The sequence below is a fragment of the Antechinus flavipes genome, chromosome 2 (genome assembly GCF_016432865.1).
Source record: "Antechinus flavipes isolate AdamAnt ecotype Samford, QLD, Australia chromosome 2, AdamAnt_v2, whole genome shotgun sequence".
Classification (NCBI taxonomy): domain Eukaryota; kingdom Metazoa; phylum Chordata; class Mammalia; order Dasyuromorphia; family Dasyuridae; genus Antechinus; species Antechinus flavipes.
In genome coordinates, this window is record NC_067399.1 from 541,806,744 (window position 1) to 541,878,832 (window position 72,089).

Sequence of the window (72,089 nt, forward strand, 5' to 3'; positions counted from 1 at the left end):
CCCCTAGAATCATTAGCAGACTAAATAGGGCAAAGATTGTTACTTGGATCATACAGTTAGCTAGCAACAGGAACCAGATCTCCTGACTCTCACCCCAAGTTGGTTTCACTGTCCCTGGGGAGAAAAAACATATTTCATAGGAAAACATGGCAGACAGGAAGAGAACTTGGCCAACTAGTCAATATTGCCATCTATGATAAAATTTATCAGATGTTGTTTCCAGTGGGTGTTAAATAAATATACCACACACATCCCCAAGTGGCCAATAATAGTTCCTTAACAACCCCAATCGTCAAGGAATAAAAAAGCACTTGACTCTCAGGAATGGGTCTCTTCCAGTAGCACTAATAACCTGGGCCCTTCCCTTAACAGAATGTCAATGCTCCCCCTCCATAAGACTTACAGGAATGTCCTCATCCAAGCTAGTTAATATCTACTGTAAGCCAAATTGAGCCCTTGGGAGGCAAAGTAGACAATCACTTTGGGGGTAATTTCAGGGACTCTAGTAAAAACCCTATGTGGTTTTCTTTTGGAAGTACTTTTCTCATGAAAGTATACCTAATTTACTTCCATATTACTCCCTCTTCTTCATAAAACCATTATTTCCAGAAGGACTTTATTAAGAATATTTTATTTTGTATTGGCATTTTCTGGTTCCCAAGCCACTTACTATATACATTATCTGATTTCATCCTCATAAAGAACCTATAAAGTAGTTAGTAGAGCTACATTACCTTCAATTACAGATTTAATTTATTAAATGAAGTTCTACAGGGTTATATGTTCATCAAGGTCATTCAGCTAATAAGGGGAAGTGCCAAGACAATAAATACAGGTATTCTAGTCCTGGTTCCAGTATTTCCATCCACAGTGAAGATGACAGGGCAAATGCTATCTGGGAATGTTGCATATATGTTGCACCTCTAATACAGTCAGATGGTATGGTGAATAGGACCAGGAATTCAGGAGCCTTGAGTTCAAATCTAGCTTCAGAAATGATTCTTTCCTTGATGATGTGGAGGAAGAGTACACATTTACAGTAGTCATCATAAATCATCATAAGACCATAGATTTTTATCTGGAAAGGATCTCAGAGACCATCTAGTCCCACTATCTCACTTTAAAATTGAGAAAAAAAGAGACTTAACTTGACCCAGCTCTTGGCACATAGAAGGACTTTCATAAAGGCTTATTGATTGAATGATAGTCTAAAGTTAGATAGGTGGTAGGCCATAAATAAACCTTTAAAAAATTTAATAATAGCTTTTTATTTTTCAAAATATATTCAAAGATAGTTTTCAATATGCCCCCCCCCTTGTAAAACCTTGTTTTCCAAATTTTTCTACCTCCCTTCCCCACTCCCTAGATAGCAAATAATCCAATATAGGTTAAACATATACAATTCTTCTAAACATATTTCCAGATTTATCATATTGCACAAGAAAAATCAGATAAAAAGGGGGGAAATGAAAAAAAAAAACAAGCAAGCAAATTACAATACAGGTGAAAATATTATGTTGTGATCCACATTCAGTTTCCATAGTCCTCTCTCCCATCACTAGTCTTCCATAAACTTTTATTAAGCATCTACTGTGTGCTAGGCACTGTGTTAAGTGTGTTGAGAATACAAATAGGGGAAAAAAGTCCCCACCCTCAAGGAGCTTATGGTCTAATAAGAAAGGCAGCACACCAAAGGTTAGAGTTGGGGAAGATATGAGGTTACGGTGAAATCAAAGACTTCCCAGAATAGCACAACCAGGTGAAAAATGAAATGTTTTAGCTAAACTCCCTCTTTAAATGGAGGTTTGGTGGTATCTGGTTCTGCAATGTGAGTTCAACTTAGATTCTCCAATTCCAGAACCTGGGCTCTCTCTGCTACTCTATCCTCTCTCCAAGATCATGAAAGATGATGGAGGAAAAGGACTTAATTTTCCATCTTTTGCAGAACCCATCTAGAGATTCCTGAGCTGGAAAGGGAAGAAAACCAAGGAATCTCGCCAAAGCAATTTGGTTTCTTCCTGCCTCCTCCTGAACATCTCTAAAGGCGATCATTGGGCACCTTGCCATCTCCTTTTTCTTTGTCCCAGAGGCGTTAGGCCTGAAGGTAAAATCCAAACAGCTACACCCTCTATCTGCTCTCAGACATGCCCACAAGAGCTTCCTGTGTCACTGGGGGGATTAGATATGAAAGTGGTTGCAGGCCACTTAACAAGGTTTTAACTACTCCTAACTGATCCCCAATAGAGCATTAGTGTGACAGAAAAAACCCCAAAGTGAGAGTCAAGAATCTGGGTTCTCCAATTGGATAACCTCATGACCCTGAATAAATCTCTCCCCCCCATTTTCTTAATGAAGATGACCAAACATCATAAAAATGCACATTGGCTTTTTCCTACTCCAGAGTACTGCTGTCTCTGACATTGGAGTCTACAGATGTGGAACGTTGCACATTAGGCCATTGAAGAGAGAAGAGGAGGGATATATTAATGTTTTGCTGAATTTTTTCTCTTCTTTTTCTTTTTTCTTCAAGAAAAAAAAATGTCATCTTTTTGATAAAAAATACTATCCACTTCCAGACAAAGAACTGATAGTTTGGGTGCAGACTCAAGAATAATTTTTCTTCCTCTTTATTTTCCTTGATTCTTTCCTTTTCCACCATCACAACATAGCTAATGTGGAGATATATTTGTATGACTTAATATGTATAATGTAATATGTAGATAAGTCTAATCATATATATGTATAATATTTCTTGTTACACGGATGGAGGAAGAGGTGGAAGGGAGAGTTTGAAACTGAAATTATTTTTAATTAAAATTTTTAATTTAATTTAATTTTTAATTTAAATGAAAATGAAAAATAAATTCTTTGTTATTGATTCTCTGGAAGGAAAAGAGGAAAGAATACATGAAGGAATCTAGGTGTTATAGAAAAGACAGCATTAAAATCTATTTTTAATGGAAGGCAGAATTTTTATAAGTAGAGGCAATGGGACACAACTAAATCTCTAAATCAGAAAGATCTCCGTTTGAGTCCAGCATCTGAGATATACTGGCTGTGTAATCCTGGAAAAATCATTTGCCACCTAGCAGCCTGGGCAAGTCTCTAATAGGAGATCCTGGAAGTTACAGAATGGTTTCTAATCTATATTGGAAAACAGAGTTTTCTCATTGGAAACTCCTTCTATGATAAAAAAACAGGCTTAATTTTTTTTCAAGTTTCCCTAGATGGTCCTTTCCTTACTCAACCATAGTTGTAACACATATTCCATTCTGTTTCCTAAGATAGCTGTGCTGAAATGATGCAGAAGCTTCAGGATTTTAGCTTCTTCAGTCAGCTTGCAGACCTTGTGGCCAGGGCTCAGTTTGCCCATCTTTGAAATGGGTGACTGGAAGTGGTGCTGAGAATATATATGAACTTTGTCATAGTGCCAAGATGGTCAGAAGAGAGAAAGGAAACCACTCCTCTAACCTCTCAGTGTAGTTACTATCATTAGTAGAAGCAGGACCACATGACCCCAATCTAAACAGTCGCCTTTATTCAAGGAAATGGCCATATCCGATTTGAGTTGTTTAGTCGTCTTTTTTTTTTTTTTTTTTTTTAATGATTTCTCCAAATTCTGAAGCAGCTGCCACAGCTTTATTTAAGGAAGCCCAGCCGATGCTGGAAGGAGACAACTTGCTGGACTTAAAGCAGGACTATTCCTGTCGCCCTATTTCCTGGTCACTGATCCAGCACCAGCTGAATGGAACAGATGAGAAACAGCTGCTCGGTGTTTGGGGCTTTTAAAAAATAGTCGGCAAAAAATGGAACAACTGGACTTTGTTTCCGGGATGTGGGTGGGAAGACCCACGGTTAGAACAAGACTTCCGTCATGCTTGACCAAGCTTGCTTCCTTTTCTGAAGGTTGGAGCAATGTTGGAGATACTAGGTGTCAGCAAAGCATCCAGGTCTCTCATGCTAAATTGGCGGATGAGATGGAGAGATGGAGGAATAACAGTTAGGTGGATTTGGGACTAGTTGAATTTCAGGATACAAAGTACAGTCTTTGAGAGTTTGATTTCTCCACCAAAAAAAAAAAAAAAAAGGTTTCCAAGGAAATACCTTGCCAATTTCCTTTCTCCCAGAGAATCAGTAACAAAGAATTTATTTTTCATTTTCATTTAAATTAAAAATTAAATTAAATTAAAATTTTTAATTAAAAATAATTTCAATTTCAAACTCTCCCTTTCTTCCACCTCTTCCCCCATCAGGGTAACGACAAGAAATATTATTATATATGGCCCTGTGTTGACATAGTTTCTTATGTTTCAATTCATGCCTGACTGTTCATAACCACATTTGGGTTTTTCTTGACCAAAATATTGGACTGATTTGCCAGTTTCCTTTTCCAGCCCATTTTATACATGCGGAAACTGAGTCAAATAGGGTTAAGTGTCTTGTCCAGGATCCCACAGCTGAACTTAGGAAGATGACTCCAAGACCAAGTGTTTTATCTACTGTGCCAAAGCTGGAAGAGTCCTTCTAATACAGAGGTGTTTAACTTCTTTGTTGACAATCTTGGTGTCACAACCAGATGTGAACCAAGAATTTTCTGTCTTTCAACCCAGTATACAATTTATGGCATGACATTGCCATAACAACAGTGATAGAGTATTCAAAAATATTAAAGCATTGTTTAATATATATTAGGTTACTTGCTATTTAGGGGAAGGGAGAGAAAAAATTTGAAACACAAAGTTTTGGGGGTTTTTTGTTTTGTTTTGTTTTTTATTATAGGTTTATATTTACAAAACATATGCATGGGTAATTTTTCAATAGTAACCCTTGCAAAACCTTCTGTTCCAAATTTTCCCTTCCTTCCCTCCACCCCCCTCCCCTAGATAGCAAGTATTCCAATATGTTAAAATATATATTAAATCCAATATATGTATATGAATGAGAATGCTATGTTGTGATCCACACTCAGTTATCACAGTCCTCTCTCTGGGTGTAGATGATTCTCTTCATTACTGAACAATTGGAACTGGCCTCAATCATCTCATTGTTGAAAAGAGCCACATCCATCAGAACTGATCATCATATAGTTTTGTTGTAGTCATATATAATGATCTCCTGATTCTACTCACTTTACTCAGTATCAGTTCCTGTAAGTCCCTCCAAGCCTCTCTGTATTCATCCTGCTGGTCATTTCTTACAGAATAATAATATTCCATAACATTTATATACCACAATTTACCCAGCCATTCTCCAAGTGATGGGCATCCACTCAGTTTTCAGTTTCTGGCCACTACAAACAGGCTGCCACAAACATTTTTGCACATGTGGGTCCCTTGCCCTATTTTAATGTCTCTTTGGGATATAATCCGGGTAGAAACACTGCTGGGTCAAAGAGTATGCATAGTTTGAGAACTTTTTGAGCATAGTTCCAAATTGCTTTCCAGAATGGCAGGATCCATTTACAGTTCCACCAACCATGTGTCAGTGTCCCAGCCCTCTCATATCCCCTCCCATCATTATCTTTTCCTGTCATCTCAATCATCTGTGAGGTATGCAGTGGCAAATCAGAATTATCTCAACTCACATTTCTCTGATCAATAGTGATCTGGAGCACCCGGTCAATTATTACAAATAGTTTCAATTTCAGAATCTGAAAATTGTCTGTTCATATCCCTTGGCCATTTATCACCTGGGGATATAAATTTGAGTCAATTCTCTATATATTTTGGAAATGAGGCCTTTATCAGAATCCTTGAATGTAAAAATGCTTTCCCAGTTTATTGCTTTCCTTCTAATCTTGTCTACATTAGTTTTGTTTGTACAAAAACCTTTTAACTTAATATAATCAAAATTATCTATTTTGTGATCAATAATGATCTCTAGTTCTCCTTTGGTCACAAATTCCTAACTCCTCCACAGGTCTGAGAGTTAAACTATCCTATGTTCTTCTAATTTATTTATAATTTCATTCTTTATGCCTAGATCATGAACTCATTTTGACCTTATCTTGATATATGGTGTTAAATATGGGTCAATGCCTAGTTTCTTCCATACTAGTTTCCAATTTTCCCAGAAGTTTTTGTCAAATAATGAGTTCTTATCCCAAAAACTGGAGTTTTGGGGTTTGTCAAACACTAGATTACTATAGTTATTGACTATTTTGTCCTGTGAACCTAACCTATTCCACTGATCAACTAGTCTATTTCTTAGCCAATACTAAATGGTTTTGGTGACCGCTGCCTTATAATATAGTTTTAGATCTGATACAGGTAGGCCACCTTCATTTGATTTTTTTTTTTCATTAGTCAATTCTTGACTTGAATTTCTTGACCTTTTGTTCTTCCAGAGAAACAACAAGGTTTTTTGCAAGGACAAATGTTGAACACTATCTTTGCATATATTTTGAAAATAAAAAGCTATTATTTAAAAATATATTAATGCATTTTAGTGTGCCTTAAGAGAATCAATTAATAACATTCCCAAATTCTGCACTAGAAAAATCATATCCTAGAGTATTGTGTTCAGTTTTAGGAGTTCTTTTTTTTATTATTTTTTTTTTGTTTTTGCTGAGGCAATTGGGGTTAAGTGACTTGCCCAGGGTCACACAGCTAGGAAGTGTTAAGTGTCTGAGACCAGATTTGAATTCAGGTCCTCCTGACTTCAAGGTTGGTACTCAAGTTCATTTTTTAAAATAATATTGATAAATTGGAGGCACCGATCAATAAATGCCTCTCATGCACCAGACATTGTGCTAAGCTCTGGGGATATAAGAAAGGCAAAATACAATACCTGCCCTCAAGGAACTTACAATCTAATGAAGGAAACATGCAAACAAATATTGAAAACATGCAAATAAACAAGCTAAATATAGGATAAATAGGAACCAAGATGATGAAGAGATTTGAGATCATGCTATAGAAGTATCAATAAAGGAACCATAAATAGTTATTCATTGCTGTTCTGATCAAATTACCAAAGGATTACTTAATAAAGCCAGAAAAAAAAATAAAAATTGAAATTGGAAGAACAGAAGGTAAAGAATCTCAAAGGAGAAAATGAAAAAATATCTCAATATAAATCTCAGACCTCAGATTATACTACAAAGAGGTTATCATCAGGACAATATGGTACTAGTTATGGACTAGATGGAACAGATTAGGATGGTGTAGTGGATAGAGCACCAGCCCTGAACAGAAGGACCTGAGTTCAAATCTGGTCTCAGACACTTAACACTTCCTGGCTGTGTGACCCTGGGCAAGTCACTTAACTCCAAATGTCTCAGCAAAAACAAAAACAAAAACAAAACAGATATGTTGTGTGCAACATATAGAAGCAAATGAACATAATAGTGTCATATTTAATAAACCTCCAAATTCAGATATTAGGGGAAGAACTCATCATTTAACAAAATTGCTGGGAAAAACTGGGAAAATGGCAGAAACTGAGCATAGACCAATATCGCATACCAGATAGACAAAAAAGAGTGACATTATAAACATATTAGAAAAGCAATTAACTTTCAGATCTAAGGATAGAGAAGTAATTCATGACTTAAAAAGAGAGAGAAAAATCACAGAAAATAAAATGGATAATTTTTATTACATAAAAGTAATTGTTTGCATGAACATTACATGAAAACCTCCTCACAATTCATAGACATGAGAGCAGGGACAGCGTCAGAATAGGTGGTTGTCAACTGACTAACTGACCCAAGTAAAACCAGTGCAGCAAACATAAAACAAGAGGTGAGGGTGTACTGGTAAATGTTTAACAACTGACTCCCAAAAAAAGTGCATACAACACATTTAAGTTTAATCTTTTTCTCTATCACTCTCTTATAAAACATTTTATTTTCAAAACATGTGCATAAATAATTTTCAATATTCACCCTTACAAAACCTTGTGTTCCAGATTTTTTTCTCCCTCTCTTCCCCCCACTCCCTCCCCTAGATGGCAAGAAATTCAACATTCTATTACTTTCTTAAGTTTAGATAAAAAAATAAAACAAGAAAAGCCCTGATTTGCACATTTGTCAATTTCTGAAGTATAATAAATGCCATACTGAAAATTTAACAATCAGCTCTCCTGAGAGCCAATTGGACTTGGCTCTAGCACATTCCTGGAAACAAGTCACTGGCGGGAAAAATCATTGCAGCACGTTTCTGTGATAAGAACCATATTAATGAACTGTTTATGAAGTTGTGAATTGGTCCAGACATTCTGGAGAGCACTATGGAAACACGCCCCCAACGTCACTAAACAATGCATACTCAGCAAAACCACCACTCAAAGAGAATAAAGAAAGAGTTTAAGGATTTATGTGTACAAAAATATTTATTTATTTGTTTATATTAAAACTTTTTATTTTTAAAACATATGCATAGACTTGCCAAGATGGCAAGTAATCCAATATATGTTAAACATGTGCAATTCTTCTATACATATTACCACAATTATCATGCTGCACAAGAAAAATCAGACCAAAAAGGAAAACAATGAGAAAGAAAATAAAATGCAAGCAAACAACAACAAAAGAGTAAAAATACTATGTTGTGAATTACACTCAGGTCCCATAATCCTCTCTCTGGGTGCAGATGGCTTTCTCCATCACAAGATTGGCCTGAATCATCTTATTGTTGAAAAGGGCCACAGTCCATCAAAATTAATCATCATATAATCTTGCTCTTGCTGTGTACAATTATCTCCTGGTTCTGCTCACTTCACTTAGCATCAGTACATGTAAGTTTCTCCAGGTCTCTCTGAAATCATCCTGCTGGTCATTTCTTACAGAACAATAATATTCCACAATATTCATATATCATAATTTAGCCATTCTCCAATTAATGGGCATCCACTCAGTTTCCAGTTTCTTGCCACTTCAAAAAGGGCTGCCACAAAATTTTTTTGCACATGTGGGTCTCTTTCCCTCCTTTATGATCTCTTTGGGACACAAGCCCAATAGAAACACCACTGGATCAAAGAGTATGCACAGTTTAATAGCTCTTTGGGCATAGTTCCAAATTACTATCCAGAGAAGTTGAATCAATTCACAACTCCACCAGCAATGTATGTGTCCCAGTTTTCCTGCATTCCCCTCAACATTTGTCATTACCTTTTCCTGTCATTTTAGTCAATCTGAGAGAGGTGTAGTCATATTTCAGCGTTGGCTTAATTTTCATTTCTCTGTCCAATAGTGATTTAGAGCATAAATCTAGACTAGAAATGATTTCAATTTCTTTATCTGACTGTTTCTTCATATCCTTTCACCCTTTAACTATTAGAGAATGGATTGAATTCTTATAAATTTAAATAAATTCTCTCTATATTTTAGAAATAAGGTCTTTATCAGAATCCTTGAATGTAAAATTTCCCCCCAGTTTATTGCTTTCCTTCTAATCTTTTCTGCGCTGATTTCATTTGTACAAAAACTTTTTAACTTAATGTCATCAAAATTATCTATTTTGTATTTAATAATATACCCCAGTTCTTTTTTGGCCACAGATTCCTTCCTTCTCCACAAATATGAAAGGTAAACTGTCCTTTGTTCTTTTAATTTGCTTATAATATCACTCTTTGTGTCTAAATAATGAATCCATTTCAACCTTATCTTGGTTTAGGCTGTCAGGTATGAGTCAATACCAAGTTTCTACCATACTAATTTCCCATTTTCCCAAAAGTTTTTGTCAAATAGTGAGTTCTTATCCCCAAAGCTGGGGTCTTACAAAAATATTTATAACAGTTCTTGTTGTTGTGACAAAGTACTAGAAATAAAGGAGTGTCTATCAATAGGGGAATAGCTGAATAAATTGTAGAATATAAATATAACAGAATATAGTACAAGGATAAGTGTTGAAAGAGATCGATTCCGAGAAACCTAGGAAGACTTATATGAATTGATATAGAGTAAGGTGAGCAAAACCAAAAGAACAATTTATACATTAATAATAACAAATTGCAAAAATAACTCTGAACAAAAAAAAAAAAAACAGATCAACAAATGATGAAACAAGAAATCAGACAACCAATAAAATAAAGCCTGCTATCCACTTTCCAACAGAGACAACAGAGTCAGGATACAGAATGAGACATATAATTTTGGAGCAAAACCAATGTGGAAATTTGTTTTGCAATACTATATGATGATCAATTCTGATAGACATGGCCCTCTTCAACAATGAGATGAACCAAATCAGTTCCAATAGAGCAGTAATGAACTGAACCAGCTATACCCAGCGAAAGAACTCTGGGAGATGACTATAAACCATTACATAGAATTCCCAATCCCTATATTTTTGTCCGCCTGCATTTTTGATTTCCTTCACAGGCTAACAGTACACTATTTCAAAGTCTGACTCTTTTTGTACAGCAAAATAACTGTTAAGACATGTATACTTATATTGTATTTAATTTATACTTTAACCTATTTAACATGTATTGGTCAACCTGCCATGGGGGGTATGGAGGGAAGGAAGGGAAAAAGTGGAACAAAAGGTTTGGCGATTATCAATGCTGCAAAATTACCCATGCATATAACTTGTAAATAAAAAGCTATTTAAAAAAAAGAAATTTGTTTTGATTGATTATGCATATTTGTTATAAGGAGTAGGTTTTTCTGGGTTTTTTTCCTCTTTGGTGAGGAAGGCAAAAAAGAAAGAAAATCCTCTTTATTAATTGAAAAAAAATAATTTTTTTAAATGAAAAATAAGCAAAATCTTAAATGTAAGATGCAAACATTTCACATTTTAAAAAGAGCTTAAAGCTTGGACAATTCAGTTATATATAAAGAAGCCTGAAAGAAATTAATCTCTGCCCCTCCCTCCCCCTCCTCCCCCCCGCCCCCCGCCCCGCTCCAAGGCACAGAATGCTTCAACATCCTTTGTCCTAAAATCTAACAGGACCAAAATTGCACCAAATAATAATAATAAGTAAAGGTGAAATACTTAACTACTGTAGTAAGCCATCTTTTGAACAAGGCAGGACTATTGAACAGGATAAGCTAGACTTCCTGAATCTTGTGCTGGGACGTGGGTTCTGAGGAACTCAAAAAGGAAAGATTTCTGGTAATCCTTGGCTAAGGGTCATAGCTAAAATGAAGACTATAATAACCAGATGAAGAACCAGTTGCTGCATCTCCATCCAGTGACTGAGTGGCCTGCTCATCTCAGTCCAGCTAGCAGCAGCTCAGCAGTAGTCTAGTTCAGAATGGCCACAGCCAAATCTAAGGGGAGTCAGTATAATAGCCAAGTAGCCTGCTTGACTCATCCAGACAAGAGACTGGATTCTCACAGGGACCAAATGAAGACCAAATGTCCTATGAGGAAAGAGCCAGCCCAACCTAATGACTAAATAACTTGTCCATAAACAGCACCAATAGCCTTCCTTACAATGAACTTAATATTCTTTGGAGAAAAGATATCAAGACTCTACAGTTGTGAGGTGCTTTGACCATATGTGTTTCATACAAATATGCCTCTGTACCATTTTTTTTTAAGTCTGAGCTTGAGTTCAGTCTTCCATCCATATATTTTCTTGGGTATATATAGGAAAATGACTTGCAACTATTGTTCTTAATTTTTCATTGAGTAGATGCTTTTGCTTAAAAAACTAATTTAATTTACTGGCTAATTGTTAAAGGAAAGCAAACTAGTGAAAACTCATAAGCTATAGGGATAGAAACATAGTAATCCATGGGATTATCCCTAGAATCCTGAAAGTTGTTATTAGCCACTCTGCTAAGGTAAGGTGGAATTGGATAGGACCCCAGATGAGGTCTTATGGAGATGACTTCTAAAACTGCATGCCAGCCTTAACCTCCCTCCTGAGTTCCTGTCTCACATCACCAAGGTCTGCAATATATCTCCATCTAGATATTCCATAAACATTCCAAACTCAACACCACTAAAACAGAACTCATTATCTTTCCTTCTAACTCTAACCCTCCTCCTAATTACTCTATTTCTCTCAAGAGCCCAGATTTCCAATCTAGGAATCATTTTAAATTCTTCACTCTTCTTTCCCTATTCTCATCAGTTGCCAAGTCTTGTTGATTTTCCCTCTCCAATTTTTTTTATGCCTGTCCCCTTCTCTTTATACAAATGCCACTTTATTTTCAGGATCTCTCCGCTAGATCTTCACAATAGACTTCTAATTGGTCTCCCTTCATCTGATCTCTCCCATACCCAATCCATCCTTCACATAGTTGCCAAAATGATATCCCAAAACAAAGAGCAAACCATTGTTTAAGAAGACCTGGTGGTTTTCTGTGTGGTCTACAATGAAATGCACACATCTCTTTTGATGATTAAAACCTCCACAATTGCTCTTCAGGAAGTTGGACTCTATATTCCATAAAGGATTTTTTTTTTTTTTAAGGACAGTATGTTGCAATGGAAAGAGTGCTAGATATTGAGTCAAAAAATCTAAGTCTGAATTCTGACTTTGCACATACTAGTTTTGAGTTTGGGCAAATCATTAACCTTTTCTGGCTCTCAATTTTCTCAACAATAAATTGAGAAAGTTAGATCATGGTCTTTTCCAACTCTAAAATTTATGCTTCTATGATTATTTTCTACCATTAATATTGTGACTATGATAATGTGACTATAACAAACTTGAGGGTCCACAATATGCATTTTATAACATATTGACATATTTATTAAATATTTATGGAATACTTATTTATAAGAACAAAGTAGGGGAGTGCCAGCAAGCAAGGGGAGAGAACTTAAATCTTTTCAGATCTCTAAGTGAAACCTTGTAGCACCTAAGTGCTAGAAGACTGGTTTTTCTGCTCTCCAAAGCTTTTCTAGAAGACCCCAGAAATCTGGACATTAGCCCCTGGACTAAATCCAAGGGAGGGGACTGTTCCAAGACCAGTGAATCATCCCTGACCTTGGAGCCCTGAGGATTTTCTCTCTCTGTCTCTTTGTCTTTCTCTCTCTCTCTCTCTCTCTCTCTCTCTCCTCTCTCTCTCTCTCTCTCTCTCTTTCTCTCTCTCTCTTTCTCTCTGTCTCTCTCTCTTTCTCTCTGTCTCTCTCTCTCTCTCTCTCTCTCTCTTCTATCTCTCTCTTTCTCTCTCTCTTCTCTCTGTCTCTCTCTCTCTCTTTCTCTCTGTCTCTCTCTTTCTCTCTATCTCTCTCTTTATCTCTCTCTCTTTCTCTCTTTCTCTCTGTCTCTCTCTCTCTCTTTCTCTCTGTCTCTCTCTCTTCTCCTCCTCCTCCTCTTCCTCCTCCTCCTCTTCCTCTTTATCCCCCTCCTCCTTCTCCTTCTCTTCCTCCTCCTCCTCCCTTCCTCTCTTTCTCTCTTTCTCTCTTCCTCTCCCTCTTTATCTGTCTCTTTCTCTATCTATATCTCTCTCTGTATGTGTGTCTCTCTCTCCTTCTGTCTTTCTCTTTCTCTCTCTCCATCTCTCTGTCTCTCTCTCTCTGTATCTCTCTCTCTCTTTTTCTTTCTTGTGAATGTGAGTAAGGAACTGACAGGTGAATAAGTTCACGGGGGAGACACTTTCTAGCTGTTCCTACAAATCCCCAGTTATTTGTGAATGAATAAGTCCTTCAACCCAGGGAATTCTTCAGAGAGGTTGAGACCAGATCCCATGGAGAGCCTAGTGATTTGCATTTATTTGGGTACCCAGCCTCTGACTGGGATTTTCAAAGTGCCTTCTCAGGTTGTAAGGAAGGGAAACCAGTGGCAATTATGGGGCCCAACAAGAGGAGAGAAAGGTTGTCATGTGCTACTCATATTTTCCTAGCTCGTTAATCAGGCCTTCAGATGACTCCCTGGTTTCCGGCCAATAGTCACACACATCCAATTTTCAGAAACATATACTTTCACATAGGATGTATATACCTTCCTTCTACCCCCCAACCCATATAACTACATACAGAATCAAATGCATTCATACGCACTCAGAGGATAGATTTATAAATACACACACTCACAAGCCCCCAGATACACACAGGAATACAAACACACTTCCATAGATACCCTTCCATTAGCCTCTTCTGTACTTGGTAATTTTCAGTCCCTCCCTCCCTGGAGGTTCTCTTTCTCCCTAGCCAGTTTTAACCACCAAGCCTCCTGACTCCTGGTGGCCCCTGTGTCTGATAGACATTTTGATTAAATATTTCATGTGGTTTCCAACCCTAGATGAGGTCAGGTAGTTATCAGACCCAAAAGCACAGGATCAGAGGAGGCTTTCTCCTCCTGCCCATGGACCCAACACAGGGAGGAAAGGCTGTGAAAAGGAAAAGTGCTGAGGAAGACCTCAGTAAGGCAGTAGGGAGAGGAGAGACCGCATCCTCCTGGTATTGTGAAGTGACAACTCCCATTCATTCTTTGGGCAACATTTTCAATCAACCACTGCTGTCCTCTTCACCATACTCATTGCTCTCTCTATTCCTAATTGCTCTGTTGGGGTTGCCCCCAATGCAGCCCCATCTTTTGGGGGTAAGGCTCCTCCATTCATAATAACAACAGTAACAATTTTTTAAAAACATATTTCCAGATGAATCCTATTGAAAGAGAAAAATCAGAACAAAAGGGAAATACCATGAGAGAAAAAAAAGAGAAGAAAAAAAAAAGATGAAAATAGTATTTGCTGATCTACATTCAGCCTCCATACTTTTCTCTCTGGATCTGGATGCATTTTCCATCCAAATTTTATTGGGAATGTTTTGGATCACTGAACTGCTGAGAAGAACCAAGACTATCATAATAGATCATCACATAATAGATCATCACAACAACAACAACCTGCTGTTGTTATATACAATGATCTCCTGGTTCTGCTCCCTTCACTCACCATCAATTAATGTATGTCTCTCTAGACTTTTCTGAAAAGTTTCTTATAGAACAGTAATATTCCATAACATTCATATGCCATAATTTGTTCAACCATTCTCCAATTGATGGGCATCCACTCAGTTTCCAGTTCCTTGCCACTACATAAAGGGCTGCTACAAACATTTTTGCACATGTAGCTCCTTTCCCCTTTTTTATGATCTATTTGGGATACAAACCCAGTAGACACCGCTAAATCAATAGTTTTATAGCAGTGATAATATTGATGATAACATGATATTTTATGTCATAATTAATATATAATATTATAATGTGTAATTAATCAAGTAACAATATTATTATAATACCTAGCCTTTATATAGCACTATAAGATTTGTGAAGGACTTTATATATGTTAACTCATAGGTAGCTAGCTCTTGCAATATATAGAGGTAAGACTTGAAGCCAAGAAGACCTCCAGATCTTCTTTATTGATTTCAATCAATTCTTTCCTCAGATATTTACAAACTGCATAATCCTGGGCAAGTCATTTACCTTCTGCCTGCCTCAGATTTCTCATCTAGAAAATGGGGATATTAACAGCATTTACCTCCCAGGCGTGCTGTGAGAATAAAAGGAGTTAATATTTAAAAAGTGTTTGCTTTAGGAATCTCCAATCTGAAGGAGACCTTAAAGGTCTTATTTTAGGGGCTCTGAGAATTTAAATGACTTGCTCAGGGTCACACAGGTAGCAAGCAGTACCAGGACTCAAACTAAAGACTCCAAAACCAACATTCTTTCTGTTGCACTACTGATCTTATAAATTAACTTACTGACAATGTGTTAAGGGCTAATAATGGCTTCTTTAGCCTCCCAGGTCACAGCATCATAGATTTATATTCTTTCTAATCCTGAAAGGATACTCAGAGACTATCTAGTTTAAGCTGTCTTACTTTACAGATAAGGAAACTGAGTCCCAGGAAGCTTAAATGATTCTTTCTTACAGGTAGTAAGTGTCAAAGGCAAGACTTGAAACCATGTTATCTGACTCCATCAGACAGCTAGGTGACATCATAGTGCATCCCAGTGCCAGGCCTGGAATCTGAGTTCAAATCTGACCTCAGACACTTACTAACTGTGTGATACTGGTCAGAGCACTTAACCCCATTTGCCTCAGTTCCTCATCTATAAAAATGGATTGGAGAAGAAATGGCAAACTACACTGGGATCTTTGCCAAGAAAACCCCAAACGGGTCACAGAGTCAGACACAACTGAAAAATGACTGAATAGCATCTGACTCCAGAGCCCGCGATTTTTCCACTGTATTACATAGATGATGCTAATTTAACAGTCCTTCCGTGCCTGGATATTTCAGGGCAATGAATACATCAGTAATTGGTACTTAGAAATGCAAAAAAAAACTTACCGGAAGGCCTCCAGGGAGTAGAGTAGGCCCTCTATGGAAGGTTTATGAAAAAAAATATATAGCATTAGAGGAAAAAGATGGGTGTATGGATTGTGGCTAGAGAGAGTACCCACATGAGTGAGACCACAGACCCCTTGAAGTTGTATGCAGTGTTCAATGCCTTAATCCAATGAATGGCCTCTAATGGTATGATATCATCTTCTCTTGCCAGAGTTCAGGGAGGGACAGAGGTTGGGGCTTCCAGATAAAACTGGCATTTTAACAGAGGGTCAGGGGCAAGTCTTTCCATCCACTTGGGTGGTCACTTTCTTAGCCTCTGATATAGCCTGTTGTGAAGTCTGCTTTTTCTTTCTTTGATCAAAGACTGATTCTGGAGGTCCAAAAGGCTCAGTTCTTTCCCTCTGGGCTCAGCAATAATAAGTAATATTTGTATAATGCTGTAAGACTTGCAAAGTACTTTATAAATATTATTTCACTTTATTCTCACAACAATCCTAGAGGTAGATACTATTATTATCTCCTCTTTTTACAGATGAGGCAATTAAATGACTTGCTCATAATCACATAGCTAGTAAGTGTCTGAGTTTAGTTTTGAATTCAGGTCTTTCTGACTTATTGCTATCTAGCTGTCTCTAATTGATTTCTGCATTGATTATTTGCTATTTGTTCGAGTTTGTGCTAGGGGCTGTGGGCTAATACAAAGAAAGATAATGGCCCTAACTTGAAGGAGCTGAAAGTTTTGTTGGTGGGCAGTTAGGGTAGTTTGGAAAGGCTTCCTTGAAGAGTTAGCCTTTGAAAAACAACATTTATATAGGTAAGCTAGGGGAATGTCATGAGCAAAGGCACAAAATCATATCTGGGGACAAATGAAGAGATTCTCCTGGATGCTAAATCCCATTTCTGTAGCTCTTTGCAATGTTTTCTACATAATAACCCTGTGAAGAAAACAGTAAAATTATTGTCCCCATTTTATGGATGAGGAGACTGTGGTTCAGAAAGGCTAATTAATTTGCCAGAAGTCACACAGTTGGAAAAGGCAATAACCAAACCACATCTCTATGGACCCTGGCTGGGTCCAGCCTTCTTTGCATTATGCTGTGATATAGGGCTAGAGCAAGACCAGATTATGGAAGTATTGAGAGTCAAGCAGTGCACAGTGATGATACAATCCAACTATCTGCCTATAGGACAATTTAATGCTGTTGTTTCAGTTTCTCCCCCTAAGCCCATGCCCAAGCTTCTCTATATCCCTACTGTGTGTCCTTCCTCATCCCCACCACCAAAGAGAGGCTGTCCACAGTGGGGCCATTTCTAGCTCTTTCTGGATTCTCACCCTGACATCTGTCCCTTGCCTGCAGGTTTGGAAGTAGGTCCATTTCTATTGTCAGGACTTCACCTGGCCACTCCCCTTCCCCGACTCATTCATGAAAAACTATCTTTTTCTTCATATCAACATGAAATAAAGTATTTTGGAGGGTGGGAAGGAATTTTTACTAGGAATGAAGGGACAACATGGACCACACACACACACACACAAAATCAAAGAAAATCAGGAAGTGTTACAAAGGTCCTAATTCTCACTTCAATATTCAACAAATGGTTGGCTCAAAATGTACCATCCGGGTTCTTTTGCTCCCTTCAACCTTACCAAGGTTGGATACTAAAGAAGGCTTCTCAAATTTTTAGTCAAATTCATATTTAGATTGGTAATACTTCCAACACTTCCAAGCTTGGGGTGACTTTGGGTCCCTCCCAAAACCTGTTTCCTACCCAGATTTCCAAGGTATTGCTCCAAGGTTGCACTGGATATTCACTGAAACTCTAGCAATTCTGAGGCTCTCTCCTAGTTCCAGTATAAGAACAGTACTTTCCTATGAAGGCCCTAAAAGTCTTCTCCTGGACTTCTGGCCGTCTATCACAGGTTCGGCTCTGTGCTCTCAGTATCACCTCGCTTCTTGGTCTAATCTATCCGGGGGCTGCAGGGTCTCACTGTCTGGTGCCATCTTTCTGGGATTCAAGCTCTACCTCCTCAGTTCTTTCAAGAACAAGGCACCAACTCCCTATCTGCTCTCATCTCACAACCACTCTTTTTGAGTCATTTGCTAAGATCCTTCTTCCTCTCTGAAAGATGCCTCCGGTTCTTGATTTGCTCTGCAGAAATGTCTGACAGGTCCTGATTTCAAGGAAAGGACTCCAACACTCCCAAACTGTAAGGGGCTATGCACCTGAATGTGGAGGTCATGAAATTATAATTTATTATCAGTAAATGTTTGATTTGTATACTTATTTCACATACCTATATATGCAGGGTCATATAAAAATTTAATGGACTAAAAAGGGTCACGAGTGGAAATGTTTAAGAAGCCCTGCTCTAGGCTCAGGTTACTTTACTAATTCCACTCATTTGTCCAGCTTTTCTTTGCTGAATCATCATTCCCCCATACTCTGCTGCTCTCTCCCACCCAAGCAAACTGTCTCCTAGAATGACACTCAAAATAAATGATTTTAACATAAAATAGTGAAATTTCCAGCAAAGTATATGGAGGGGAGATCATCTTTCCTCTACTTCCGTTGAGTTAAGGGCTCTGATGGCTCCATTGGATATCACCAAAACCAGAGGGTACGCTGAGACAGAGTGGGTGGTTCTCTACTAATATGATTTTAGGCATGTTGGGTTTGTACTGCCTGCCCCCAAACTTCCTTCCCCAACATCCTGTGACAGTTACCAGGAATTTCCCCATTAATCACTTCTTTGGTTTAAAGCATTGAAGGCCACTGTTAAAATATTAATTTATCACCTAGGACTGATAACACATTAACCTGTCATCCACCAGTAATCAACTCCATGGCATGAATGAGCAGATGGTTTGCTGGAGGAAACTCTGCAAAGGGGCGGGGAAGGTTCGCTGTGGAAAGCTGAATTTGAAGTCAGAGGACATGGGTCCAAATCCCAGCTCTATGAGTTTAGGTAGATCACTAGAATTTCCCGGGCTTCCGTTTCTTCAGCTATAAAATGAAGGGGCCTTCTGGCCTTTAACCTATGATCTCATGAACCTAGGAATTAAAACACCTGGGATTTAAGCCCTAGGTTTGCCATTGACTAGTTCTATTACAGTGGGGAAGCGACTCAGCCCCAAGATTCTCTCAGTTGCTGATCAGATTAACTGCATAGGAGAGGAGGGCCTGAGGAGCTAAGGAAAGCGGGAAAGGGGCTGGCTGGGACTCAGAACCAAGTCAGGAGAGGCCCCGGAAAGGTGCAGAATGTGGGGTGCTACCCTGAGAGGGCCAGACATCGTGTCAGTTTGCATTTGCGATTTTATCAATTCAAGGAGCCTTGTGGGGCATGCATTCGGAGTGCGAGGCTAGACCACTGGAAAGCCTGAAATTGAAGCTTGAGGGGTCTGGGGCAGTTTGGGTGGGAAGTGTGAATTTGAGGGACAGACAAGTCAGTCGCTGATTCAGAAACTGGGTCCCTTCGGTTCCGAGCTCCGGCCTCCCAGCCTTGCCTTCCCTGCCCAAGGCCGCTGGGGCCCAGAACCTCTGGAAAGCCCCCGTGTGGTTTCAGCCCTCCCTCCCTCCCTCCCTGTTTTTCTTGGCTCTGGAAGGCCAGGAAGCCCATCCCCTCAGCTGGCGAGGCGGCCCAGGGCTCTGAGGGCTGCTCCCGGGGCCTCTGCTCTCTGCAGGAAGAGGAAAGGGGCGGCCGGGGCCTCGTGTGCGAGTTCCTGTGGTGAGTGGGGCCTCAGCTGATGCTCCCCGCGCCTGCTATCTGTCAGCTGCAGTCCCTGTAACACACTCATTTCCCCTTCCCCCTCAGCAGCAGGAGGGCCTGGGGGTGGGCCGGAGGGGGCTGGGGCAGGACAGGGTCACAGTTTCATCATGACATTGTAGTTATCCTTATAAGGGAACATTCCCTCCTGCGCCTTGCAGCTCTGAGCTGCCCTAAACTGCAGAGCTGGCGGGGGTGAGGGGAGACTCTCTGGGTCCTCAGAGGAAAGGAGGGGGTGGGGTGGAGAGGAACAGGCCGCTCTGGCTCCTCCCAGCCCGGCCACTGAGAGAGCTTCAGCGATGCGAGGTGCTCGCGGGATGGTTTCAGGGAGCTCGGAGGGGAGCATCCCTGCTTTCACCCTCGGCCCCTTGCTCCTGGTTCCTCCTGAAGCTCAGGAGAACTGGGGCTCCAAGCCCATCCTGAAGAACCCGGCCCTCGCCCCCAACTCACTACGCTGCTCCCCAGCCCATGGAGCTTTCTCCCTCAGTTTCACCCTCTGCAAACATCCGGGACTTAAAACCACTGAGAAATAATCTTTTCGTGTTTTCTAATGGAAAATTATTTGTTTCCTCTGAATGTAGTAGGCTTCTGCTGGCCTAAAAACACCTGCCACTGGCTCCCCTATCCCAACCCTAACTGCTGTGAGGTTCTGAAGCACCGAGAGTTCCCTCCCTGCCCTCTGTTAGTTCAATAATACACCCACTGAGCGCTCCGGGGGCGCTGAGCCACCCATTTCCCAGCTCCTCGGGGCCCTTGCAAGGTCTCTGCTCCTCCAGCCACCAGGCTTCATAGACCGGGGCCGGGCAGAAGGGCTCACACAGGAAAGCAGTGCCGAGTGCGAGAGCCAGCTCCCGCAAGCCTGAGCTTTCTGGTTCAATGAAGGGAGGTCGTCCTGACTGGTGGATATTGCCTCACTCCTGCAGGTCACGTTCTGCCCCCGTCCTGACTGGCCCGGGGCCAGGAGTCTCAGGGAAGATGTAAATGGGAGAGGACGACCTTAAAGACCATGGCCAGGAGCCTTGCTGCTATACTGACGGCTGGGAGGAGGGGAGATCCCCAGTGCTGTCACTTGCTATGGTCACCAGCTCCTGTACAGGAATGAATTTCCCTTCGTGGGTTTGAACGATAACAGCAGCACAAACTCGGGGGGAAATTGGAAGGAGGGGGCCTGGCTTTAGTCCAGAAGGAAGACTTGAGGAAAGACAAAGCACTTGCAGGCGAGCTTAGAAAGAAGGGCTAATGAATCTCTCCCAGCGCTGGCCCTCGAAGACCCAGCTGGCAAAGGAAGAGAAGGACCCTTCTGTGCCAGAGATGTTACCAAGCAGACATCAGCACGCAAGCCTTGGTGTCCACTAGGGCTCTGACCTTGGTCCTAAGCCCTCTGGTCACCCTTTCTCCCCAGCTGAAGTCTTGTCATGAACAAACAGTTTCAGGGCAGAGACATACTTAAAAAGGGGTTTTATTGCCAACTCTCAAAAATTAAGTTGTGCTCTAGAAGCAAAAGACACTGGACACTATTTCTCCTCCTCCTCCTCCTCCTCCCCACCATTCACATTTGTTGTCCCCTCACCCCTTTCCAGGACCTCTTTCATTAAGAAAGGAGAGCACTATACATGGAGCTGATACCCAACAGATCAATGGAGACCCATGATTCCGTTTTTAAAAGCATAGCACCCCTAGCGAGGCGGAGGTCGGGAAGGACGTCTCCATGGGGAAAAAGAAGGCGGTGGGAATCCTTTGTATACTGTACACAATGGCTCTTAATTACATAAAATATAGGCCTGTGGCTACCCCAGGGACCCACCTGGAGACCCCCATCCTTTTCTCTCTGAGCCCCATTTACTGTCACTTCCCAGTAACTGGAGGCCCTACAGTGACTTCTAGGAACAGGAGATCCATCCCCTCTCCCATTCCCACTCAGCCCTGAGTGTTACAGAGATCTGAGGTCAGCACCTCAAATTTAGAGGGAACTAACAACTGTCGGCAAACAGGTTCCCACATTCCTCTCGGAAGCAGAATTCTATGAATGAGTCCAATTAAACCCCATAACTCCAGCACCACTTTGGAGAAAAGCCAACTTACTCATGGCAATATCTTGTGTTACAAGATAAAATTTCAGTAAATAAGGCATCAACTTGCATTGCTAATTTCTGCTGTACCAATGCCGGTGCTCGACAAAGGCCAGCCCATTTCAACATCAAATGACCACTCTGTGCAAGGCACTGCGCCAGGTGCTGCATTATTAGGAAGGTCCATGGCGGCGGTCTCTCTTTTTTTAATCCTTCACTAAACAAAAAGTGCTCATGCAAAAAAAAAAAAAATCTTCTGGAAAATTTGTGAACCCAGCACAGACTTTGGAGGGCCTTTTGTGAAATTTCCAGAATGGGATAAGCCCCCGAGCAGGCAGGCAGTCTGTGGCTATAACAGGTAACTACTGGTTGCATACACCTGGGGATACTGAGATCCAGGCTGTTCCCGGGCAGCAGCTGATTGATACCAAGAACCGTTTCTGAACAGAGTCCGGTCTCGGTTGGTGAAGGGAGAGAGACAGTAAGATGAACGATCTGTAGTGACACACAAGGCAAACTGACTGGGACATCTCCCCTCCACCTCCTCGCCCCTCCCTGTGCCTCCAAGCCCTGGAAGAAGAGACAGTTTTGGGGCTGGGGAGAGAAAGGTGAGGGAGATGAAATTCCTATCACTTCACCAGTTCTTCTTCTTTTTCCCCACTGAACTATCCAAGTTTCCAGTTCCAGTGGGAAAGTAGGTGAGGGATTAGGAGGGAGAAAGATGAATGGGACACAAATCACAAGGCCCAACTCTATCCCGGATCTTCCACAATGACCTTGGTGGAAATCACTAAAGATCACTTTCCTGGCAGGGCCTGGCCCGGTTATCCATTGGTGGGACCGAGAGGGATTACTCATTCCCAGGACAAATTCCATCAATTCAATTGCTATAACTAACACTACTCAAAGGAATGTTTGTGGTCATTTACAAGAAATGGCCTGACTGACATCCTGATGTCTACTTAACCAATCCAGGTGAAGGGAGGAGACTAAGTGTATAAATGGCATAAATGTAAATGTCCCTCAAGGAGGACAAAAATGATGATCCTCCTGGAAGTGAGTTTATTTTGCAGTCTTAAAAAAATAAAAATAAAAAAAGGTTCTTTTGTTGGAGTGTCCAGAATTGAAACTAACACAAGAATTTAAGAAGTTGGACAACCTGGATCACAATCCTGCACCAAAGAAGGAAGTTGAACCAGGTAAACCCTTGAGAGCCCTTCCACAGAGAATCATGGAAACCTGTGATGGCTCAGCATTCCATGGCTAATTGGTCCCCGAAGGCCAACCAACATTCCTCTTCTTTATCTCTTATTCTGCAGCAGCAACCCCCAGCCTGTGAAAGGGTCTCAGCTGGACTGTTGGAGTTTTAGGAATCAAAAAGTAGAAAGACTCAAACTCCTTTTTGCTAAGCATAAGTAGATGGTCCATCTAGGAATCCTTGAGCATTTGGAAGTGAAGTTGCCCCTAACCTCCCTTTTCCCAAAGGACACAACAAAGTGATGATGATGTGTCCTGAAGCTCAGAATGTAAACTCTTGCACGCCTCCCAACCCCTTTAGGACCTATGACTAATAATGGACCCAAAGCTAAATCAAAGTGGCTAAGACAAATACTGAGACATTAAGAACGGTCAAAGGCAGCCATGACTTTTCTCCCTGAGTGGGTAGCAGACATTATTGTCACTCATCTCTCTACACTGCCCATGGGGGTTATCAGGACAAGGGCAGAGGGAATCACATCCCAAGAAATACACCTGTCTAGTCTACAGGGACCATTAATCCCTGATGAATTCTGGCTAAATTGTTCCAGACTAACAGCTCTCTTAGGCTAGTGATCAATAATCCTAGCCTAGGTCATGTTGGGAAAGCCCCAGCCCTAGACTCCAGCCATGGATATAAGGTCGGGCCTCATCAGACAGGAGCAGAGAAGGGGGGGAGCAGAATTTCCAGAACAGCTAGAGTGGGCTACTGTTCTTTTCCGGCATAACTGGTCTCTTTCCAAAGATGCCTTTCCTCTCCTGACTGATCCTCCACCCAGCCTGATTTTATCTTCAGATGAACATGCAGACGGCCAGAAGGTGAGGGGACACAGCAGAGATGAGCCTGGATGTTCCCGGCCCCCCTTCCCCATGTCTGAGGCAGAGCACCCTGAGGCATCCTGGCCGTGTCCAGCTGTTTGGGGTTAGATGGAGCCCCTGCAGGGCTGCAAGATGGAGACACGTGATTGACAGGTTGTCATCCTTCTGCAGTGGTAACTTTCTGTGCCACGTCAACGAAGAGAAGACTTCACTAGAAAGAGAGCATTCAAGAGAAGAGGAAAGGGGGACATTGCTAAGAAAGTGACTGGATGAGGGGTAGGGCCAAGCCCAGACTTAGGACTGTCTGCTGGCCCAGCAACAGCATTGGTGAATAAAAATTTTGAGGGAGACCATAAAAGGGGAAAAAAAAAGAAGGGGAAAAAGTGCTTAAGCATGCCCTAGGGAGCACTTCTTCTATACAGAGTCACCAAGTCCTTCTGCTTTTCTTTCTGCTTCTCTGTCAGAGTGGTCGATGGTTCCTTGTTCAGTTCCAAAACCTTAATCTCTTGCAAGACTTGAGTCGCTTGCCTCAGCTGCTCTACTGCCTGGTTGAGCAATGTCTCGGCATTGACAGGGGGTCCATTTCCCTCCTGAGCGTGCTCCAGCTCTCTGCCTAGGACCTGGCTCAAGAGCTGCTCAGTCTTTTCCCTTTCGGAGGTCACCTTCTTCTCTATCTTGACCAGCTGGCACCTGTCCAGGGGCAGGCCCTGACCCTTGTCACTCTCAGTCAGCAGGTTCCCAAGGGAGGCACATCGGGGCTGGAGCGATGGCAGTGCAGGGGATCCATCCTGGAGGGTCGCTCCCGAGCCCTCCTGGGCTCCCTTGTTCTTCAAGGAAGCCGGGCTGGGCTCTGCAGGGGCCAGCTGCCCCTGGTCCTTCTTCGGGGGAGTCTTCTGGTCAGCTCTCTCCTCCCCGGCTCTCTGCAGACTTGTTTCTAGACTGGGCTCGGCTCTGTCGGGACTGTCAGCCACGCCATTCACTGAAACTTGGGAATGATCGGGATCCGGAGCCTGGGCAGCCTGTGAGCCCCGGCACTGGTCTTGGCTGGGGGTCTCGAGGCCCTTCAGAGATGCTTTCAATTTCTCAGACAGGATCTTTGGTGGAGGGGTCGGGGGTTTCCCCCCCTCCTTGGAAGCGGCAGTCTCTGAATCGGTGGGTGGCTCTGAATCTTTGCCAGCAGGGGTAGGGGGCTCTGGGCTGGGATTTTCCCAGCTTACTTTCAGTTTTTCAAGCTGGACCTTCGGAGGTGGCTCGGGAGGCTTTTCTGAGCCCCTGTTTCCTTCCATCAGATTCTCTTTACTGCCCCCTTCCTTGAGGGCTGAAGTTCCCAAGCCCTCCTTGGGGGCTTCAGCCGCGCCCTGGTGCTCAGGGTGGTCCTGGGCAGTTTCAGCCGCGGGAGCTGGGGGGCTCTCCTCGGCCTCTGGCTTTTCAGCACTCTCATCCACATTTGGCTTCTCTGGGTCCTGGGCGGGTTTGGTTGGAGGCATGGGCGGTCGAGGTATCTCGGTAGGGGGAGGGTCGCTGATGTTGCTGCTGGGAGTGAAGGAGGGGGGCTCGTTGTCTGGCACATCAAGGTCCAGCCTCGACAGCCCATCGGACGCAGCGCTGGCCACCTGATTGGGGAGAAGCGGATTACGGTCAGTGTCACCTTCCCAGCTCATATCATTCAAGGCAATGCAGGGAGTGACAGGGACAGCTCACAAATGGCATTAATCCTCTTCCCAAGGGTCAGGGGGATCAAGCAATTGCTCTAGGTAAGTTTGGGGGTTACCAAGCATTGACATCACCCGCTTCTACCGCCCCCCCACTCCCCTACAACAAGATTCTATAACATTCTAGAGGCACTGGAATAGAAAGGAAGGACGGAGTTTATGATTTATAATAATTACAAACTGAAAAAGAGCACCGAGCTGAGAAGCAGGGGAACTGGGTTCTAGAGCCAGATCTCTTAGCAACTGTCTGACTCGAGGGCTTTTTTCTTTGGTGTTTGGGGGGCTTTTGTGGAGGCTGAGTCTCCTTATCTTGCCCAGGCTGGAAGTGGAACAGCCACCCACTGACCCGATCCCACTGCTGACTGGCACAAAAGCTTTATTTAGCAAGCTCCATTTCTGACCCAGGCCAGTTTGCCCTTCTTTGGGCAACCCGGTGAACCCCTATTCCCAAGGGACCGATGTTCTTCAGCTAGAACTCCCAAGCTCAGGGGATCACCAAGCTCAGGCCCCCAGGCAGTAGGCTCATGGGCGTGGGTCACATAATTGGCTGAGCTCGGTGACCTCATTTTCCACTAGAGAACTGCTAAGGTTTCTGTGACTCTGGACCATCTCCTTAGGAGCTTTGGCTTAATTTCTTCTGAGCCAGGCTCACAAGCAGGCAGTCTGGCCTACAATTTAGTGGATTTAGTCTGTATTTGGGGGGTAAAATGGGGAGAGTGAGACTTGGCAGGATCCATGGAGTTATGGCTTCTCCCTAACAATCTGGGGGGACCGTGCTCACATCAGCTTCACAGCACCACAGTCTTGGGGGAGCGGGGGAGAGAAACATTTCCAGGACATCATGGACAGTAACATTACTCTAGTGAGGAAGAGTTTTGAAAAAGAACAATAAGCCCAACTGAGCCCACTGAGTCCCATGCCACCATGGCAACAGTCGGAAAGTTATCTAGAAGATGGCCAGGAAAAGACTTTGTAAATGTTGACAAAAAAGACTACTCAGGACACCTGGGTCCTAGTCCCAGATCCCACTCACATCCTATGTGATGAGACAAGTCACCTCTCTGTGAGCCTCAGTTTCCCCATGTGGAAAATGAATCTTTTAGACAAGAGGGTCCATAAGGTTCCTCCCAGCTCTAAAATTCTGTGATAGAATCTTGCGCTCTTCCTTGAGACTATTCGTGGCCTTATAAGCTTCATAAATATCATTAGTAAGAAAAGTGGGAAATGCCCAAGTTACTCAGCAAAGGCCTATTTTCTAAGATCTGCCTCAACCAAGTGTCAATCCTGCTCCCCATTCCCCCTCACCATTCTTATACTCTTGCCCGGTGCCTCTTTCTTCCTCGTGTAGGGTTTGTTAGGGTTTTTTCCTACCTAACCCCTACTTTTCTCCCCCCTACTTCGGATGGGAGGGAGGGGCTCCTGGATCAGCACATGCCCTCTGCGATTCCTTCCAAGCTCTGCCTAGGCCTCCTGCTCCAACCACCCTATGTCTAGTTATATCACTGCACATGGGAAGAAACTGAGGCACAAGTGAAAGGATATATTCTACAAACGATCAGCTGCAAAATGCATTCCCTTCTAAAAATACATAAATAAAAAATTCACTCCCTTCCCAAGTCTTTTTCTTAACAGACTTCTTTTTCTCCTAAACTCAGGTATGTCTGACCTTCTAGGGCAAGTGGGGTGTGTCAGTGGTGTAGGGGAAGCCGGGTTCCCCTTTCCTCTCCCAGATTTCACAAGGGTCTGGGTAGAAACCAGGCACTGCATGTCATAGACAGGAAGTTGTTATGAATTAGGGTCCTATTTAGAAGGAAAAAAACAGAGCAGCTCAGGAGTTTTCCCAGAGACCCTGCTCTGAGGTGCCCTGTCTTGGCTCTGTGAACTGGCACTGCTATTCCCAAGCAATTCCTAATCCAGTGACTCCTCAGGCCTTTTTTCCAGGGGATCATTCTCCCTAAGGGAAGAATGAACAGTCACAAGTATAAGAGAAATCCAAAGGTTAAGTAAGGGCCAACCCCCAAACCACAGTTTATTTTCAGGAGGAAAGAAAACAGTTGCATAATAAACATACCCAAAAGTCCCTCTTTCTCCCCACCTCCCTGCCTGTCTTGAGGGTTCTGTGGACCTGGAACACGATATTTGTCTGGACCCTCCCTGACTTTTGGGGAGTCTGAGAATGTTCTGTGAAGCAGGGACCCATCTCTGAACCCAGGATGCTAATCTCTCCCGAGAGGTTCTTTCAGGTTCTTGTGATCGGAACAGGGACATTCTACTACACAACTGAACCCTTAAGACTCAGAGATTCTCTCCAACTGCACATTCACAAAGACACTTAAATATCCTTCCTTACTTCTTGCCTCTTGCCCTGATCTCCAAGGCTGTTCTATCCTCAATGAGATTTAGTACCCTTCGTTCTCTCCAATAACTTTATTCTTGCTTTCTCTAGCTACCAGCTCCTCTCCTGCCCACAAACATGATCAGCTTTTCTCAATTTTGGAAAAAATCTTCACTTTCTCCTCTGGCTAGGATCCGATTTCTTTATTTCCTTTCACACCCAAACTACCTGCTACAATGAGTGATCTATTTCCATTGATCTCTCTTCTCTCTCTCTCTCTCTCTCTCTCTCTCTCTCTCTATCTGTCTCTCTCTCTCCCCCTCTCCTCCCTCTCTCTCTCTCTCTCTCTCTCTCTCTCTCTCTCTCTCTCTATCTGTCTCTCTCTCTCCCCCTCTCCTCTCTCTCTCTCTCTCTCTCTCTCTCTCTGTCTCTCTCTCTCCCCCTCTCCTCCCTCCCTCCCTCCCTCCCTCCCTCTCTCTCTCTCTTCTCTCTCTCTCTCTCTCTCCTCTCTCTCTCTCTCTCTCTCTCTCCCTTTCTCTCTTTCTTCTCTCTCTTTCTCTCTCTCTGTCTCTTTCCCTCTCTCTCTCTCTCTCTCATCAATTGGGGTTAAATTACTTGCCTAGCATCACACAGTAAATGTCTGAGGTCATATTTGAATTCAAGTGCTCTAACCACTAAATCACCTAATTACTCCTACAACTGCTCCTCTCAAAGGTCACTCACGATATCCAAATTGTCAAATCTAATAGCTTCTCCCCCCATCTTCTGACCTGTTCAACACAGCTTATCAGACCCTCCTACTTAGAATTCTCTCTTCTTAGACTTTGGGACACTGAGATACTGTCCCAATATTGCTAATGGCCTCCTCATTTATCTCTTTCCTCAAGTCTCTTCTCCAAATCATTCTTCAGAAAATGTTTTGTTTTGTTTTGTTGCTGAGGCAATTGGGGGTAAGTGACTTGCCCAGAGTCACACAGCTGGAAGTGTTAAGTGTCTCAGGTCCTCCTGCCTCCAGAGCCAATGCTCTACCCACTGTCCATTTAACTCCCTCCCCCCCCCACGCACTTATTGAATAAATGTTTAGACAATAAATGCAGCCTCTTGGACAGGCTCACAGATGTATACACACAGACATCTCAGAATAGTTTTTCTCCCTGGACCTCAGGACTTCCTTGGAACTCTTCATCATGGCCCCCTGAACCAGGACCTCCTCTCATTCTCTCTCCCTCCCATTTTCATCTACCTTTTGTGTTTTCTCTTCCTCCTCTATTAGACTATTATTCTATTCTATTATTCTATTTATATATATATATCTATTCTAGTCTATTAGACTGTAAACTCTCTGAGAGCAGGAATTGCCTTTGTTTTAATTTGTCTTCTCAGCACATAGTTGGTGCTTAATAAATGTCCTGTTGTTGTTTCTAAAACAATAACTAAAAGGCTAAAAGTGCTAAAAGGCACACAAAGTTACCATATGCAAGCACAGCCTCTCAGGCGCACAAACACACACTGGAGATTCACAAATGAATGCACACACATTCTCAGAGCCATCTCTCCCACGACCCTATTTCATCTCATAGAGGTATATGGCCTTTGATCCCAGCCCCAGGCCTCAAGCACACTCAGGCTTGAGTGTCCAAGGGCCCAGGACAAAGCCATAGTGTGGTCCTGTACCAGGCACTATCCTGTGCCTGATACTGATACTGACCCTTCCCCCTTCCCCAGGATGAGGGGATTCTAATGGACAAAGCCCTAATCTCTGGGGATGCTGGCCCCCCAGACCTCACCAGCTGTTATCTGGTGACAAAGGAGCCATACAACCGCCACTCTCCTTCTTCCTGGCTGAATGTATTGTAGTCACCCCTGGTGTGTGTGAGAGGGGGAGGAGGGGGTTGGGGGGAGGGAGTACTAATAGAGAAGGAGAAGACATGGGGGGTTGCCCAGCCCTCAGTTACAGCTGAAGGGCCCACCCACAGCCTGAACAGGTCCTTACCTCTTTCAGGTGGATTCTTGTGGGCGGCCGGCGGCGCTGTCCCCCTCTCACCCGATCCCGGGTCACGTGTTCCAAGGCACAGCTCTTGTCCACCTTAACCTGAAAATGTGAATGAGACTAGAGTTGGTTATCTGCTCAAAGCCTTAGAAGGAAGGAAAAAAAACAGATCTGGAATTAAATCCAATCTAAACTACTCCAATCAATTAACACATACTAAGATATAGATGATATCTATAGATTAATTTATAGATTAGGTACTATTTTTAGGTACTAAGAATATAAAAGTAAAAATGAAACCATTCCTAACCTCAAGAGACTTATATTCTATTGGGGGAGATGACATGTATGTATGTGTGAGTATGTGTATACAGATATAGATATAGATAGATAGATAGATATGTGTATGTAGGTATGTGTGTATATCAGGTAGTGCTTAAGATAAGCTATATATAAATATAGATACAGATATAGATATAGATAGATAGATAGATATGTGTATGTGGGTATGTGTGTATATAAGGCAGTGCTTAAGACAAGCTTTGAGAAAGCACAGGATGTCCCTACTTGCCACCCTGGCCACCTCTCCTCATCACCTCAAGCCCTTCTGGGGGCATGAGGAGCAGCACTGCCGCAGGTCCCGCCATCTATACGATGGAGACAGCATCTCTATGGCCCAAAGTTGCTCTCTAGTTGCACTGGAGTGACACTTTCTGTCACATTCCTGCACCTCCAATTCAATAAAAAGCTGTGCTGCAGGCCCTGACTTGGAGCCCTGGCCTTGCCCGGCACTCCCCAGGCACTCGCAGGGAGCTGTCCACCACGGGATGCAGCATGGACACCAGGCTCCTACTTCAGACACAGTAGGCAGTGTCTCCATCTAAAATAGCACAGAACCCAAGGAAAGCGGATGGAAGGAAGAAAGAAGGGAGACAGAAAGGAAAGGAAGGGGGAAAAGAGTAAAGGAGAGGAAAGAGGGAAAGGAAAGGAGAGGAAAAGAAAGAAAATAGGAGAGGAAAAGAGAGAGAATGAGTGGGGAAAAGAGGAGAGAGAAAAGGAGAGAAAAGGAGAGAAGAGGACAGAAGAAGAGAGAAGAAAGGGAGGAAAGGAGAGGAGAAAGAAGGGAAGGAGAGAGGAGGAAAAAGGAAAGAAGAAGAGAGGAGAGGAGACGGGAAAGAAGGGAGGAGAGGACGAGAGAAAAGGGGCAAGAGAAGGGAGGGGAGGAGAGAAGAACAGAGGGGAAGGAAGGGAAAAGGAGGAGAGGAAAAGGAAGGAAGGGGAGGGGAGGGAAAAGAGAAGGTCTACCCTGGTCTGAATGTGAACCTTATTCCTGCTTAAAGAGTCAGTTGCTTGGCCTGCTATAGTGGGAATCCCTCCCCCTCCCTCTCTAAGCCTAGCTGTCATGAGTTTTGCAGCACTCTCAGGAACAGCAGCAAAGAGATCCAAACCCACCTATCACCTCCCCAACACCCTCAGCAGGTGGGTCACAATCATCTATCTTCCTCAAAGGGGAAGAGGGCCAAAGGCACGAGGCAGTCAGTGGGGATCTTCCTGGGGAAATGGTACAGTGGGAAAGAGGCTGGATTGGGAGTCTTACACACGCTACCTATGCAACGTGAGGAAAAGTGTTAATGATTCTTCAGTTTCCTCATCTATAAAATGGGGAGAAAGGGTTTCAATAAATGACTTCTAAGTTTTCTTCCAATGCAAAATTTATGATCCCAGGAACCTCTAGGTAAAAGCCGACATTCTCAGTAAAAACCCACGTCTGCCCACAGTGTTGCTCCTCTTTCAAAGTCTCAGCGCCAACATGAGAGGGAAAGGGAAGGAAATAGGGTATGCAGCTATGGCTACAATCATATCAGAAGACCCACCACAAATTCTAAGGGTCCCAAAGGCAAGGCTGGCTTTTGGCTAATACCCCAGAGCCCCTTCATCCTCAGGCCTGGATTTTCCTTTGGCCACGGTCTACAGCTTCTATTTTTTGGTTTTTATTTTTTTCCCAGCCTACGATTTTTATTATGGAATGTCTAGTATGGAAATTCTCTCCACCAACTGAAGCTAACAACTTCATTGTAACTTACAGTTTTGGAGAACATCCAAGGTCAAATGACACCCAGGCAAAAGTGGGGACTGAATTTAAACTGTGACTCCAAGGTCAGGTCTCTGTCCACTGAGCCAGAATATCGGCCTTTCTGTACTGGGATTTCTATATCCTGCATCCTCGCTTTCTGCAGCCAACAATGGGAAGGGATCTGACTAACCTGAGCTAAGCTGTGCCTCACCCATAACAGGTTTAGTGAACTGCAACTTCCCTGGTATTTAAGCCTTTGGCAGGAGGCAAGGCCTGGTCCCAAGGAAGCCACGGCAAGACTTACTTTCAATATTTCTGGGAGTTGTGATTTCCCAGCGTGGGTCCCCCCATTACCCTATCAGAGCAAGACCTTGCGGGGAAGGAACAACAACTTACCTTTTGATGGTGTTTTAAGGTTTATGACAGGCAAAGTGGGGGAATGGATAAAAACCAGGGTTTGGGTCCTGTCTTTGCTCCCCCTGTCACTGTGACCCTGGGCAAATCCCGTAACTGTTTGGTGAACTGAGCTAGATTCTAAGAGCTTAAGTCCCAGGAAGATGCTGACCCGCATTAGGAGAGGGAGCTTCCTTGTGCCAGGATTCACTATACCAATGAAACCAAAGGTCTGGCTTGTACCATTACTCCCCTTTACATTTTTTCCTTTCCTTTTCTTTCCTTTTGGAAGGCAATAGGGTTTAACTGACATAGGGTCACACAGCTAATAAGTGTCTGAACTCAGGTCCTCCTGACTCCAGAGCTGGTTCTCTGTCCATTGTACCACCCAGTTGTCCTAGCTTGGGGTGGATTTCAAAGCTAGTGGAGCTGTCTCTGGCCTCTCAAAAATCACACTCATCCTCTGGGCAGCCCTGCCCACTGAGCCCAGCAGAGACAGACCCACTGTTTTCTATTGTTGATCAGTCATAAAGACAAAAGATGGTAGGAAGGAAAAAGAGAGAAAAGGAGGAAGGGAAAGGAAGGGAAGGGGGCACAGAGGAAAGGAAAGGAGAGAGAAAGGAGAGGAGAGTCAAAGAGAGAAGATAGGAGGGGAAAAGAGAGAAAAGGAGAGGGAGAAAGAGTAAGCCACTTCCCTTTTCTGGGACTCAGTTTCCTTCTCTGAAAAATGAGAGGAGCAGACCAGATGACCTCCAAATCTTTTCCAGTCCCAGCCTAGGATTCTCACCTCATCAAAGGCTTTATTCTTGCCTTTGTTGATGCCTTCATTGAGGGCTTTGATCCAGGATTCCTTCTCTTCCCCATTCTGAGCCTGGAATTTGATGTCATGAACCTAGGAGAAAATAAATACAGTTTAACAGACTTCAGATGTGTCTACCACCGCAATTTATAAGGTGACAGAGAACACTATCTTTGAAAGTAAGACTCCACCCTTCCCCCCCACATGTACACACACAGGTCACATACCCACATAACACACCCCACACACATGCACACCCCCTACACACATCCCCCCCTACACACACACACACACACACACACTCTCACACACTTATAATCTTTCAGATACACAAATGTTCCTCAGCCAGGGTTGAGGAATCTGTATGTTTAGGAAGTGGAGAATTAATGGAATTACAATGTTTTCTAACCCCCAGCCAGAGTCAAGCACAACACCTGATGCTTTCATGTGGGAAAAGGGCAGTAGGCAGGAAAACAGGAGAAGAGAAGGGGGAGGGAAATAAGAGCACAGAATCGGGGAGAGGCAGGAAGGGCACTCCAAGGGAGCTTGCGACTGTACCCAATTGGAAAAGCAGAATAAAGATGATGGAGTGGAAAGACCTGCAGGGCTAAATAAAAATAACAGCAGCTGACATCTACATAGCACTTTGTAGTTTGCAAAGAGCTCTCGGCTCACAACAACTCCATTAGGTAGGATGTGTTATCTCTGTTTATCAAACTGAGGAAACTGAGGCACAGAGAGGGGATTGGCCCAAAGACACAACTAGTAAACCTCAGAGACAGAATTTACACCCAGGTCTTCCAACACCAAATTCAGTGCTCTCTCTATTACAGGCCACACTCACCTCCATTCAATAATGGCAGAATGGAAGCTAGCTCCCCTAAGCATATACCTCTTAATATCAGCTTAATGTTTGGAAACCTGGGTTCAAATCCTACCCTGGTGACTGCTTAGAAAAGACATCAAATAACGACTACAGTCTGTCCTAGCCATTTACCATCACCCCAAAGTCCCGACTCCCATCCTCTCTCAAATACTTGCTCTGAGGTCTTCCCTCCTTCCATCCTGTGCTTTTGCTTTAAGAGCTCGGTGGTCTGTAGCAGAGTTCCCCCTTCACTTTCCACACACCCTCCAGCATATAGACTCCCTTCTCATCAAAGAGAAATGATAAGGAGAGAAGAAGAATATTCAGTTGATTTAATGACCAATTAACCTCGAAGCAGCTAGATGGTAAAGTGGATCTGAGTTCAAGTCCTGCCTTAGACATTTGACACTTCTTGGTTGTGTGACCCTGTTTAAGTCACTTAGCCCCAGTTGCCCCTCAAGTAAATTAATAAATATCCAATTAATCTAAGGATAGTGGCTTAAATTTATAGAATATTTTGTAAAGGCATCAACAGAAGCTTTATTATTCCCATTCTACAGATGGAGAAAGTGAAACTCAGGTACTTATCACCTGTGATTACTAATAGGAATATTGGACATCATGTAGACAGAGAGTTCTTAAATCTTTTTTATGCTGTGAACCCTTCTGGCAGTCCAGTCAAACCTATGAACCCCTTTTAAGAAGAATGGTTTTAAATGTATGAAACACAATACATAATATTACAAAGAAGACCAATTATATTGAAATTAAGATGCAAATGTTTTTTCCATCTAAGTTCAGGGTCAGTCTAGGGGACCAATGGAGATCCAGTTAAAGGACTGATCTCCTCTCAGTGGGAGGATTGAGTCCCAGTGAGGAAAAAGGTGGTATTCAACTCAGGTCTACTGGCCCCAAGTCTCAAGTCTCCAAAAAATTCACTTATTTATTGGATTAGTAGAGGCATTTTCTCTTGTCTCTAGTTTGTTATTATATAACAGCTTCCCACTTCCCATGTCATAGAATACCTTCTCCTTACAATTCATTATTATATAATACCTTCTTTAGCATATATGTCATATAGAAACATTCCCAGACCCTCTCCTCCACCCAAGAAGCAACATAGTGTAGCATATATGGTATTGGGTTTAGAATCCATAAGACCTGTATATAAATCTCACCTCAGAAACTCACTAACTGGAAAAATCACTTAACCTCTCTGGGCCTCAGCCTCCTAATCTATAAAATGAGAAGGTAAGACTGGAGAGCTTCTAAGGTCAGTGCCAGTTCTAAATCTATGCCGAGTGGCACATTGAATAGGGTTCTGGGCCTGGAGTCAGGGAGACGAGTTTAAATCCAGCCTTGGACACTTCTTTACTGTTTAACCACAGACAAGTCATTTAATCTTGTCTGTCTCAGTTTCCTCACCTGGAAAATGAGGATAAAAATAGTCCCTACCTGTCAAGGTTGCTGTGAGAACAAAATGAGGTAGTATTGTCAACCTGAAAGGCTTGTAAATACTTGCTATGAGCTAGTATTATCATCATCCTATCACTTAACCATGTACTCAATTGCATGCAGGTCATCAAGTAACAACTGATTTCTCCACCTTGAAGAAAAAGAATGGCAGCTCTGGGATGGGAGTAGATGCGACAGTTGTCTCTGGAGAGACAGACAGCAAGAAAATAGTGCCCTCTAATCATGTACTCCTAAGATATTTAGGGAAATTCAGGGGGTAGTACATAGAATTGGAAGAAAAACCAAGTTCAGCGCCAATGGAGATTGGCAACATATAATATAATCAGTGGACCACGCCCTCTTCATCTAATTTCCCCAGGTTCCTTTAAATTTTCATCTTCTGTGCAAAGCCTTTCCTAGCCCTTTAAATCAAATCCCTTCACTTGGAATTTATTTCCAGTTTGTCCTGTGTACATCTTTTTTGTATATAATATTTGCACGCTGTCTCCTCCATTAGATTGTAAGCTCCTTGAAGGTGAGGACTATTTTTGCCCTCTCTGCCTACATAGCTCCATCACTTAGCACAGCACCTAATATCCAGAAGACACTTAATAAATGTTTGTTGACTTGATCAAGAGACAAGAGGACCCAGATTTTTGTCCCATTTATTGGTTGTGATTTGGTCACATCTTTTCATCTTTAAGTTCCACATGTATCAAAATGAAAAAGTAGGACTAAGCTGTTTTGATTCAGTGAGGGGTATACTGTTTTCAGATACACTGGAGAGAACTGAGAATGCAGGAAAAATGCACAAGTATTATGGATATGCAAAAATCTATCAGTCACCTGGAGTCACCATTTCCACTGCCATAACTACCTCTTTCTCAGACTAGACACTGAATTCCCTTTCTTCATCATTAATGATAAAGTTCTTTCTACCCATCATCCCTTAAGGAAGTACTAGCTCTGGAAGGCAGCATTTCACTTCTCAGGAAAAGTACATTCTGGGAACCTCAGGCTACAGAAAAAGAATCTAACTCTAGTTAATAACATCTTATCATACTTTATCCATTCCAAACTACTTTCATATCCATTATCTCACATGATCTCTATAATATTATGAAGTTATCTTGTTAGGAAACAGTTTTCCCACTCTGCCAATGCAAAAACAGAGGTCCAGAAATCTCAGTTCTTTCCCAAAATCACAAAGTGCCACAAGGCCTCAAAGTTTCTCAAGTTTTCCACTGAACCAAGCTGTCCAGCACCCCCAACCCTTTGGTAATAGAAACATTTTTTTAAAAATTTGTTTGGTCAGTACAATGACCATCAGATTAGGCTGGTAATCCCTCTGCTAGATTTTCAGGGCTTCTTCTTCCTAAAAATATGGACTCAGCTTCACACTAAGACTTTATTTTTTTTAAGGGCTTTTAAAAGGCTTACTCTGGTGCCATATTTTAGAATTCTCCATTCAGCTGTTTCAATTTCCCTGACATATTTCAGGCCTCTCTCTTTACCCCAAATGAATAAAGGACTGGAATGAGCTGGATACAGGCCAAAGAGGCTGCTGTCCCAGTAAAAGAAAAGAGAAAGAAAGAAGGAAGAAGAAAAGGAAAGGGAGAAAAAGAAAAGAGAGGAGAGAAATAAGAAAAAGGAAGGAGAAAGAAGCAAAAAGGAAAAGAAAGAAAAAGCTTAAGTGGAAGCCAACCGAGACAGCAAGGGCCAGAACGGCGCACCATATTATGCCAGTAGCCCTACAGTCTGACTGACAGTGTCTGAGCATGACCTCATGGGTCAGGGGCGTGGGGACCCAGGGAGGCACAAAGAGAGGGTATACAAGACACTAGGGCTTTTGTTTATTTAATTAAAGGGGGGGAAAGGTCCCTGGACTAGACAGCATTGCCCACGTGACCTCTGTAGCCAGTCCTGTGGAGTATGAAGGGGAACACACAGGGAGATAGAAAACATCCTGTAGGCTGGCTGATGAGGGGGGCTGGAGAGGGGAGAAAGTGATGGTGATGACCCAGTACAGGCAGAGAGTACAAGAAGGCTTTTCTCTCACACAGCAGCCCCTCTTCTCCAGAGAAGTGCACCCGCCTCTCTGCCTGCAGGCACAGAGAGCTCCAAGGAGAATGCCTTCCTTAGCTAGCAGACTCCGGGGGAGAGGGGCAAAGCCTGACCCAGGAAATCAGACATAAACAAGGGAAATGTAGTAGCTCCCAGGATCCCTGCCCCAAGCTGTGGCTGTGGCTCTGAGCCTCTCCTCCCCTCCCCTTCTCACCACTGGGCAGAGCTACGGGAAGACAACAGGCCTGAAGGGGATTTCCCAAAAGCAGGGGACCCGTCGGCTCCCAAAGCTCTGACTGGAGCAGCTCACCCCCCCCTCTTTCCCCCTTCCCCATTCATTCACTCAATCAAGCAGGTTATTCCTGTTTTTACCCTGGGGAAGAGAGAGGGGTTAGACTACGTGACTTCTAAAGCCAAAGATTCTATGGGTGCCCAGAAACTCAACCAGGCTGGCAATGGGGAGAGAGGGGTTGGAGGATGCCCATCTTCCCTATGCTACCCTAGTAGTGCCTCTTATTACCACCCACCTGGACTATTTCAATGGCTTCTCAATAAGATTTATGACTTCTATTCTCTCCAAACAATCCTCCACACCTTATCTTTCTCATCACTCACCTGCTCAAAACCTTCTCTGACAGCTCCCAGTTAACTATCAAAGGATGATCTTTGACTATACTAGACTCTAGAGCCACTCTACCTTTTTTAGCTCTCTGCAATTATTTCCCCTTTAAGTGGACAAAGCTCTAGTCAATCAGATTCTGTCCCTGCATACTTTCAATGCTTTCCTGTCTTTAGTCACACTGTTGCCCACTCCAGGAAAAGGCTCTTGCTGCCTTATGGGATTGCCCCACACATCCTTTACCACTCAATTCGAATGAAACTTCTTCCAAAAAGCCTTCTCTCGTTGCCTTCCTCAATTAATAATGACCTTTTTGCTCTCAGACCTCACAAAGTATACTTATCTTATACATTTTATTATTGTACATTAATTATGTATTAATGTAATAATCATGTATTAAATATGTATTACTTTGTTACATTATGTCTCTTATTTGTAGCTATGCCATATTCCCTGATAGACTATGAACTCTGTGAGAGCAGGAAGTATGCCTAACCTAAACTCTGTTTTCTCCTGATCAACTAAAACATCGCCCTGTTCAAAGGAATTACCTGTGAAATACCTGTTACGTTGAATTTGTGGAAACCCAGGCTCTGGGGACATGCTGAGGGGTCCCCGGGCTTCTCCTCACTTAGCTCCTCATGCCCTGCCCTATTCTCTGGAGGGCAACTACATGAGGGAAGTCTCAAATGTCACAGGACCTTCTGAAGACACTAGTTAAGTCAAGGTGACACATCAAAAATGAAGCTTCCAGAGACAGACCAGTTCAGACCCCTGTTCCCATAGTCACCTGACACTTTGAATTTGAGGTTTCCAGATACTTTAGCTTTAAGCTTATAGACACTCACAGTCTTTGGGTCAATCATCTCTTCAGCCTTGGGGGTCATCAACCTTTTAATTATAGGGTTATTTTTTAAAATTTAAAAAAAAAAAAGGACTATGATCACATTTCTCTAATCTCGTCAACCCCACTGAGCAAAATGATCTCTTTTTTTCCCTACTCTTCTCCTCTCCAACCCATAAAATGGCAAGGGGAGCTCTAGAAGTCATCATAGGGGGTAAAGAATTGAAGAAGGGAAAGTAGGTGGTGAGATTGAGAAAGGGAAGAAAAGCAAGAAAAAAAGGAGGAAAAGAGAAATAGCAAAAAAAAAAAAAGTGGGAGAAGACAAGACAAGAAGGAGCAAGGAATGGGGGAAGAAAGAGCAAGAAAGGAGGCAGAGAAGAAAAGAAAAAGGAGGATAGAGAGAACAAGAAAGGGAGGAGAGATAAAGCAAAAAAAGGAGGAAGAAAGGGAATAAGAAAGGGAAAGAGAGAAGGAAAAAGGTTAAGCATGAAGGGAGAGGACAAATATGAGCAAAAGGACTTCCAGCTAAGAATCCCACAGCTTCTCCATTTCTGCCCTCCCTAACTCCATTTTGGGTGTTTCTCAGAAACTGAGTCACCCAGAATTTCAACACAGTGCTCAGCTCATCTCTGCATCCCACAGAGTCCTCCAAAAGCGCTGCTCTAACATCTGACCTTCAGTTGTCCCTACAAGAAGCTCAGATGCCCATTCTTTCCTTCCTTCCTTCACATAGCCCTTCCCAGGGCCACCTGGGCTTTAAAGAGGGAGGGAAGTGGCTGGAGCCACTGAACAACTGAACCACTTGACACCCCGACAGGTGATGCAGGAAGGCATCATCCAGAAAGTGTTCTTTCTTTTTGTTCCCTCTATTATCAAAGATGGAGGGAGAAAGAGAACCTGGTAAATCAGCGACACCACTGAGGCAGGAAACCTTCTGGCCAAGGTTCCCCAAAGTCTGTCTACACAGGGGGATTTGCACAGGGTTAACAAAGGCAGAGAGACACTCCATATACATGCACACACATCCAGATCTGGGAGTAAGACTGCTGGCCCCAAATCTTCAACTGGGCTTAGCCTTGCATCCATTCTCCTAGAGGAAACTCATCTGCTAGACAGCCAGAAAGAAGGTCTGACTCCTCTTCCATCTGGGAGCAAAGATTAAGTAACTATTGTCAAATGGCACAAACCTGGCCTGAGCAGTAACTTCTGCCCCAGTCCCATTAACTTCTCTTCCTCCAAAAAGCCAATACTTATAACAATAATAATATCAATGGTAATAATAGCAAGCATTTATAAAGTTTTAAGGGTTGCAACATGTTTTGAAAATAATCTTATTTTTTCTTTACAACAACCCTATTATAATCAAATATCCTCATTTTACAGATGAAGAAACTGAGGCAAGCAAGCAAAGTTAAGTGACGTGCCCTGCCACCAGCTTTATAACTGGTAAGTATGTGAATCCAGATGTGAACTCAAGATCTTCCAGACTCCAGTTCTATTGTTCCATACACTAGGACACCTAGATTTTGGCTGCTCCCCAGCAGGGATCATCTTTTCCCTTTTTTTGCATCCCTGGGAGCTTAGTGAAGTTCCTACCCTATTATTGTAGGGGCTTAATAAATCTTTGCTAAGTATGTGCCCTAGCCACTCTGGTCCTGGCTCTGGTTTGTCCCTCTTGTGCCTCTCTGAGGTCCTCAGATCTCTCTGCTGTCTCTTAGACTTCCCATTCCAACTTCATACCTTGAATTAGAATCCCTTCCTCCCTGGGAGGACAAGGGTTAATGAACTAATACTCGGAAACACAAAGCTTCCAGTGCAGGAGGCACAACAAGTATGATCAGGTACTGGGAAAGAAAGGAGTGGTGGAGAAGGAGTATCTTGGACTGAGGTGGAAAAATGCTCCATGAAGACTGGGGGAGGGACAAGATGACCTCTTCAGGGAGGGGGGAAGGGGGGGGGTTAGAAAAATGAGTTGGCAAAGGGAATCTATGATTCAGTCTCACACAATTGTTCCTGCTGCACATCACAAATGGAAAATGCTGGGTGGGTAAGTAACACAGCACACCACACAGCTGCACATGGAAGTTGGAGGGGGGGTGGGGGGGGGCGCAATCTGAACTCTGTCTCAACATCTGTGAAAGTATGCTGTGTGTCAACACCCACTACAGACTCCCAGCCAAAGAAAAAATGGCATAAACAGCAAACTTTTCATCTGCAACCCACTCCCCCCAACCTTTTTTTTTTTTTTGGCCACAGAGGAATTTTGCCAGCAAGAAATCATACCCAGGCTCAGATAGAAATGAAATCAGGGAAATGGGGAGGGTGGAGCTCTTTAAAGTCATGGGATCTCCCAACAGAGAATGATAGGGGTAGAGCCCAGAAATTCGGAGAGGTCAATGCTGAGCTCATGCCCAGGGACTAGGGGAGATAGACCCCTCCAACTCTCTTGCTATGGTGTTTTCAAAACATTCTTATTAGGACATTACTTAAGAGAGGAGCAGGGAAGTCAGGAGGTGGGGTGGGGGAGATGGACTAGGAAGACCATCATAGGCACCTAAACAACTAGGGGCCACCTGAATCCAGGGGTAGCCAGCCTCTCCTTGGGCTAAGTTCCAAAGTTCCCAACCCCCAACTCTCTAGAGCTCGAAGTAATTCAGTTCTACATCTCCCATTTCCAAACTCCAGCTTCAATCTTAAAGAAATATATACATACAAACTGCGTCTGTCAGAGGCACTTCCCCTATGAAAAACTAGGGAGTAGGACCCACTGGGGTTCAGTCAGGGACAGGTTCCACTGATCAGGAATCCACCAAAGGAAAACTTACAGATACAGCCTGGCACAGGCTGTCTCCTGGCAGAAAAGGCAGGGAGGCTGTGCTAAAGATACATTGCTCAATACAGAAAGAGGTTTAAATGCATCTCCTGTCAATAATCAACTGGGGAGATGTCCAAGAGAAAATTATTAAAAGGACCCACTTGTAGCAGGCCCCTCAGTCAGACCATTTCAGATTCCAATTAATGTAGACTCTCCATGTGGCAGTGGGAGGGAGGGATGTCTGCTCAAATCCAGCAGCCTTTTAGTCAAGGCCTTGGAAGTAGGGGACAGAAGCATGCACCCCTGTGCACCCGAGAATTCACCCAGGCACATTTAGCTCAATGAAGGAGCTACAGAACTGAGCTAGACACAGCATCCGTGCAGGAGGCACTTCCCAGAACAACTCCCATTGTAGGAAAAGAAGGAACACATCAAATGATGGAAGGGGCTCAGAGTCAGGGAAGACCTGAGTTCAAATTTCACCCTTCATCTTATGCAGTTCCTAGCTAGAACTCAGGCATTTCCCAAAGCTTTCCCTGGCTCTTTCCAAACCTCCTTCAGTCATCTGAAAAATGGAGCTAGGAATGCCTATAATAGGTATCTGAAGGGTCCTCAGGAGGGTCACCTGAAATGACGCACACTTTAAAGTACTAAGTATTGTAGTGTTGTTATAAATACTGAATTGTTAATGATAATATAATAAATAATAATAATATAATTTTCCAAAAGGAATCTCCTGGGGGCAGCTAGGAGGTGCAGTGGATAGAGCACCAGCCCTGAAGTCAGGAAGATCTGAGTTCAAATCTGGTCTCAGACACTTAACACGTCCTAGCTGTGTGACCCTGGGCAAGTCACTTAACCCCAATTGCTTCAGCCAAAAAAAAAAAAAAAAAAAAAACAGTGACTCTCAATCACCTGTGACCCCAGGTGAGCACACAATCTTTCCTCAGCCAAACTCTCTGAACTGGAGAGGAGGTGCCAACTTGGACTGACAAAGGGGATTCCTCCCTCAGAGTGTGCAATAGTAATGGATGATTGAATACTGGCCAACAAAAAACAAAATTATAAGGACTTAGGGGAGGAGGTGCAGAGAGAAGGAAGGGGGCAAAGGAGATATTTCCTTACCTTGTTCCCAGGAGATCGAAGCAAAATAAACCTATGCTTCTTCTTTAAGAAAGCTCGATAGTCTTGGCACTTCTCATAGCTGCCCAGTTCTACGGTCTCTATGCAGTTCTGCTCATCCTGGGGAGAAGAAAGAAAGGTGATCACTAGATTAATTAGAGGATGAAATTCCATCTTAGTTCCAACCCTGCTCGAGCACTTACACACACACACAACACACACATTCAGGGCTGGAATTTAGGAAGGCCAGCAGTCTCCCCTACAGTGTTACCTGTAAGAAGAAACACTAGTACACAAAGGAAATTTTAAAATATTACTTTTTAATAATTGAACAAATTTTACATCAAGTATTTATTGTTGAAAATCTCTTGGATAACTACAAAAAAAAAAGGGGGTCCAATTTTCAAACCTGGCTGAGTATATCCCTATATCAAAAAAATACCTATATCAAAATACCAGCATCAAAAAATACCTGATATTGATGAGATATTATGGAGCAGCTATAACTACAAATGGAAACTTCTTAGGGATGTTCACCATCGATGGTGAACACAGCTTTCCCTGAGTTGCAGATTCTTGATTTGTGAAAGAGCTCTGGGCAGGGAGAATGGCTACAGAAGGTCCAATGAGAAAATAAACATTTACAGTGGGAGTTCTAAATAACAAGGTACATCATTGAGGCACAATTCAGCATAAAAGGGTGTTGCCTTCAAAAGCCTTACTGCATAGGTGGGAGAGAGGATATATAGGAAAAAAAAAAAAAGGAAGAATGGTAACAATAGGTAGAGTCCTATAATAAAGAAGGAAGGAAGGAAGAAAGGAAGGAAGGAAGGAAGGAAGGAAGGAAGGAAGGAAGGAAGGAAGGAAGGAAGGAAGGAAGGAAGGAAGGAAGGAAGGAAGGAAGGAAGGAAGGAAGGAAGAGAGGGAGGGAGGGAGGGAGAGAGGGAGGGAGGAGAGAATAAAATGAAAACAAACAAGGACAGCTTTGAAAGTTACATGTGGACAAAAAAGACTGTTCACCTCCAAACACAGAAATGATAGTCTCACACGACAGATTTACAATTTTTTTTTTTTTAGGGGAAGACATGGTCAAATTTGTTTTGTTTGATTATACATGTTTGTAAGAGAGGATTTTGTTTTTCTTGCTTTCTCAAATGGGAGAATAATAGAAGATGAGAAAAAAGGAAGAACTTCATATGAAAACATTTTTTTAAATATATATGTCAAACTTATTATATACTTTAAAAGCATGATGTAAACAAGAGATTTATAGTTTTATATCCAGTCCTTAAAATGTCAGTCCTAGTCTGCAATTCAACCAATGGATCCTCTTTTACTTATTTTACAGATGAGGAAATTGAGACAAGGAAAGTTGTAAAGGGCTTTGCTCAGGGTCACTAATGCAATTAGTGGCAGAATTGGGATTCAAACTCAGTTCTTCTGCTTCTAAATCCAGTGAGCTTTCTCATACCTTTAAGTTAGGCATTGAAGACTTGGTAAGAGGTTCTAGTTCCTACAACAGAACTGCATAAGCAAAAAAAAAAAAAAGGGGGGGGGTGGGGAAGACATGGACTAGCTAGTGGTTAGTAAGCCTTTCTACTAACCTACTTGGTGGTTCTGGGGCCAGACTGGATACCATGAAATGGCATGGAGAGCTTGATCACTGACCCTGTTCTTAGACTACAGAAGCTGCTGAAAAGGTGGAATAATTCCTAAGAATAAATGCAGGACTTTGGGACATCATGAAGTCCATGGGTTCTTGGACAGATTTCTGGGTGTCTATGGACTTGGATGGGGGGAAAAATTGTGACTTTATTCAACATAATTGGTTTGCTTTGTAATTTTCTACTTGTATTAAAGACTGTTTTGAGAACAGGTCCGTAGACATCACCTGATGGCCAAAGGGGTCAATGACACAAAGAAAGATAAGAAGCCCTTATATGGTTCTACTACCTCACTTTACAGTAAACTAAGGCCCATACAAAACCACATAATTGGTCTGTGGCTCCACTGACCAATCAGCTAATAACAAGCATTTATCAAGTGCCAAGTATGTCTCGGGCACTGTTCTAGGCACAAAGGAAGACAAAGACAGTAAGTTCTGAAATATTTTCTTCTACTCGCAAGAAGCTTCTACTCAATCAATTAATCAAAAGAAATCCCCCTTGGGCTATGCCATCCTTGGGTCTCTTGGTCATGAGGGTAAAGGCCAAGCCCATCAGTTCTGGGCTGAAGCCTGTGGGACAGTCCCCCTAGAAAGCGTCACCCCAGGAAGCTCGGCCTTTAGTGGCCACACATCTTCCAGCATTCTCTGTGATTAAACGAACCTCCGACAGCCACGGAGCCCATCCCCCCCTTCACCTGCAGCCCCCTCAAGCTCTTCAGGGGATTCTCACTGCGCTCTCCCCCCACCCCAAACCCACCCAAGACTCCGATGGGGCTCGGGAGAGGCAGCAAATTCAACCTCCTTTCTCCCCGACTCCCCACCCCCAGTTAATTGGCTTATCCCCTGGGTGTGACTAAGTTAAAGCGTTCTTCCTGGGTGTGGTTTTCTCTTCCCTCAGGGAGTTCTGAAGTAGCAGAAGCGGATCTGGCCTGGCCTGGAACACACTGAGCCTGGGGCTGAATCCTCCAGTAACCCCGGCACCCTAAAAGAGGCAGCAGCCCAGCCTGGGTACCACGGAGAGCCTGCAGCAAACAGCAGAGGCTCTGGCAGGGTCTGGGTCCCACTGACCCGAGCTAAGGATTTCACAGGCAGTTGTCACCTGTGAGACCCAGCTGAGCAGATGCACTGATAGCTCTTGATAATTCCTATGTACAGGTGTTTATCTGAGCTGTTTTGTTGACACAAAAAGCTGTCATGGCAAGGTGCTGAAGGCCTGGGAACCTGCACCGCCCCTGTCCTGCATCCCGTCCCCTCCAAACTCAGGCTCCGTACGGGCAGCTCCCTGCCTGGCTCCACTCTAGCCTGTCCTAGTCTTCAAGACCTAGCGCACGTCCCCCGGCCCCAACTCTGGAAAGCCTTGCTGGACCCCACCAGTGAGCCCCCCCCCTGCTGCAAGGACGCCCTTCTTATTTGACAGTTATAGAAAACCAGCACATTACTGATTACAAAGCCCTTTTTTCACAGCCTGGCTATCAAGCAGACGGTTCAAATATAAAGAGGTGGTTTCTGTCTGCACAAGTGTTATTATTCCCATTTCCCAGATGAAGAAGCTGAGGCTCAGAGGTAATGGGATTTGCCCAGGAGGTGTCACAACCAGCAGTCCAACCTGAGGCGCCCCACTTCTAGCCCCGGCCTTTCCTTTTCAACACTGTCACACGTGAGGATGGACTGACTGAATTAGCATCCGAGGGGCTTCCTTACGGACTCTGATGAAGCTGATCCTGGTTGAGAAAAGAGCCAGCTACAAAGCAGTTTCTAAGGGAAGCTTTTACTGGACGGCAGAGGCAACCTCCCAGCTGCACAAATACAAACACCGAATCCCCCTCCCCTCCTCCCCCTCCCCAAGACACACATCCTGGAGAATGATAACTGCGCCTGGGGGCTGGGGGGAGTAAGGCCGGCCCTCTGCCGATGCCATTGCCAAGAGATGCTATTCCTGAATGGCCAGCTAGCTACCAGCTGCCTGCTCATACCCACCCCGGCTGGGGGAGAATTTCTGGGCACTCTGAGCTTCATCTCAGCTCAAATTGCTGAATCATTCCTGACCTTCTACAGCTCAAAAAACTACCCCCTCAAACAACAAATCCAAAGCATTGGGAGAAGCATCTTTGGAATATCAACTTCCCTGTCAGCAAGAGAGAGCCAGAAGCATTCTTAAGGATCCCTGTTCCTTGTCTCAAAAAAAAAAGGGGGGGGAGGGGTTAGAAGTGAGCTAAGAGATATTTCATAATTCCTGCTCCACAGTCAAACCCCTCACTACCCCCCTTCCTCAGAAGGTTAAATTCTTGAAATTGTGTTTTGGGTTTCAAATAGTGATCCTTTTCGCTTAACTGAATTTTTCTCTCTTCCCCGTAAATCAGCCCGGGATGAAGCAATAGGTAAGTGAAGCTGTCTCCATTCTCCAGGCTCCCACCAGATGTGGCCAAAGACATGCCTGACAGAGTCTGACAGCCCCACAGCTGCTGGGCTGTCACTCATCCTCACAGCAACTGGAGAGCTGAGCTGTGACAAGAGCATTTCTTATAAAAATACCACCACACGTCCACGTTTCCAGCTCAGGCACATCCAAATTTGGCAATGGCGGCAGCAGCAACGCTGCCTCTTACATCTGGAGGGTGTCTGCATTCTCACCCGCTCCCGTTCCCCAGCACTACAACCCCTGGGCTGGACTCAGGTAGGGAAGGACCAGATGCCCTGCAGAAGGCAGCACCTTTTGAGAAGAATCTAAATTCGTGCTTCTCGATTTTTTTTTCTGTGACACATTTGTGAACTTGCACTTTAGAAGTGGGAGGTCCCCCTGCTTCCTTTGCTCCTCAAGCCAGCTATTCTCTGATAACATTCATTTAATTTCACCCCTCAACCATGTACGGTAACACCTTCTGTATTCAGAGATCCTCTCAGTCCTTTAGCCCTTGAAAGAAGCTTGACTCCTTAGAACCTCCCAGAGAGTTTTATTGACTCTTCCTTAACCAACAAGTCTAAAAAATTCAGTGATCTAGTTTCTTAAATCATAGATTACAAGCAGCAAAGGAAAGGGGGGCAAAAGCTGGTGCTATTAGAGGCAGATGCATTAACAGTAGAGGTGACAGCTGACAGCCTGGACACACTGAAGAGAGAAACAGAAAAACTAAAAACGCACAGAAGTGTATTACTATTCACTACAATAATGGATGTTTGTAAAGATGACCCTGAGTCATCAAGAAAAGGTTAAATTCTGTTTCTCGATTTAATAAAGCAGACTATGACATATTTTATAAAGACTTCATTCAAAATTATTAGAACAAAATATTTTTCAATTTTCAGTTTAAGAAAAAAACTTACTTTCAGCCTTCTCTGATCTTCCCAGCAGTAAATAATCCCTACCTCCTGAGATTCCTCATTATACTGTCTCTCTCTCTCCTAGGCCCTTTTCACATTCTATCTTAAATTATAGTTACTAGTGACCTTCTCATCTAAGTAGATTCCAAGCTCTTTATTATCAGGGACTATATCTTATTCACTTTCATATTAATTAATAATGCTCACTGAATTTAATTTAATATGAGAAGTTCAATTATATGTAACCATTCATTCCCAGAGAATGCTTGATCAATGAGATAATGAGATAGATGTGCCCACTTTACACATGTGTCAGTAATGCCCATTCCTCTCTTCACCATGGTTCCAGCCCCTTCCACCCTGATATCAGTGTCCTGCCAATTCAGTCTGATGATCTGAATCAATAGAAAAATGTCCACACTTCTCTAACCTCCTCTCTAAGCATCAGGGAAAGATATACTGTCCAGCCTTAGGAAACTGATCCGGTCCAAGCATCCTCCTTCAGGCTCATCATGCCCACATGGCAGCATGTTGCTAAGCCAACAGCAGAATAGATAAAGTGTCCGAGATTATACAGGAAACAGAAGGCTGAGACATAACAAGAGCTCTTTAGGAAGTGGTGGGAATGAAAACAATATGACTGAATGGCTGTTCCAGGGTGGGGTTCAGAAACAGCTCCAGCCATGTTCATTTGGCTGAACTCCACCTCGGTTTATCACTAAGACCACTGTGATGATGATCATGATAATTATTTTTATTAAAAATAAAAAGAATGAGGATGCTAATGATAATGATACTATCCTGTACTTATAAAGTACATTTCCTATCTGTTATCTCACTTGTTACTCAAAATAACTCTGGAATGGAGGTATCATTACCCTCACTTTGAAGATTAAAAAACCACAAAATCCAAAGGAAGTAAGTGATCTATCTAAGGTCACCCTGTATGTTAAAGGCAGAGCTAAACCCAGAACTAACAATAGGATTTCTATCAACATTTTAAGACTTATAAAGTACTTTGTAGATATAATCTCTTTTATTCCTCATAACAGCCCTGTGAGGTAGGCACAGTTATTATCCCCATTTTACAGATGAGGAAGTTGAGGTTAAGCAAAGTAGAGTGCCTTGTCTCAGGACCACACAGCTAATAAGTATGAGGAGGGATGGGAACTCACTCAGGTCTTTCTGACTCCAATTTCAGCCTTCTATCCACTGTGCCATACGATTCTGATTCATTAGAATCTGCCTTCCTATTTCTTCCATGTTTTTAGGATGGATAACTCTCCCAACTTCTGTCTATCACATCCTCCAACCTGCCACTCCCCCCTGACCCTCCCCAGTCTGCTCTTCCAATCCCCAAGTATTACAGTTACAACTTGATTGAACTGGCTGGGTTCCTTACCTCGTTCTCGTAGACTAGAAGCTGTGCCTTGCAGAGCAGGAGATATCGATCTTTCCAAAGTCCCAGGAGGCCCCCACTACTCTTCTTGATCCATCCGGCCTTATCTGCCATCTGGGCACCCCGAAGTTTCTCGCCACCCTCCTTCGTGCCCTGAAATGATAGCAATGGACACACCACATGAGGAACAGATTCCAGAGCCAAGTTGGGAAGGAACTTCCCTTAACCCCCAACCTCTGGCTCTCAGTGGTGATGGAAGACGGTCACTGTAAGACATTGTTAAAGATATAACATGTTAATCTGCTAAAATTGGGGTGACAACCATTTTTACATTGGAGACTTTCTCTCAGTGGTTCCTATTCGGCATTTCAGGATTTTAAATTTTACACCCATCTTAGCTGACAACTTAGACTCTCTCAAGTTTGCATGATTGAGTATACCCAGTGTGAGTTTATGTGGGGAAGAGGGGAGGTGTCAAAATCCGGAGGATGCTAGATGAAAATTAGCATTTACTAATTTGGGACATTTTATTATTTACATAAAACTTAAAAAAAAGGTCCAATCAAAAGTAAAAGTGGCTGTACCACTCCTCCTCCTCCTCCTCTTCATGGGTGAGTTCATCTCTTCTGGCCCTATGGAAACAGCCAGAAAAGCTGCCTTTGGAAGAACACACATATGCAAATTTATTTTGTCTCCCGAAATGTTCACAGAGGCACCCTGTTTATAGCAAAGCAGAGCTTTGCCATCCATCAGGAAGAATCTTCCCTTTACACTGCAGAAAGACTCTTCACATACCCCATACCTCCTGGACTTTCACTTCTGGCGTTTGTGAATCCCCAAATAATCTCAGACTATAGGGCTCTCTCAGGACTTTCTGCCAAGGTCACTTCTCTCACTTGGAGCCTGTCGTCTTATTGAGCTGAACTTTATAAACAAAACTTCTGAAGTTCCTCCACCCTCACTCCTTCTTGACCTCTTCCAGGAAAGCAAGAGATCCTTTTAGGGTTCTCAGTTTCACCAATCCAAACTCTAACTGGCACCATGCCCCTTGGGCAGAACATACAACATGAAGGACAGTAGTAGAGGCTAGTTATCACCCCACTCCAAGTACAGCTACCTGATTTCTGGAATAGAACAATCCCAGTGATTCAAATGAAAGAAACAAATTACTTGAATAATGCCCAACTAAGCACTTTTACTCACATAATCCTATGAGATAGGTCATATTTTTAGTTTGTTTGGGTTTGTTGTTGTTGTTGTTGTTGTTTTATTTTTAGTATTTAGTATATTCACATTTTATATAGGAAGAAATTCAGGTTAAGTAACTCGCCCATAGTCACATGGTTGGGAAGTCATAAGGACTCAGAGAGGGACGTGCCCTTCTGACTCTGTGTTCAATATTCTTTTCTCTACATTATACTTTCTTTGCACTTGAAGGAATGAAGAAATCAGAATCCATTCAAAAGCACAGACCTCTTAAGCAAGTTCTCTTGCTTTCAAGCCCTTCTGGAAAGAAATGGGAAAACATCCTAGTCTAGTCTATCTCCCCATCTCCATCCTATGTCCCACTAATTCAAATACTAGATAGTCCCTATTTCAGTACACAGAGTGTAGTCCCAGCCTGGAAGTCTAGAAAAATTGGGACCTGATCCCAATTCTTTATCAAATAAACAGTGTGACACTCAGATTTCCCTCTAGAAATTTTGGAATATAGGTAACCAAGACACCATTCAGACTACTGGGATATGAGCTGATCTCCTCCAAGAGAAGTTTGATTGGGAAAAGGAAATGAGCCAATTATGCAAAATATTGCACTGGTACCCACATGGAACGTAAGTTCTTTGAGGACAGGGACAGATTCCTCTGTGTGTGTGTGTGTGTGTGTGTGTGTGTGTGTGTGTGTGTTCTGTACTTAACACAATTACACAACAGTAAACATTGAATAAATGCTTGATGATGATTGTTGACTGAAAAGATGGACTCCAACTCATTAACTGAACCCCCAATGGACCAAGAATAACACAAAGTGAGAAAGCACGGAATGTGTGCACTCTGGACCATAGGCAATAACCTCCACATTAAGATCATGGTTCCACTGAAGGTTTGACAGAACATCAGGACAATGAGTTCAGACTACTTCTCCAGGGACTTATCTGGCAGTGTAACTACCAGATAGATGCCATTTTTACAGGAATAAGATATAATCCCAGTGTACAAACCCAAGAACGAGAAGAAATCCAGGCCCTCCTCCACTGCCCACATCTAGAAAAGAGGCAAGCAAAAATTTAAAACTGTATTTTTGTACTGCCTTGCTCTTCTCTGAGTGTCTGATGCTCTGTCTTCAGGTCCAATCTTCCTGAAATACTAGTGGAATCAGAATACTTAGGGATAGGATGGCAATGAGCGTGATATGAGCAAGCTCAACTTCTAACAGCTACTGAATGTCTAGCTGTAGGTGACGCAAATGTATTACAATGCACTGGCCCTTCTCAAGAAGCTTTAGAAAGCACAGAAATGAGAGGGCACAGACAGCTCACACTATGTACCATAGGAAGCAATCCTAGGGATATGATTCATATTTGGGATACAATTACCTTGCTACACAAGACAGGATAAATATGATGCTAGACTGTTTGGTACAGACTAGATGCTAAAAGAATTTACAGCAAGAATTCAAATAGGGTCAGGGAAGACTTCATGGAGAGTGTCTCTTTTCTCCCTAAGCTTTGGTCCTACATTTTCCATTAAACCTTGGAAAGAGCACTGGATCTGGAGTTAGTGCACATGGGTTCAAATGGATATCCAAAACTTACTATCTACAATCTGGCCAGAATATTTACTTCTTTAGATCTCAATTTTCCTCATTTGTAAATGAAGAATAGTCTAAATGATCTCTTAAAATCTTTTTCAGCTCCAAATTCAGGATCCTACCTTAACCACTCCAGCTCACAGGGATTTCTCTCTCCTGGACACTTTACTGAATTTACTTTTTCATACTGTTCATTTTATATTTTAGCATATGAAGCTTCAAAAAGATATTTGGCTCCTGACTTGTCTTCTAAGTAGATTATAAACACCTTGAAGGCAGGGAACCATTCTATATATATATATCTATATTGTCTTTCCGTTTCCCCCTCAAATGCTAGGCAAACGAGATGAACAAATAATACATAAGTATCAGGTAAGATGTGTGCTGATAAAAATAGGATGTGTGCTAGGCCTGGAAGGACATGTAAGACTGTAGAATTTAGAAGTTGAAGGGATCTTAGAGAACATCTCATCCAGCCCTCTCATTATGAAGAAACTGGGAAACTGAGGCCCAGGAAGCGATTTGTCCAAGAGCCATGCTCTTAACCAGATTTTTTTGGAGGGGGATGTGTACAAGACATCCTTTTAATTTAATCTTCAGTATTAAAATTTTTCCATTCCTTTCTAGACAATCAACAGAATAAATCAATTCCTGATTTGCAGTCTTGACTAATTTCTGAGGAACTCACAGCAAAAATTTCTCAATCCTCAAAACCTGTATGAGAAGATTCCAACATACCACTTATACTAGATAAATTAGAGATGATCAAGACTGGAGTGAGGGGCTACTGGAAAGCCTATAATAAGGTGGTTAGTACACAGTGTTAATCCTGAAAAGTGCATAAATGTGGATCAAATCATTCTGTTGTGCCATGGAAAGAAGCTGCAGGATTTGAAGTAAGAAAGTCTGAATTTTAATTGTGCCTCTGCTGCATCCTCGAATGCAATTACTTTGCTGAGTAACTTCAGCTTTCTGGACCTCAGTTTCTTCATGTGTAAAATGTGGCATTCAGACCAGAAGAGTACAGAGGTGGCCACCAGCTCCTTAAGCTAGGGCTGGAAGGACATGTAAGACTGTAGAATTTAGAAGTTGAAGGGATCTTAGAGAACATCTCATCCATCCCTCTCATTCTGAAGAAATTGGGAAACTGAGGCCCAGGAAGCGATTTGTCCAAGAGCCATGCTCTTAAACTTAGACTCAAGCCACAACTCTTCATGTTCTGCCACAGATTTAGAAGGGTAGAATGAGTAAAGGATAGGCATAGTTAACAGCATGACATGTCTTTTATTATCGCACCTCATCATCATCCCCACACATCACACATGGTCCCCCCCTTTGCAGATGGCTAAGTTTAGATATACTCTGTTCCTGCTGTCACTCCATTCCACCTGCCTCCTCCCTTTTCCACCTCCTCCTCAGACTCTGAGCCACCCTCCCCCCTACTCCATGAGGTCAGGGGATTGGCAATGCACCCGGAAGTTTTAATAAGCCATCCCCTTTCCTTGGCGAAGCAAACCACTGCCACAGTGGAGGCTTTGTCCTTCTCAGCCTAGTTTCGCGGCTGCCTCTCCTCTCACTCACTGACCGGCTGACCATGGCCTTTTTTGTTTTTCCCTTCCCCGTCCCTCCTCCCAATCATCAGGTCTCCATGGGTACATTTTAGGTACCTTCTGCTATATCCCAAGACCACTCAGCATCAGGACGCCTCTTCTTCCCAGGGGAGTCCCAGAGCCAAGGACAAGATGCCACCATAACCACTACAGGGGAGGTTTTTCAGTAGGGGAGAGAATGACCAAACTGTATAATCTGATAAACAAAAAAGTGCTAGGTAGCCATGGACAAGACTCAAAAGTGTCCAGAATGATAGCCTTAAATTGGTTACAGAGCACCCTATTCACTGAGATTCCTATAGTCAAATACAACAAATTTTTAACCTGATGAATGAGTAATACAAAGATACTGAGTAAATTAGAGATGGCAAAAGCTAAGCCTAGATGCAACTGGAATGCCTGAAGTCAAAGCTAGGGGGTAAGGGGAGGAAAGAAACTATTTCCTGTAGGAAGTAACTTCTAAGCAGTTCTGAAGCTAGAAAGGGACACACTTTGACAATCATAAGGATGAGGACATATAAAGGGCAGAGAAGGTTCCCAAGTAAATCAGCACACAGAACATTAAAGCTGGGAAAAATCTAAAAGATCATAGAATATAAGATATTCCAAACTCCTCATTTTTATACATCCAGGCAATGGAAAGAAAGCACAGAAATGAAGTGATGGGCCCAAAATTCTACTTGGTAGATAGACACTCAGTCAATCTAATCTGGTCCCTGTCCTTTCCACTACCCAATACTGCCTCTGCAAAAAGGGAAGAGGTCTGCAGGAATAATCAGACGAGATAGACTGGAGCAAAGAATACAAGACAGATAACGCCAATGGGTTAGAAAAAACTATGGCCAGGAATTGAAATCTGATTTGGAAGAAACTGAGAGGAGACAAGAGTTTCTGGGAAAGGGAGTGGCAGTATCAAAATGATGCTAAGGGGAGGTTTTCTTCACTTCCCTATACAGGATGAAGAGGAAGCTATATTGTCCAGGTGTGAGGAAATGGAAGCCCAAATTAGGCCTGTAGTTGCAAGCCTGGGGAGGAAAAAGTCAGAGCTGAGAAATAATTTAGGATAGAAATGATTAGGATCTAGTACCAAGATAGACATAAGGTAATATAAGGTAAAGATATAAGGAGATAAAAGGTAAGAAGAAAAAGAGGTATTGAAGATTGAATATGACTTCCAAATTGGGGGGAGAGAATGTGATGAGGGATGAAAATTCCAGTGGCAGTGAATAAAATGGTAGATGGGAGGATGAAGAAAAGATAAACATTATATTTTCACTTTTTTAGTGTTAGTTGTCTTTAATAGAGAATATGTTGGATCTGGAGTCTCTGGTTGAGATAGTTTTGGGACTGGCTCCCAAAACTATCTCTAAAGAGGCTCTGACCTAAAAAGTTGTATTGGCAGGAAACCAGATTATCCTGTTCCAATAATGGCCATCCTACCCCAATTTTATCAAGAAGTGTTTGGGAATCCAAGCAGAAGATAAGACTATTGAATCTGGAAAGATCTAAAAGAGTATGGGGAAGTCACTTAATTTTTTTGGCCTCAGTGTTATTATCTGTAAAAAGAGGGAGTTGAACTAAATGACCCATTAAGATTAGCTCTAAAGCTATGATTCCATAAACCATCTTTCTTTACAGATGAAGACACTTAAGTCTAAAGGGAAAAAAAAGTATTATAACGTACACACATGAGACTTTCCCATTCACTCCAGCTGCTGGGCTCTCCCAAGAAATTATCATGCATATATTTTAAATTTTTTTATCTATTAAAATCCCCCTCATGGAACCTGAGCTCTGTAAGGGCAAAGAATGTTTAGTTTTTGACTTTGTAAACTAAATCACCAACAGAATACCAAGCACATAGAAGATACTTAAGAAGTCTACTATGTTACCCAAAGTTACAGAATGAACAGCAGAGATGAGACTAAAACTTCCCTTATAGCAATCTAGTGTCTGATCATGTTGCTACCCATAAAAACATAACACTGAGACAGCAGGAAGGAAAGACAGTAGATATTCTTTGATCAAATGGTCATTACCAGTTGACCGTATGTGAAAAGTTTCTGGCCCAAGTCAGTCAGGATCTTGGTACACTCAGCTATCACTTCAGCCAAGGGTTAGGAACTTGGGTTCAGGGAATGCTAAGGACCATAATGGCACCATTATGGCCACATTTTCCCTTGACCACAAGGGGTCAGGTCATCCTGGCCAAGAGAAAGGAGTCAAGTTCTTAGACCTCCTACTTCTAGCCTCCTATCTCTAAACTCTTGATTCAGTTTTCCTTGGAATTTGAGACTCCAGAATTTCCTCTCAATGAAAGATTAAGGAAGTATCACCTCCAATTACCTAAATAATAGGAATTCTTTCCTCCACATACCCAAGCCACTATGACCCTTCTAGGTAAGAGAAATTCTAGAACCCTTTGCACATTATATCTGTCTCTGATCAAAAAGCTGGAGAAAATCCTGGATTAAGATGAGGAAAGGCTATGGCCTGCCATCAGGGCTGACACTTCTCTCCCACTGTCACCCTCCCTCTCTCTACTTTCCTTTCAGCTCTCTTCCCTACAGAGAAACTGTTCCTCATACCCTGCCCAGGATAGGAAAGGGGGAAAAAGGGGATAGCAAAAGTCAAAGACATCATCTGCAGCTGTAAAGATCAGTCTTCTGCTCAGCCTAGGGAAAAAAGCCACTCGGGCTACCCAACAGTCTTATTAACAGCCTCTGTCCTCCTTCCCCCAAAACCCCTCCCCCTCACGGTGTTTCTTGGACAGATGTGGTCCGGTGGGTGGGACTACATAAAGGACCTTTTCTGGGTAGAAAAACGAAATTTCTGAGTTCGAGGAGGGGCATGTGTGTGTCAGCAAGCTTCCCTTCCCAAAACCTCTCTATACCAGGCAGGTTTCCTTCATCTACTGAGATACATAGTTACATTGGCTCAGATCTCTGTTATATCTGGCAGTTTAGGTTTGCCCAACAACCTATTAGAACTTGAAAGAAAGGCTCCCCTTCTCTGCCAGACACAGAAACACACTTAAAGAGTGTTTCTCCTACCACAAAAGTAGAGTTGAATTTCGGGGCCCCAGGAAGCTTTCCCCCTTTCCTGATTTAGGAGGTGGTCACACCTTCAGAACCCTGGTCTGGGGAAAGAGGCAGAAAAAGGAGGGGTAGTTAGACCAGGGTTGGAGGTAGAGTCTGGGCACAGAAGAAGCCCCCCAGCCAGACTGCACTCCCTCTACTCCGAGGATGAGCAGCGCCGCCAGCCCTTCACGCCCTCGCAGGCATCGTCTCTCGGGATCCCCGAACCACTAGCCTCCTGCCTGCCTGCCCGCCCCCGCCCTTCCTCCCGGTCTGTTCCCTGGACTCTCCCTCAGTCTCGCCCCAGTCAGCGGATCCGGCGCCCCTGCTCAGTGCCCGCAGCCCTGAGCTGAGCCCGGGGCACGGTGCGCCCGTATCCGCCGCCGCCACCCCTCGCGGCCACGGGAGAGATACGCGGCTGAGACCGAGGAACCCCGAATAGGGCCGAGGGAGGGGTCCAGGACGACCCCGGTCCAGGCCATCCAGACGCCTGAGATTGAAGCCCGACGACCGGGAGCCCGGCAAAGGCGCGCCCGTCCCCCCGAGGCCGAGCTCGACAGCCCCTTCTCCTCCCTCCTTCCCTTCTGGGGGGCCCCCTGCCGCCAGCCTCACCTCCTCCTCCATGGCCGGGCCGAGCGGGAGGCTGGGGAGAGGAGGGGAACGGGCGGGCGGCTCCCGCTCCTGCCGCTCCGCCCTGGGTGTCACTAGCCGGTCCGCCGCGGGTCCCCTGCGGTTGTGCTCGCCCCCATCCCGGCCGGGCGGCGGCTACTCCCCTCTGTCTGTCCCGCCCGCAGCTCCGCCAGAAGAAGAAACTTCGGCGGGGGGCGGAGCCGGAGGCGGGGAAAGATTTCTGGGGTCGGGGCGGGATTGGGGGCGGGGTGAGGGGACCGGGAGGGGTTGGTAGGGTCAGAGTTGGGGTGGGGCCGGACCCTGGAAGTGGGGGATAAGGACTAGAGGAACCGAGAGGAGTTGTTGTGTTAGTGGGGCCAGAACCTGGGCGGGGCAAGGGGCCGGACAAGGGCGGAACGAGATGGGGGTCGGAATGGGTTGGTGTATTGGTGGAACTAGAGCCTGGGCGGGGTCCGGAGGCGGGACCGAAGAGGCCAGGAGGGGTTGTGGGGCCGGGGCCGGGGCCGGGGCCTGAGCCTAATAGGGGCAGGGGCCGGACCTGCGGTGGGGCGGGCCCTTTCTTTCCTCTGGGCACGTCCCCGATACGGGACTGGGTGGAGTGTAGGATGGGAGACCGTGGTGCACGGCCTCAGTTTGAAGTCACCTGTCTGGAGAAGAACCTCTACCCTAGGTTGGGGAGGCGGAAAGGGCTCCGGAACCGAAGCAAAATTCAAGCTGTGGTAGGGGCAAGGGCTGGAGACTGATGGCTAGGGACTAAAGATGAGGATAAGCGAGATAAGTCTGGGACGGGCCCGCCTTGACTGGGCTGAACCAGGCGGAGCTAGGATTTGAAAGAGGCGGAGTCGAAGCTGCCGGAGTTTAAACCTCCAGCCGATCACCTCCTGAGACGTGACTCTAGCCCGGCCCTTTATCCCCCTCCTCTTTCTTCGAGCTTGTCTCCTTCTGGTTGGCTGGTCTTGGGACCCGCCTGTAGCGCCTCTTTGGTTGTGGGTACCACTATCTGCCTTCCTCCATCTGAGCAGAGTAGTGGTCCAGGAGAAGGAAAGCAAAGAAGAGAGCGTTGGAGGCAGAAGAAGGCTGAAGGAAGCTATAGGAATTAAAGCAGGGCCTGGACGGCTTCTTTTTGCAATGGGTTGCATCAATCTGGTCACCTCCCTCTCAGGTCTGTCAGAGAGCTGGGGATTAGCACACCTAATTCTTTTGGCAGGTCAGGCTCTGATTCATGTCTTTCAGAGATCGACTCTTGCTCTCGTGGGCTTCAATTTACCTTGGTACACATGAAATGCTATGTAATAGAGAGTTGAACTTCGAATTAGGAGAAATCTAATCTAGTTTTTAGCATTTGTCAATCTAGCTTTTTAGCATTTAGCTGTTTTGAAACCTTGAACACAAGTCATTTAACCAAACCTCAGTTCTCTCATTTGTAAAATGGTAGTAATAATACCTATAGCACTTGTCTCCCAGAGCTATTATAAGGATTAGATGAGATAACGTGCTTTTGCAAATTGTAAAGTGCTATCTATATAAATGGCAGCTATTATTACAAAAAAAGGATTCTGGAAATGGGAGCAATTGGACTTCCCAAACACCGGAGAATTCAATCTAAGATCTTTGCCAAGTGTAACTGTATGTGATTTTCTTTTTTTTCTTTCTTTTTTTTATTATAGCTTTTTATTTACAAGATATATGCATGGGTAATTTTTCAACATTGACAATTGCAAATCCTTTTGTTCCAACTTTTCCCCTCCTTCCCCCCACCTTTTCCCCCAGATGTTAGGTTGACCAATACATGTTAAATATGTTAAAGTATAAGTTAAATACAATATATGTATACATGTCCAAACAGTTATTTTGCTGTACAAAAAAGAATCGGACTTTGAAATAGTGTACTATTAGCCTGTGAAGGAAATCAAAATTACAGGTGGACAGAAATAGATGGATTGGGAATTCTATGTAGTGGTTCATAGTCATCTCCCAGAGTTTTTTTGCTGAGTGTAGCTGGTTCAATTCATTACTGCTCTATGGGAATTGATTTGGTTCATCTCATTGCTGAAGAGAGCCCCGTCCATCAGAACTGATCATCATATAGTATTGTTGTTGAAATATATAATGATGTTCTGGTCCTGCTCATTTCACTCAGCATCACTTCATGTAAGTCTCTCCAGGTCTTTCTGAAATCATCCTGCTGGGTCATTTCTTACAGAACAATAATATTCCATAATATCCATATGCCACAATTTATTCAGCCATTCTCCAATTGATGGGCATCCACTCAGTTTCCAGTTTCTGGGCACTACAAAGAGGGCTGCCATAAACATTCTTGCACAACTGTATGTGATTTTTAATGAAGCTGCAGCCAATTCTAGTCCTCCTCTCTCTACTCTTATCAGAAGCTGGTAAATGCTCTCCGCTCCAAATTAGTCCCCAGATAAGATAACCACTATCTTCCAAATGAAATTCCTCTCTTTCCAGCCACAAAACATCTTGTTTTTCTTTTCTTCTTCCCCTATAGACATGTTTTCCCTCTTACCTCTCAAGCTGTTTAGACATGAGCTGGTTTCTCTTTGAGGGTTTAGTGTTGTCCCATCCCCAAGGCCAAAATGCCCTCATTACACAGTTCCACTGTGTGAACAGTGCCAGCTGACATTTAGAATCTCTTGGAGTCACCACAGAAAAGGTTAAATCGCACTTGCAGGATCAGTTATGACCTCCTTAGCTTCTTATTTCTATTGCAGCAACTTTATACAGTAGTTGGGTCTCGACTTCCAGATCTGCCCTTTCCCAGACAACTGTCCTTTCCCAGCCTGGGCACCTTGACCTGCTTTCAGCCTTGCGTCCTCAAAGACCTGGTGCCCAGAGGTAACAGTGCCCCTGGACTGGTTTGTCACATGACGAATAAAGATGAGAAAATAGGGCCATTCTCAGCTCTCAGGATAGATTTGGGCCATCAAAAAAAGATATCAGACTCACTGAGAAATCACTAAGCTTATCAATCCATGGAATGTGAAGAAGTAGGGAGCTGTAATGACCTGGACTCCTGGACAGAGGAAAGTATCCTATCCTGCTCAGAGTCTCCATTTCTTTGTTGTTTTCCCCTCCAGCCCCACACAAACCCCAATTTGACTTCACAGCATCATAGATTTAGAGCTCAAGGGACCTTGAAGGTTATTTATTCCCTTTTTCATTTGAAGATAAGGAAACAGATTCAGAGAGATTATTTCTCTTGTCTTCCTATCAAAGTGCTTGGAATCTTACTACCCCTTCAGACTACATCTTAGATATCGCCTTTTCCTGTTGCTTGACCACAATGATCCCTTCTTTCTGTGAAATGGAGTACCTACACCACTCACTTGGCACCCCACCCCTTCTTAATTGTCTTCCATCTTGTAGTTAGACATCACTTGTCTCCCCAACTAAGAGGCAAATATGAGGATCATGAGAACATGAATCATGTTTAGGTTTCTGCATCTCCAGCACATAGACACTCAGTAAATGGTGCTTTGTTTGTTTTGTTTTGTTTTTTTGACTGACAGGATGCTTCTGACAGTGCTAGGGGGAAGCCTGCTGGGTATTTACTATGAATAAACCCAACACAAATTTTCCAATACCAAAGCTTTTTTGTTGCTGTTTTTCCTCAAATACTTGACAGGTTTGAATTATTCTGGTGCCTCTTGTGTTTGTTGTAGTATCTGTTGAAGAAAATCCATTCTGGGATATCAGAGGAAGCCAGGCCTGTCGCAAGCCAATGCAGGCACCATGTGGTTTTATTTTTCTCAATCTTCAGCCTTTTGCAATCATTGCTCTGCCCTCTTATCCTGTCTTGGGTATGAGATATGCTGGGTTGTGCTGGTTAGATGTTCAGTTTCAATTGTTGAGTGTGGGGCTAACAGTCTAAAGAGTTCATGTCCGTGTCCTGCTCTGTTCCCACCATAGTACAATGCATCTCCCAAATCCTTCATTTTATCATTAAAAAATCAGGGCTCAGTTCTGATTTACATTCTGTGCATGGAATCTGAAAGGTAAGGGTTCCAATCCTGCCTATAGTTATTTGCTACGTGACCCAACTAATAATTCTAGTACTTAGTACAGTGCCCAGCACATAGAAAATTATTTAACAAGTGCTAGTTGATTTGATTTGGCTTGACTTGATCCTCTGCAAATCATTTAACTTCAGTGGATCTAATTTTTTTTCATGCATAAAATGGGGAGGTTGGACTTGTGATCTCCAAAGTCCCTTCTAGCTCTAAATCAGTTGTTCTTAACCTTTTTTATATCCTGGACTCTGACAGTCTGGCAAAGCCTATGGATTTCCTCTCAGAATAATGTATTATTAAATTTGCACACAATAAAATAACAAAAATTGCATACAAAACCAATTATATTTAAATATAATTATTTTTTTAAAAAATTTTAAAGCTAAGTTCATAGACCCCAGATGAAGAGCCACAGTTCTAAATAAATGATTCTATGACAGTCCTTTAGCTATTATGTTTCATGAGCCTATATCTTTTAGAATGCAAAGGAACCCTGAAAGTACTGAGACCAAAGCACCAAAGGAGGCATCCTTATTCTCTGCAGTGGGCTCACAATATATTGAGAGCACCTCTATAATCTGACTAGTCAGATCACATCTAAAATATTGCGTTCAGCTCTAGAAGACTCATTTTAATTGGAGCATTGATCTATTGGAGATTATCTGAAGGAGATTGACAAGGATAAAGAGGCACATGCAGTTCATGCCATTTGAAGGCTAGCCAAAGGAACTAGAGATGCTGAATCTGGAAAATAAAAGGCTTAGAGGAGATAGGATACCCATTTTCAAGTATTCAAGTATGTTAAAGGGTATCACATGGAAGAAAGATTCAACTTCAATTTATTAAACATTTCCTAAGTGAAGACTATGAATATAAAGACAAAACTAAAGATCTTGCCTTCTACTATGAATGATAATGTGGTACAGTGAGAAGATTGCAGGCTTTGGCATCACAAAGTCCGAATTTGAATCTCAGATCTTCTGTTTACTACCCCTGTTGAACTTTTGGACTAAATAGCCTCTAATGTCCCATTGCATCCCAGTGATCCCATACAAATATATCATATACACAAGTAAGTAAACTTCCCTTTCAAGAGGGGAAGTGCTACCATCTGAGTCATTTAGAAAGGACTTTGTGTAAGAAATAACACCTGTGTTCTTCACTTGAAAGTAGAAAGAGCTACAACAAGAATGATGAGTGGAGAAGCAAAATCCAAATAGACTTGGGTAGGTAAAAGAGGAGAAAGACTTGAAGTCAGGAAATGAAAGGATGGAAGAGAGGGAGGGAGGAAGAAGAAAGGAAGGGAGAAAGGGAGAAAGGAAAGAAGGAAGGAAGGAAGGAAGGAAGGAGGAAGGAAGGAAGAAGGAAGGAAGGAAGGAAGAAGGAAGGAAGGAAGGAAGGAAGGAAGGAAGGAAGGAAGGAAGGAAGGAAGGAAGGAAGGAAGGAAGGAAGGAAGGAAGGAAGGAAAAGATGAAAGAAGGGAGTAGAAAGGGAAGGAAATTTTTGTTAAGTATCCACTATGTTTGAGGTACTGTGCTAAGTGCTTCATAAATATTATCTCATTTGATCCTTCCAACAACTATAATTGATGCTATTGTTACTCTCATTTTACAGAAGAAGAGCAGAACTAGTATTCATTGGAAGTTTCATGGAGGCAAACTAAGATTTGAAATAAGGAAAAACTCCCTGATGATGGTATCTCTCCAAAAGTGTAGTGGGCTGCTGTCAAAGATGTTAGGTTCTACCCTCCTTTGAAGTCTTTTCAGCAAAGGTTGAATGCCTACTTGCTAGGTATAATATAGAGGAGATTTTTTTTTTTTTAAAGAATGGGGTCACTGGATCTAGATGGTCACTGAGATATCGTGCAGTTCTGAAAGTCTGTAATTCTGACTTGTTGAATGTTTTTTTATTCCATACAAGATAAATTCTCATCAGTTGTTTTCATCCCATGCTATACAATTTTGTCACTGACTATCTATTACATAAGCAATACAGAAGTATAATCTGGGGATCTTACCATGGTAAAGCTAATCATAAGTTCTGGGAGACAAGAATCATGAATGGATAAATACCACAATATGAAACATTCTCCCTTGTTCAGTGACTCCTCTCCCCACAGAGCTGACCCTGGGCATAATTATAACATAGGTGGAGTTAGTCTTGGATGCATGCCAATCTACAAAATAGACCTGCCTGCCTCTAAAAACGTCCTACAACTCAGCCTTTCCTACCAAATCTTCCTTGATGAAGTAAAACTTAGATGATTTTTCTTCCTATATAATCAGACTTGTTTGTTCATTTAACTCCTCAGTACTAAAAAGGCAAACTAAGCTTTTTTTAGCAATTACACTCTAAGCACACTGGTAGTCAGTGCTAAAGCCTTAAGTAATGCTACCCATACTTTTTATTTACAGTAATCCTTATTCTGTAAGACTTTCTCTCTGGAGTTGTACTGGGGGAGAGCCCCAGGGCTTGCAATCAGGAGGGTACTGAGGATAGAGAACAGGAAATAAATGAAGTAGTGTACAGAACAGGATAAAAAGTAAGATAGGATGGATATGGCAGCCTGGACTGGGAATTCAAGGACAAGAAAGTGGAATCAGAGATATGGGAGGAGTCCTTTCCATGTCTGGGCCTGCCCTTGACTCCCCAATCCACCATTCTATTAGGGATGACTGGTCTTGTTCCTATACAGCCTAACCCATTTGCGAGCAACACAAGGAAATAATGAGAAAGTAAGATCAGAAGAAAAGGAAGAGAATAGTCAACAAAGAAAAATGGCCAGAATAGAAATAAGTACCCTAGAGAGTCCTCCCCTGAGGAAAAGCACTTGAGAAATGCCTCCTAACTTCCAAGAACTGGCATTAAGGTATTGGTTATGTACTTTATGCCCAAAGGGTTATCAAATTGTGCACACCCTTTGACCCAGCAGTGTTTCTACTGGGCTTATATCCCAAAGAGATCTTAAAGGAGGGAAAGGGACCTGTTTGTGCAAGAATGTTTGTGGCAGCCCTTGTTGTATGGCCAGAAATTGGAAATTGAATGGATGCCCATCAATTGGAGAGTGAGTGAGTAAATTGTGGTATATGAATGTTATGGAATATTATTGTTCTGTAAGAAATGACCAGCAGGAGGATTTCAGAGAAGCCTGGAGAGACTTAAATGAACTGATGCTGAGTGAAGTGAGTAGAACCAAGAGAGCATTGGTTACAGCAACAACAAGACTATATGATAATCCATTCTGATGCATGTGGCTCTTTCAACAATGAGGTAATTCAGGCAATTCCAATAGACTTGTCATGGAGAGAGCCATCTGCATCCACAAAGAGGATTATGGGGACTGAATGTAGATCACAACATAGCATTTTTATATTTTTTTGTTGTTTGCTTGCTTTTTTCTTTCTCTTTTTTTCCTTTTTGATATGATTTTTCTTATACAGCATGGTAATTGTGGAAGTATATTGTGTGTGGAATGCAATTCCACAATTCTTCCAGTGGAAAAATTGCATATGTTTAACATATATTGAATTACTTGCTGTCTAGGAGAAAAAATCTGGAATATAAGATTTTGCAAGGATGAATGTTAAAAACTATCTTTGCATATATTTTGAAAATAAAAAGCTATTATTAAAAATAAGTTAAGTTCTTGAATTTGGGATGATTCATATAAACTAGTCATTTTCTTCTTTTTTTCCTTTTTCATTGTTTTTTTTTTCTCTAGATATACATGTACATTAATTTTTTAATACACATTTCTTTTTGAATCATGTTGGGAGAGAAAAATCAAAACAAAAGGAAAAAAACATGAAAAAAAATCAGAAGAAAAAGAAAAAAAATGAACATAGCATGTGTGATTTACATTCATTCTCCATAGTTCTCTCTTTAGGTGCAGATGGCATTTTCTGTCCAAAGTTTATTGAAATTGCTTTGAATCGCTGAAAATCTGAGAACCAAGACTTTCATAGTTGATCATTCATAATCTTGCTATTACTATGTATAATGTATTCCTGGTTCTACTTGTTTCACTCAGCATCACTTCATGTAAATCTTTCCAGGCCTTTCTAAAATCAACCTGTTCATCTTTTTCTATAGAATGATAATATTCTATTACTTTCATATACCACAACTTATTCAGCCATTTCCCAATTGATGGGTAACTACTCATTTTCCAAATGTTTGCCAACACAAAAAAACCTGCTGTAAACATTTTTGCACATGTGAGTCCTTTTCCCTCCTTTAAGATTTCTTTGGGATACAGGCCCAGTAGTAGCACTGCTATATCAAAAGGTATGTACAATTTGATAGTTCTTTTGGAAATAGTTCCAAAGGGCTCTCCAGAATGGTTGGATAATTTCACAACTCCACCAACAATGCATTAGTGTTGCAATTTTCCCACATCCTCTCCAATGTTTATCATTATCTTTTCCTATCATCTTAGTCAATCTAATAGTGTGAAGTGGTACTTCAGAATTGTTTTAAGTTATGTTGCTCAACAGTGATTTAGAGCATTTTTTATATGACTATAAATGGCTTTAATTTTGTCATCTGAAAATTGTCTGTTCATATTCTTTGAATGGATTTCTTAAATATGGGAGAAACCATAAGCATATATACATGTTTTAGTATATTGGCTTCTATCCCCTTTGCTTTTATGATCATGAGCAAAAAATTGTATAGTTAAACCATTTTTATATAATCAACTTCTTTATGCTGTTCTAATAAGACTTTCTGTTCTGGCCAGAAACTCAAGGATCTTCCCCTCTCAAACTGATTTTTGCATGAAGGCACATGAGGCCATCTTTTGCCTCAATTCTTACCTAAACTTTAATTATTGAATAGATGTTGTCTCAGACAAAATGAGATCTGTTAAAGGCCTTAACTTAAGAAGGCCAAGGATTCTCACTGCCTCCAAGGCATCATGAATTGTCTTGACCTTTGTATGTCTTGCCACTGGATTCTGATGATTCTGGAGGAGAGAGCTGATGACTGTAATTCATTCCCAATTCACTTCCAGGTCAATATATCACCCTTGTGGTATTTTGATGCTCTTCCAGTACCAAGAATAAACAACAGATAACAATATGACTTCATGAAAAGGCAACAAGAAGGGAAGAAGAGACTTTTCCCACTGAATAAGAACCACACTACGAGATTAATTAGAAAATACACCAAAACCATAGCCCTAGATTAATGAAGAGGGACGGTGTCCCCTCACAAAAAGGAAAAAGTTACCAGGTGAGGATACAGCTCTTTGAGAACCATAGTGAGCTCAGTGTTTGCCCAAGGTGCCCTCAGATATTGAGGGGAGATCTAACCAACAGGCTGTGCGTGGGATTGACATTGGAATCCTTATTGTTGAATAGGATCAGGCAAGTGTACATCTGTGCCTCTGATGATTAAACAGGTATAATGTAATTTCTGCACTTGTAAACTTAGTTCTTGCTCTTATGTGTCTTTTTTTTAAGGGGAGAGAATGGAATATTTTTTAAAGGCTCCCAATTGACTTGTTCTAATTGGCCATATATAACCTGTATCAAATTGTTTTGAGAGGGAGGAGGGAAGGAAGGAAAGGAGGAAAACTTGGAACTGAACATCTTATAAAAAATGAATGTTGAAACTCTGAGGTACCACCTCATACCTCTCAGATTGACTAAGGAAAAGATAATGATAAATGTTAGAGGGGATGCAGGAAAACTGGAACATTGTTGGTGAAGTTGTGAACAGATCCAGCCATCCTGGAGAGCAATTTGGAATTATGCCTAAAGGTTATAAAACTGTGCATACCCAGCAGTGTCTCTACTGAGTCAATATCCCAAAAAGATCATTAAAGAGGGAAAAGGACTTACATGTGCAAAAATGTTTGTAGCAGCTCTTTTTGTGATATCAAGGAATTGGAAATTGTCAGATGCCCATCAGTTAGGGAATGGCTGAGTAAGTTATGATATGTGAATGTGATGGAATATTATTGTTCAATAAGAAATGATAAACAGGGTGATTTCAGGAAAGCCTGGTAAGACTTATACAAACTGATGCTGAGTGAAGTGAGCAGAATCAAGAGAACTCTGGACACAGTAACAGCAAGATTATGTAATGATCAACTGTGATGGACTTGGCTCTTTTTAGCAATTCAGTGATCCAAAACAACTCTATTAGAGTTGGAGTGGAATATGCCATCCACACTCAGAGAGAGAATTATGGAGATTGAATTCAGAGCAAAGCATTCTATTTTCACCTTTTTGGATTTTTTTTCTTTTTTTATAGTTTTTCCCTTTTGTTCTGATTATTTCTTACAACATGACTAATATAGAAATATATTTAAAATTATTGTATATTTATAACCTATATCAGCTTGCTTCCTGTTTTGGGAGAGAGGGAGGGAAGAAAAAAATTGGAACTCAAAATCTTACAAAAATAAATGTTGAGTAAGCGAGTGCAAGGGATAATGTTGTAAAAAATTACCCTGGCATGGATTCTGTCAATACAAAGTTATTATTAAATAAAATAAAATTTAAATTTAAAAAAAATGAATGTTGAGGGGTGGCTAGTTGGTGCAGTGGATAGAGCACCAACCCTGAAGTCAGGAGGACCTGAGTTCAAATCTGGTCTCAGACACTTAATATGTTCTAGCTGTGTGACCTTGGGCAAGTCACTTAACCCCAATTGCTTCAGAAAAAAAAAGAAAATATTGGAAAATTACATTTATATGTAATTGGAATAAATTCTACTTTTTAAAAAATTCCTTTGTTTTCCCTACCTGAATTATCTCCTCACTCTTCTTTCTTTAAAAAAAAGTTTTTTTGATTTTTTTTTTTTAAGTGGAACAGCTCGGTAGCCCAGCAAATAGAGCATTGACCCTACAGTCAGGAGGACCTGAGTTCAAATGTGGCCTCAGATACTTAGGAGCTATGTAACCTTGGGCAAATCAAAATATTGCCTCAAAAAACAGCATAAATAAAATTTTATTTTTGATATCCTTTTTTAAAAAACATTACCATAATTTCCCTCAGTATCACTCTCTCTGTGCCTCCCAAAAAGATACCTCGTATAAACTAATGTTATTTTTTAAGGGAAAAAAGAGGAAAAATTAGCATAACTGAGCAATACTTTGAAAAAGTCAAAAAATATATGTCATGATCAACATTTATGGATCTCTCACCTTTGCAAAGTAATAGGGTGAGTGTATCATACCATATCTCTTCTTTCAAGCCATGCTTATTTTAAATTTTTACAATATTTAGTTTTTCTTACTGTGGGGTTTTGACTGTTCTTTATTGAAATTGTAGAAATTACATATAGTGAGATTTTTCAAATTTATTTTATTTTTTCTCAATTACACGTAAAAATGTTTAACGTTTTTAAAAGTTGAGTTATAAATTGTCTCCCTTCCTCCTTCCCTACCTCCTCTTTGAGAAACAAGCTTTTTGATATAAAGTATACATGTATAGTCATGCAAAAAATTTCCATGTTAACTATGTTGCAAAAGAAAATGGGATCAAAAAATCAAGAAAAATAAAGTTTAAGATGTGGGAAAACTGGGACACTGATACATTGTTGGTGGAATTGTGAATACATCCATCCATTCTGGAGAGCAATTTGGAACTATGCTCAAAAAGTTATCAAACTGTGCATACCCTTTGATCCAGCAGTATTACTACTAGGCTTATATCCCAAAGAGATTTTAAAGAAGGGAAAGGGACCTGTTTGTGCAAGAATGTTTGTGGCAGCCCTCTTTGTAGGGGTCAGAAACTGGAAACTGAATAGATGCCCATCAATTGGAGAGTGGTTGAATAAATTGTGGTGTATGAATGTTATGGAATATTATTGTTCAGTAAGAAATGACCAACAGAATGATGTCAGAAAGGCCTGGAGAGACTTACATGAACTGATGCTGAGTGAAATGAGCAGGACCAGGAGATCATTATATACTTCAACAACAATACTATATGATAATTAATTCTGATGGACGTGGCCCTCTTCAACAATGAGGTGAACCAAATCAGTTCCAATAGAGCAGTAATGAACTGAACCAGCTACACCCAGAGAAAGAACTCTGGGAAATGACTATGAACCACTACATAGAATTTCCAGTCCCTCTATTTATGTCCACCTACATTTTGGATTTCCTTCACAGGCTAATTGTACACTACTTCAAAATCTGATTCTTTTTGTATGGCAAAATAACTTTATGGACATGTATACATATATTGGTTTTTTTTTTTATGTCTTACTTCTCACAAGAGTTTCATATTATTTTCTTCATTAACAAAACAAAATCACACAATTGTGTACATTAACAAAATAGATATAAATCTATGAACCTGAGTTGAATAAACTGCATTCTCAAAAAGAAAAAAACATCACATGAAAGATGAACTTGTTTCATTGTTTAAATGCACATAATTGGAAGTTTTAAATCTCATTAAAATTAATATATAACATATAACACAAAGATTGTTAATAGGCATATATTAAAATTAACACATATAACACAAAAGTGTTAATAGGCACATATTAAAATAAACATATATAACACAAAGGTTGCTAATAGGAATATTAATAAGGGCATTTTGGGTGGCACAGTGGCTAGAAGGCTGGGCCTGGCATCAGGAAAACTTCTCTCTGGTTGTTGCTCAGTTGTGACAGCCATGTCCAGCCCTTGTTGTCCCCATTTGGCCTTTTCTTGGCAGAGATCTTCCCTAGTGGATCCAGTGGATCCATTTTGTCAGATAGTCGGAGGTCATATATTGTATTTAACTTATACTTTAACATATTTAACATGTATTGGTCAACCTGCCATCTGGGGAAGGGGATGGAGGGAAGGAGGGAAAAAATTGGAACAAAAGGTTTTGCAATTGTCAATGCTGAAAAATTACCATGCATATATCTTATAAATAAAAAGCTATTTAAAAAAAGAAAAATAAAGTTAAAAAATAGTATGCTTCAATTTAAATTCAGACTCCATCAATTCTTTCACTTGAGGTTGATAGCAATTTTTATCCTAAGTCCTTCAGAATTGTCTTGAATCACTGTATTACTGAGAATAACTAAGTTACCTATAATTGATCATCACAAAATATTGCTGTTACTGTATATAATGTTCTGCTTATATTCTGGTTCTGCTCACTTTGATTTGCATCAGTTCACATAAATCTTTCCAAGTTTTTCTGCAAGCATCCTGTTTAACATTTATTTTAATTTTTTTTAAAATTTTTCCTAGTTACATACAAAATTTTTTTTAATTTGTTTTTAAAAATTTTAAATTTCAAATTATTCCCCCCTACTCCCTCTTTCTTGAGAAGGAAAGCTATTTGATGTTATACATGTGCAGTCATATAAAACATATTTCCATATTAATCATGTTGTAAGAGAAAATGCAGACCAAACACCCTTCCAATAAAAATATTTTAAAAAAGTATACTTCAATCTGTATTCAGATTCCACTGGTTATTTCATTAGAGATAGATAGTACTTTTCATTTCAAGTCTTTGGTATTGTCTTAAATCATTGTGATTATGGAAATAGTTAAGTCATTCAAAGTGGATCTCTGCATAATATTGTTGTCACTATGTGCAACACTCTCCTGGTTCTGCTTATTTCACTTTGCATCAGTTCAGGCAAATCTTTTCAGATTTTTCTGACAGCATTCCTGCTCATCATTTCTTAAAACACAACAGTATTCCATCACAGTTATATACCACAAATTTATTCAGACATTTCCCAATTGATGGACATCCCTTCAGTTTCCAAATTTTTGCCAACAAAAAAAATTAGTTGCTCTAAATATTTTGTACATATAAGTCATTTTCCTTTTTTTTTCATCTTTTAGGGACACAGACTTAGTAGTGGTATCGCTGGGTGAAAGGCTTTTATAGCCCTTTGGGCATAGTTCCCAAAGCCTCTACAGAATGGTTGGATAAATTCACAGCTTCATCAACAATGCATCCTAATGTCCCTTTTTTCCCATGTCCCCTCCAACATTTGTCATTTTCCTTTTCTGTCATGTTAATTAATCTGGCAAGTGTGCAGTGGTACTTCAAAGTTGTTTTAATTTAGTTACTCTAATCAATAGTGATTTAGGACTTACATGAACTGATGCTGAGTGAAGAGAACAGAACCAGGAAAACATTGTAGAGAGTAACAGCATGCATTTTTGTTAAGTGAAACAATAAAATTTTAATTTTTAAAAAGTCACTTAATTTTTCATCTTTACCTCATGGCTACATGTTAATTATTATTGCTGACTTTTATTAGCAATTTTTCTTAATATTATAGTTGTTAATAAAACTTTATAATTACCAAAAAAAGATTATATGATAATAAACTATGTTAGACTTAGTTCT

At 42.1% G+C, this 72,089-nt stretch overlaps 1 protein-coding gene across 1 annotated transcript; it reads right to left on the reverse strand.

Moving 5' to 3' along the window:
• Positions 1–21,417: 21,417 nt before the first annotated feature.
• PLEKHO2 (pleckstrin homology domain containing O2) lies at positions 21,418–58,051 on the reverse strand. The gene is made up of 6 exons (XM_051980868.1): positions 57,698–58,051; positions 49,593–49,742; positions 43,210–43,326; positions 33,411–33,515; positions 30,160–30,258; positions 21,418–25,732 (listed from the first exon to the last, which is right to left on the reverse strand). Exons 1-6 carry the CDS (start codon positions 57,707–57,709, stop codon positions 24,518–24,520), a joined length of 1,698 nt encoding a protein of 565 aa, XP_051836828.1. The 5' UTR covers positions 57,710–58,051; the 3' UTR covers positions 21,418–24,517.
• Positions 58,052–72,089: the final 14,038 nt, after the last annotated feature.

Bases quoted from the DNA above. Each gene is read 5' to 3' on its own strand.
- PLEKHO2 (XM_051980868.1), bottom strand. The intron at 43,327-49,592 runs GTAAGGAACCCA...TCTTCTCCCCAG, and splicing joins TTCTAGTCTACGAGAACGAG to GATGAGCAGAACTGCATAGA. The intron at 25,733-30,159 runs GTAAGGACCTGT...CTCCCCAATCAG, and splicing joins CAAGAATCCACCTGAAAGAG to GTGGCCAGCGCTGCGTCCGA.